Source organism: Stegodyphus dumicola, chromosome 5 (assembly GCF_044657685.1).
Source record: "Stegodyphus dumicola isolate Sdum_Otavi_A_Nest chromosome 5, ASM4465768v1".
Lineage (NCBI taxonomy): Eukaryota > Metazoa > Arthropoda > Arachnida > Araneae > Eresidae > Stegodyphus > Stegodyphus dumicola.
The window spans coordinates 97,079,572-97,139,406 of NC_140772.1; the positions used below are offsets into that span (position 1 = coordinate 97,079,572).

At 33.3% G+C, this 59,835-nt stretch overlaps 1 protein-coding gene across 1 annotated transcript; it reads left to right on the top strand.

Annotated features, from left to right (window-relative positions):
* Positions 1–6,694: 6,694 nt before the first annotated feature.
* On the top strand, positions 6,695–43,853 carry LOC118197691 (uncharacterized). Its single transcript, XM_035369228.2, has 7 exons — positions 6,695–6,824; positions 17,278–17,522; positions 28,019–28,166; positions 31,155–31,304; positions 32,620–32,825; positions 34,294–34,497; positions 39,371–43,853. The coding sequence occupies exons 2-7, from the start codon at positions 17,476–17,478 to the stop codon at positions 43,581–43,583; spliced, it is 4,968 nt and encodes a 1,655-aa protein (XP_035225119.2). The 5' UTR covers positions 6,695–6,824; positions 17,278–17,475; the 3' UTR covers positions 43,584–43,853.
* The last annotated feature ends 15,982 nt before the right edge of the window (positions 43,854–59,835 follow it).

Consider the following 59,835-nt stretch of genomic DNA (forward strand, 5'->3'; position numbering starts at 1 on the left):
GTGAGCGTACGCAAAACGCGTACCGTCGGGCTCAACTCGAGACTACCTTAAAAGAAAAGAGGGAGACGCAATTAAAGACATTCGCTGCAAGTACAAGGAGTTCTTTCGTTAAATATGGCTAGAAGAAATGATCTGGATGACTTCAAACGTGGAAGAACGATCGAAAATCTGGAATAGGGGTGAAGTGTGATCAGTATAACTGAAGAGTTCGGAATCAACAAAAGTCGTTTCGCGCGCTTGGAAAGCCTTACAAACCATAGGTACGGCTGTTAGAAAGGTTGGTGGTGGCCGCCCAAGGAAAACAACTGCAGTGGATGACCGATATATTGTCCTGCAGGCGAAAAGAGCCCGAAACCAATCACCAAACTCCATAGTTCAACAACTGTGTACAGTAACAAGTGTCGCCGTTTACTGTGTGCAGCAGACACCTTTACAAAGGTGGCTTATTCGCCTGCCGTCCTGAACGCTGCATCCCTTTGAAAGTTGGCCATCGGCGACACCGTTTACAGTGGTGCAAAAAGCGCAAAAACTGGGCATCTCATTAATCGAGTCGTATCCTCCTTACGGATGACGGTCGTTTTAGTGCCACAAACGATTCTCAACACAAATTGATTTGGAGAGAGGTCGGAATACGGTTTAATCTCAGTAACATCACGGAAAGAGACTGTTACGGTATCCTGAAGATCTCGTCTGGAGAGGCATTATACTGAACGGGCGGACAGAGCTCCACGCTTTCGACAGAAGTTCTGTAACCGGAGATCGCTATTGTCAGGATGTGATCCTTCCTCATGTGCGTCTGTTCCGAGGTGTCATTGGAGCAGACTTCGTTTTTGTGGATAACAATGCACGGCCACACCGGACTCCTGCTGTTCAGAAGCTACTGAAAAGTGAAGATATCACTCGAATGGATTGACCAGCGTGCTCTCCTGATTTAAATCTCGTAAAACATGTATTGGATGCTTTGGGGAGATGCCTTGTGGCACGATTACATCCTCCGGGGAATATCCAGCAACTGAAACAGATGCTGATTGAGGAATGGGCACTCTTACCTCAAGATCTGTTGGACAATCTGGTGCTGGGTATGGAGAGACCGTTCAAAGCAACCATTGCAGTAAGGGAAGGGCATATCTCATAGTAAGGAACATCTGCTTGTTGTTCTTCCTCTTGTACAGACAATCATGTGTAACGATACTCTGAGTTCAATAAAGCCTATTTTTGTTTGATTTCATACTGTGTGTATTCTATTCATTTTTAGCGCAATTATGCTTTCGTCATCGTTTAAATACAAAATGCTGTCTCTTAATTCTGAATTTCATGTCCCTCAAATGATTTCTCGTCGAGTTAGGCAAAAAAGAACACCTGTTGCTTAAGTTTTGCATACTAGTGTAGTTGTTATAAAAAATAAGAAGTATATAATTATTTTAATGAGACCAACTAGTGTAATTTCGTAAAAATATTCAATATTTCTAATTACACATCTCATGATTTTAATTCATGTTTATATAAGTCAATCACATTAAAAAGGGAAAAACAAATATTCTTAAAAACCGTGTTTATTGCTCTTAAATCGCTTAGTTTTATACTCAGTAGCCTTCCAAATTAAATTTGAAGGTATGTTAGAGACTAGACGCAACACGCAGGGGGGTGAAAGATAAAATTATTTTATTTCCGTCCGTGGCAACATATTTCTTTCCTAGAGCTGAGTTTATTAATTAAAATTGAAAGATAAATATTTTTCCGAAGGCAATAGTCTCGTACACTGGAGATAAAAATGTTTTATTTCTTACAGTGTTGCCACGACTCGCTTTCAGATTGTTGAGTTTGTTAATCAAAAATTCATTGAAAGTTTACAAAATATGAAATAAATAATGAAACAAATTTTAAATTCGGGCTTCCATTGCACCTGTTCGGGTGAAGGAATACGTTATTTAAAATTTGATGGCTGTATGTGCCGTCGTCTTTTCCCAATGCGGGGAACATTCATATATGCATATACACAGATTATGTGTGCTTTTTTTTCAATTCCAAGCAAGTAAATTTCCAATTTCATAAACAGTTTTCAGTAGCTTTTATTAAATAAAGTAGCAGAATTAGATTACAGGGAAAAGTAGTAAGAAAGAACTAGACAATACTAAAAGTGCTAAAATAATGAAAAATCGGGTTTCCATAACCTCAAACTCGTGGCAGTTCTAAGAACTACCAAAATTTCGATAGCATAAATAATTCTTTTATATTTGAAGTAAGGTCAATTTGCAAACAACGGAAGTACTGCAGAAAGGAAATTGGGATTATGCTTGTGCTATTTGTCTTTTTTTTTTTATATTTCGAATTGCCTTAAGAGCTAATTTTATACTTGACCTTATTTTATAATGAAAATAAATTGTGCTCGGTAAAGTCAATTGTTCCACATTACTTCCTTTAGTTAAGTACTGACATTTACTGAGCTTACGAAAATTTATTACTTCAACGTAAACTCTTCATTCTCTTCTTTCAGCGCAATCAAGACTTTGAGTTGATTTTATAAATTAGGATGTACTTTTGATAAAACATTTTCTGCCGCTGAAAACCCGTAATATGTTGGAGGGCTCTCAATAAAGCAGTCCGCTTTTATTCGATCAGATTATAATAATACAGAAATAGAAATTGAAGGAAATTTTAAGGTCTCTAAATTTTTGTTCGCTGTTAACTCTGACATATAATTAATTATTACAAACCAGGAATAAAAAAATACAATGTCATTAATCTAAAGAAGGTAAATTTTAAATCTAGTCATAAAAGGTTAGAATTCATAAGTTTATTCCAGAATTTGCCTTATTCAAGAAATATAGCAATAAACATGAACGATATTTTGCGTGATTTTTACTCAGTCCTTAGCGAAGTTCATATTATAATAATTATTTTATTTTCGCAAAAATAATATTAGAACCAGATCAAAAATGTATAAATATTTTGCTTAGTTTTTGCTTTCTTAATATGAAGCTATTTAGAGTCTTAAATTTTGCAAAGCATATCCAAAATAATAATAATTACGATTAAGATGATGAGTGATAATAATCATCATACGCATCATAAACACCAAGAGTAAGGGAAATAGTATTAATATTAATGTTTCCATTATTATCATATAATAATTATTGTTATTAGTTAATATTACTTAAAAGTATTATTTTTATTAATTTATATTATTGTTACGAATCTTGAACATAGATAGATGATTTTAGTGGAATTATATGTGAAATTGTTGTATTTTTCTGTGTAATGTAACGCAAAAAATACTATAAAGAGAGAAGCTATACCGGAGATGCAAGAATACAGGGGCAAGTCCATTGAACATTGAGTAAATGGGTCTCGGTAATTTGGCGAGATATCGCCAACCTGACAACCTGATCAGTCTTTTTTCCGTGCTGAGAAAATGATTCTGAAACAAATTACGAATCACAGGCTCGACACCCATTTTCAAAGATTAGATTTGATCAACTATATACGTTTCGACTTTCAAGAACCTTGTACGAAATCATCAATTAATCACTTAACACAATCGAAATTATCGGCAAATCTTCCAGCAAAAAGTGTCCCCGGCGATGTGTTTAAATTATTTCGAAGAATCATTTTACGTTTATTAAGATAACAGCCCAATGCATAATTTCGCTAGATAATCGAATCTCTTGGAGCATTAAATTAATCACAATTACGTCATTCTCAATAGGACTTAGTAAATTAAAACAGGGAGTTACCTGTTTTAATCGATGAAAACTTGATGAGGCTACCTAAAGAATTCTCTAGGGAATGTAAATAAGGACCAATTTTTATTTCGTATAAATATCATTTATAATGTAATATTTACGTAACTGGCAATCTCAGCTTGCATGGCACGTAGTACAGGTATGTACTATATGCGCCTTGTTAACTTCCGCTTCCACTTTGTTAGTATTTGGCCCACCAGCTGTCAAAAAATGAAACCTCTGAACAAGCGTGGTTATATCCCAATTCATTTCGGCAAACGGGTGGGCTGCATGAAAGCTTTCGTGTTTTTCTCTATGCGTAATGTAAATTCCATCCTCCATAAAGGCAACCTGGTACTGTTCTGTTATCGGACACAGACCGGATACAGAAATGTATGTATGTATGCATGCGTGGACGGATGGAGAGTTTATGTCCTCATGTATATATTGTGTGTACGTATGTATATGTATGTGTACACCCATACATATGCGCACATACATGCATACATACTGCATACATATATACACTTCTGAATCTGGTCCCGATAACAAAAGAGTACCGACATCTCTTTCCTTCCTTAGGCAGACATTCTTTTTACGCTTTGTCACAAATTAAGTAATTCTAATCCTAATCCGTTCATGTTCGCTTCCGTGATTCTTATCATTAGATGTGTGCATTGCAGCAACCACTTCTAAAATGTATTAGTAATTTTTTACGATAGTTTCTTTGTGTATTTCTTTGATGATCACCGATCACATCAATGAACATCGATGTGTTGCGTGCGTACGAGTTCGTAATGGATTGAATGCACACAGAATCGATGAAAACTTGATGCAAGTTCTTTTTTCAAAGTAACACTTAAGAACTACTCGAATTTATTAAGAACTACTGGAAATTTAAACACAATGCACTGCAAAGCGCATCTAAAGAACGAAGCCCGCACTGGGTATCTCTCAAAACTCCGAACACTACTCTGAGCTGAAAAACTGAGAGCTCCTGTCTTAATTCCCAGTACCTTCCTTTTCTCGAAATTACTGGAAGGCTTATACAGCTAAAGTTTCATAAAAGGTCCGAATATCGTTACATTTAGTTAATAAGGATCAATTACAGTAGCAATTGCAGTTATACAAGGACCGAACCAAAATGTCGCCAAATGGTCGCCAAGTTTGGAGACTTTTTGTGAATTTTCGCCACATTTGGTCACAAAAATTAGCTGCTAAAATCATTGCCAACTTGGCGATATCTTGCCAATTTAGACATTTACCTCCATATTAAATAGACTTGGTCCTGTCATCTTATTTTTTCGGCAGAGCTTCGTCTCATGAGGCATTATATTATACAAAAGATATCAGAATTTTGCATATAATTTGACTAAAATTATTTACATATGTACAAAATTCGTAGCAGATGTTTTATGTACAAAAACTGCTAATAGGCTGAAGACACTCTCGCATTAGAAGCAGTTCAGTGAACCTTTCGGGACGAACTGCAACATGAACTGTTAAAACTGTGTTTCCTTATCAGAAGCATAAAATACAGTATAAGCAAACACCATATCAAATTTTTTTCATGTTATATGTATGTCTATGATATCTTCAATATATAAGCTTATTTTAATTTGCATGTGAATAAGATACCTTGCAATCAAATGAATTTTTCTAAAATACGCTATCCCATAGAGAGCAGTTACTCTAAAAATCTTAGCAAACATTACTGCAAGTTATCAAAGATAATAAAGCATTTATAATGTATTTCTCCAGCCTTCTTAGTATACCTTCGTCGTGTAGTGGTCAGCACGCTCGGAGCGTATTCGAACGTTCCGTGGCTCGAGTCCCGGCGATGGCATTGCTTATTTTCATGTCTCCTGCTTCGAAATAACCTAATGTCTTTACAGGGGCGAACAAACTAAAAGAAAATGTGGTGGATTTCTACACCACCAGGATTTGGCAATTGGGTCCCCTAATCCTCACTCGCCCATTAAAAGGGGGAGTATATAAGGTATTTCTCCCGCCTTCTTAGCATACCTTCTGGTGTAATGGCCAGCACACTCGGCGCATATTCGAGAGGTCCGAGATTCGAGTTTCGGCGAGGGCATTGGTCATTTTTCACATCTTCTGCTCCTTCTAATGTCTCTACAACTTATAATAAGACATCTTTAATGAACATTATTTTTTTATGTCCCAAAAATTTATAAAAACCTTGGGTATGACAATTTATATAACTATATTTTAACAAAGCAAAGAAATGTTTTTTGAAAATTAAGATTAAATCTACGTGAACATTTCACCAACTTTAATCCAGGATTCACTTTTGAAGAGAAATATGATAATTTTCATAAAATCTTTCTCTTATGAATTATTTGATTTCTAATGAGCCAGCAGACGTCGGCACTTATTGAAAGTTGAAGGAAGGCTTTTCGGATTTCACTTGCTTAAAGGAGGCCCAAAGTTCTAAGGGCAAACAATTTCAAGACAAGAGCAGAAACCTCAAAGTAGAAAATTACGAGTAATATCATAGTCATGGTTAGACTTATTTTTGCTGTTACCGTTATCGCACGTGAATTTATTTGAATTATTTTTTTATCTTTTAATACACTTCAAAAACAAATTAAATTCGGCGTGTTTAGGCATACGTGTTTAGGCATAAATAAATTCGGCGTGTTTATATCTAAGATATAACATATCTTAGGTACGTTTCAAGTAGGAATACATTTTCTCATGAAGATAATTTTCTTTTACACTTAACGAAAAACTTTCTTAGAATGCTACTCGTGAAATGCACTTTTTAAAGATAGTTAGATGCTTTAATAGTTTGATACATTTAACAACAAACTACGAAATATTTCAAGATTCATCAAGCACGTTTACTTAGTTTTCCAAAAATTTACTAAAATAATATGTTTCTGTATTACGTGGGCGCGAGCACATACTTTTGATCTTAGTCTTGTTATTTCAATCATATTTCAAACTCATGTATTTCGAAATGCCTGTCTTTGGTTAACACTTCAGATTGTTTCAAGATACAAAATTTTAAATTATGTGACTGGTAAATTTTATTTTTTGAAGTTTTTTAGTTTGGTTCTTCAGCCTAAAGAAAGAGAGGTAATCCTTTTAAATATCCCTTTTTAGCGGCGAAAAATAAGTTCTTACTCTAGTCAAAAAATTACTTAATAGTTTATGCTTTTTGATCAAAACATTACTTATTAATTTATGTTTAATTTTTTAAATAAAAAATTAGTATAGTGTGTACTAGTGTAGAATTGGGTGCCCCTTAGATTAGCGACAGATTTTTTTTTTAATTTTGGCGATGAAACCTCATTTCTGGTTATCATGATAGTTTTAACCTTGTCTTATCTTCCTGATTTTTTTAAATGAAAATAGATTGATGCGTACATGGAAAAATTTAAGGCAGTGGGCAATGCCTAGTTTGTGAAATTCTGGGATTTTTTTTAAGTGAAGACAGATTGATGTGTACAGGGACACAGAGTCGGAGCAATTCTTTGACTTCTTATTTTGGTTTTGTGTAGCGGCCATCTTGAAATTGTGTCTTCCTGGCGCCGATCTTGGCGTCAAAAAAGAACTGCCAAAGAAACTAGGGGCGCCCAATTGTAAACTTTTACCAAAATAAGTTAGATATTTTAATATGTCCATTGTACTGATAGAGAAGAAACAATCGTTTGGATGCATAGTTAAGCTGTAAATCTAACTATAAACTCCACGAAATGGATATACTTGGCTTAGATGTGCCTAATGTTTAGCTTATAGTATTTTTTGTATTAACAGATATTAAATATACTTTTTCTCGTGTTTCAAATGTGTAATATTCTCTTGCTTTGTGTTAATTAAATTTCACGACTTCTGAAAGAGAAAAAAATTGGATTTAGATGAACGATAGTTAATTTAATTTACAATCCAACTAAATACGTCAAATTAAAACTGGGTTATTATCCAGAAATTAGCATTATTTAATTTGATTTTGCTTTAGTTACTGAAGAAATTAACAAAGATGAGAAATCTTACCTTCTATCTATACAGAAGGAAAATGAAAAGAACTAAAATGAAAAAGGACTTCCTTGCTAAAGCATCTACCTTATAAGTCTTTTGCGACATTTGAAATTGCCCTAAGAAAGAATCAAACATTTATGGTTGCGGACTTTATAACTTAGTAATTAAATTTCTAGGTTTTGATTTATATTATTATTTATGTTAAGTTATATATTAAAGCTAACACAAATTCAAACTATAAAGGTATTATTTACTTCATATATTACTAAACATAAACGGCCCACCAACCCCCGAGCTGTAAAATCGCTTAACACTGAACCGCTGAAATCGTAGTTTGGTCTGGGGTTCGGACCAAACTATGATTTTGGTCTGAGGCTGGCTGCATGGGCGTTTTTTGTAAATTTTCCTATGCTTAACGTATATATGAGCTAGTTCCTCTTAAAATGTCATCCACGAAGGCATCCTTCCCCTTAGTCAGATAGCTTTCGAGTGCTTGATATAGTAAATTAAACAATGTTAAATGTAAAGGTACCTCCAAATTTATGTGGTTAACCCATATCGGCAAAATTGGCACCAAGCCGCCAAAATTTGCAAATTTTAATCTAGCAGTCTGTAACGCGTAAATTTAAAATGTCACTCAAATGCTTAGATGGTGACCATTTTGATAAGGAAGTGCCAAAATTTTCTCTTGTTAAAAAGCAATATTATTCCAAAATTTTAAGAGATATTGGGGTTAATCTTCATTTCATGAGTCCTAGTTTTGATTTGGCAAGTATCAGTGATATCTGGGTATTATTAGCTACAATTATTGCCTTTGAACACAAGCAGCCAAAACACAAGCAACACAAAAATTAATATATTTGACTGTTTATCGCGTTTATAATTACCGCCAAATAAATGTTCTTCCGAAAATCGAGTTTCTTACTGAAAGAACTGAATTCAACTGAAAATTAACCGTTGCTGAAATTAAATGAACATGTAATGAAATAGCTAAATTTTAAAACGAAGATTATTAATTTGGCTAAAATTCCATAAGCGGGGTAAGTTGGCGCTAAACTATTTTGGCCTTGAAAATTCGGCGAATATTTTAGGCGCACTAAATGAAAGAACTAAAATGTGATTTTTAAACCTAAACAGAACAGTAACTTTTTAGTTTTGCAGTAGTGAGACGCCGTTATTTTATGTAAACAGAATAGTAAAATGAGATGATTAAATACTAGAGTAAAACAAAGTCCAACAGCTTTGCAAGTAAAAGCATAATCCTATATATATGTAATTCATCATAAAATAGTAGAATGAACAATTCTTGTAAATAATTATTGAATAAATAAATGTATACACTTATCAGATCAGAGCACTGCGATGTCAGTTTTAAACGTAAACAGAATAGCAAATTATGCTTATTCAGCATCGTAAAACTAACTAAAATATTCAAGTTACTATCGTCGTGGAATTCAACACACTAAACAACTTTCGTTCAAAGCTTTAAATATTCCACATCTTTGGATTGTCACATGCAAGAAACAAAACTAAAAAAAAAAAAAATTAAATGAAAACATTCATAAATTATAAACTTCATGTCATATGAAATCCAACATTCTCTCACCAACAACAGCTTAACCTTCTGCAAATATTTATATAAATATAATATTAAACATATATATAACAATAATATTAAACAGTAAAACTTTTAAAAACAAACATAGTATTTCAAAATTAAATTTTTAAAAAATCCGGTTACACTAAATTCGCGCTCTTACAGTTACCGAAATAAAGCTCTAGGTTTGCCACAAGAAACATACAACCAAATTAAAATCGCGCCAAATAAAAAAACTCTCGCCAAGCTTGGCACTCACCCCGATTATGGAATTATAACCATTGATATCATAATTAAATATTTTTTCCTCTCTTCATTTGGCAACAAAAACTATTTGATTACATACACTTTTTGAAGCAAATACGATTTATATTTAACTTGGTATTTAGATTTTATTTTTTATACCTAACGTAAACTGACACGTTATCTGTAAAAAACAAATATAATTTAATAGCCTTCTTAAAAATTTGAAAAATGATTTAATTTTGTTGGTTATGCAATGACTGACATAAACTTCCTTTCAGTTTCGTAGCTCTATCGTGCAATATTTCTCTTAATTTGTGCAAAAATGTAACATTTTCATATAAATGTGCATTAAGTAAAAATTTCTGTGCGTGTGTTACGTAGAAAAAAGGGGAAAATTAAAATTACTTTTTCAATTTAATTAAATTTTAAACTGACTTAACTGACTTCTTTTTGGTGCCGCGACAAAAACTAAACACTTTAAATCAAAGAAAATATCCTCCCTGGTGTTTTGTTAAAATAACGATTATTTATCAAAACCAAAATGTTAAATGCACTTTCCACAACAAAATCATCAATCTGCTATCTCTCACTAAATTAAAACTAATTCAGATCTCGAACCTGAAAACACATAAATTTCAATACAAATCTAGAGATAGCCCTAAAAAACAACATTTAAAATGCAACACAGAACTCTTCAAAACCCCAGGGAATGATACATCTCACAATTAAGAAGTGTACTCATCAAATCATAATAAATTAAATAAGCCGATCGTATAGTCAACGACACTTAAAACTTATATTTTTTTCTACTACCGCAATATGGTTACCCGGGTTCGAAAGAATAACCATGTTCCGTAAGGATCACATGGGTGACCTACAGTAGACCACAATCAAACTGAAAGAAACATACAATAATAAAAATAATAAACACATTTATTAAATAATTCAAATCTTATAATTCAAGATAGCTGCCCAGACTACCCCTACACAATCTTTTTAAAAGATACTCATAGTTTTTTTTTCATATCAATCTCATTTTAAAAATTATTCCATTAATACAAAAATCATAGGGAAACACTTCCTGTTAATCTTTTAAGTATGTACTCAATTCAAACTCATGACAATTAAGCATTTAAAACATAGCTAACACTTTTTCAACTATTTATTATTCATAACGCTTTCTCAACTATTGACTGATTGATTAAAATAGCCGAATTTTAATCTACATAAAAAAAAATCAGCTGAGCTTTAGAATTTATCATTTCAAAATCCTAAATATTTACTTATAAAAGAAAGCAGAATAAAAATAAAACTTTTGCTCACAGAATCCGCGTACACTAGTTTGAGAGCCTCGGGAAGCTGCCGGGATCCAGTCAAAAAACGTCGAAAACATAACAGCCAAACATCATCCTCGTTCGGAAAACCGATACTGATGTGGGTTCATAGCATAATGAGAATTCTCTTATAGTACTACTCGGTCCAGCAGCATTTAACTCCAAAAAAATAATAATAAGTCTTCCCTTTTATTTCGAAGACCCTCTGAAGATAACGGAAGGAGATGGACAGCAGGAGATGACGACTTCCCTCTTTTTCCATATTTTTCAAAGCAAACTGGAACTTCAGTGCGAGCAATTCAGAAAGCTCTTCCACACATGGAAAACGTCAGAGACAAGACGCTGGACTTAGCCCCAGATCTTTTTGCCAATTACGCCGAAATTTAACCGCAAGGAGCTCGCGATGAGCTAGGACCGGTCGCCGCTGCCAGTGCCACGGAGATCACCAATATTAACCGTAACCGCGGTCGCCCCCAAGGGGTCGCCGGGTGACGCTCCTCTCAAAGTCGATCAAACTGGACCAAATCTCACCAAAACGTCGCAAAAATCTCCGTTCTTCTCCCTTGCAACAGCTTAAGAAAACTCCGTTTAAACTCACCAAGAAACGCCTCAAAATCACTATTGGCTCAAACAACACTAAAATTAAAAGTTTAACCAATCTTAAAGAAACTTGGACTCCCTCTAGCCAACTAGAAAAAAGGTAATAAATAGCCTCTAAAATTCTCAGAAATTCAGAACTTTCAACAAGATGACAGACCCTTTCTTTCCCGCGCAAAGAGGAATGTTTCCAACCTATAATTCTGTCAAATAATCGCCGCCCCTTAGAACTATTCGCCTCTGAACGAGCAAAACACGTGTTTTCAACCCCCGCGAAAAGAGGAAAATGCCGCTGGGCAGTCTGACCCCTAACGTCTAAAAGAAGCCGACTCGTGAGAAACGGAAATATACCCGCGCCCTTTTAACTGTAACACATATTCTACCAAACTTAAAAGAGCTTTGCCGTAAAGTTTAACAATATGAAATATTATACAATAATTTTTAAATAAGCACAATACAAATTCATTAAACACAGTAAAATAATACGCAATAATTATACACAACAAAAAATACATAAGAATTTTCCATAACACGTGTAGGTATGAATTATAAAAGAAAAACCTACGTAAATAAATAATTTATCTGCTGGAAAGCAATTAGAACTTTTGGTATTTACGCAAATCTCGCCAAGCACACTTTGTTGGCGACAACATACAGTATACACATAAAAATTGTTAACAAACGTTAGTTCTAAGAATTTTTAATTTTGAAGGCATAAACATTTTAATATGGTTTAAAATTTTGGTACTACTTTGGTAGACGGTTGCACGGATTTTTTGGCGATTTACATTGGCGCAATTGTTGGCGCGGTTTTTACAGTCGTCAGCCATCTTGAAAAATGCTGTTTTTACGTATTTTACGCATAATAAAGTATTCGAAACTTAAAAAAAAATAAATATCGTTAAAAATAATGGATTAATTTTTTTGTTGAAAACGTTGTTTTTTAAGATGGCTGGCAAATGTAAATAAATACATTTACTAAGAGTATAAAATGCTAAAGTAAGGTTAAATTATTACTTTCATATAATAGAATAAAAACACAGATATAAAAACATTGCGCCAACATTTAATGGATTAAAATATTACTTAAATTGAATATCGAATTAAAAACATCATACAAACGTTTAAAAGAATTAAAATATTACTTAAATTTAAATACTTTAAAATAAGTTTTATAGGATATAATTATTTAACATTAAAACATATGTGGCAATGGTACTATACGATTTTGAGTGCCGTAAAAAATCGCCAAACTATTGTTGATGCCAGTGCTGCCAAATATAATTGCGGCAATCCTAACGCAAAAAGGGAAATATAATAGTAAATAACTATTTAAGATTGATGTTTTAATTTAGATGTTTCATTTAATTTCATATAATACTTTTTTATTATTCTAATTTATATAAAAAAAGGCTAAACATGACTGAATGGAAGCATAAGTGTAAATAACTATTTCAGATCATTATTATAATTTATGTAAAAATTGCTAAACGTAACTGAATGGATGCCTGCATCGCTATTTCGCTACCGAGTTATCGCTAAAGCATAATTCCATCTCATTGGTTATTCAAACATAATTTTCTATAATGAATGATGCCTCTTCTTTGAAAAAATTCTCGGTAAAGGGCAGAATCGCCTACTTATTTGTTTGCTGCTTTTTACAGGGGTAAAAACAATTGGATTTTTGTCAATTTTCTTTTACTTTTTAAGTGAAAATAGGTCGATGTGTACATAGATAAAGTCAAGGGTGTGCGCAGTGCCATTTTTGGGCAATTCTGGGATGCTTTTTTAAGTGAAAATAGGTCAATGTGTACTTGGGTATCGAGTACTTGAAATTCTTAAAAACAGTGGAGGATTCTGCACTTTACCCAAAATTCTATTGCAGACTTTTCCTCATGGGCAATTCCCAAATTGTTAAATCCATAAGATATCAAAAAAGGATTTAAAAATTAAACTAGTATTTCTATGCGTCTTAAGAAATATAGAACTATATAAACTTACGCAATCTGAAATCAGCGCGTACGCTAGATTTCGCGCGCTGTTAAATGGGCGCGTTTGTTAGATTTGGCGCTTTTACGCATACATTTTCGCTGCAATTTTTTTACGGTCTAAAAAACGGAAGTACCGTGCAATAAATATCTCAGGAATTTTTGAAAACAGTGTATTAATTTTTGATAAAAATTGAAGTATACAATTATAAAGTAAAAGAAAAATATATACTTACATTTTTTTAAGTATTTTACCTGTCGTATATTGATAAGTACCACAAAAAAAAGATCTTCTAACGATCTTCATCTGTGATACACATCTCTCGCTATTCATTGAAGAAGCAATTAGCGAGATTTCCTCCAAAAATTTAAAATAAAGTTCCTCTGACCCTTGTAACAATTTATAAATAAATCTTTGATTAGGAAAGCCAGGTTGGCCAAAATAAGGTCTCAAAGGGCAAATTTTATTCCGATACCAATAATTCTTGGTAATTACCAATAACAACATTCATCTTCAAAACGGACATACCCATTCGTTTCGAAATCTGAGGAATTCGAAGAGATGAATAATAAAATTTTAAAATGGCGCGGTAATGCACAAATATTCAGTAATCAATAAGGGAGCTGATTACATCACGCATAGAATTAAAATTACTTAAATAATTCATAATAATATCATTTTTAAAAAAATGCAAAATAAATTGTATTTTAATATTTAGAAGCCATAAATAATGTTTAAAACATTAGACTAAATTTATAGATATTAATAAAACCAATTATTCTTTAAGTAAGGTGACGTCATTGATTACATCATCCATAACATAAAATTATATAAAATATCATAAACAACAAAATTTTTATTTCAAATAAAAATGCAAAATTAAATTGATTTTTAATATTTAGAAGCCATAAATAATATTTAAAACACTTAATTTATGCATAATGAAACGAATTATGTTTTTAATAAAATGACAAGTATCGGTTATCATAAATAACTTGTCCAGCAATAGATTTACCATAAGTCGTACCGCTCGCAAAAAAAAAAAAAAAAAAAAAAAAAAAAAAAAAAAAAAATTCACCAAAATCCGTGCAACCGTCTACCAAAGTAGCACCAAAATTTTGTAAAAGGTCAATAAATGAAGACAATAAATTTGTAAAAAGACATTAAGAATTCACTATGCTTTCATAGTTCAACATCCTGATTCGCCAGTTCGTATCATATGACTCAACGTGATCTCATCTCACGTAAATTACGCTAGAAAAATCTAATTCTTTCAGTAATTTTCAACATTAATTTCAAGTTAAATCTTAATTTGGAATACATGTTTAAATGCAAGAATTATTTCAATTTGTACGAATAGCTTACTTAGAAACTATGTCAAACCGCAGTGCTTTACTTCGCTCGTGCATTCTCGTTAGAATTGGTGAATTTAACCCTTGCTTTTGCCTTTTATATGTTTTCCCTTCGGGTGAGCGGTGTGATTGCATTCTAATTGACTTAATAACCGCGAATGATCTTAGGGCATAAAATTTAACTTTCTTGTAAAAATTCTATTTGTATGCCAGTATTTAAAGAAACAATCAATCTGATAAGAAATGGCTGCGATTTGTTTCGAAAATGAGGCATAAAAGGTTACCAGTGAAGATATTCTGTTCGGCATCAGTTGTACCATTGTAGGCGACTTTATCGTTTGCGCCGGCAAAACGGAATAGTACCGAACTTTTTTCTCCTTTTTAAATTTAACTTGTCCTTTAACTTATTAATTAATCAAGATTTGAGCTGAGTATGTATAAATTTCTTTTAAAATGAACTCGAGAATTCTTTCTAAATGCTCCTATTTAAATGCAGAAACTTAGAAAAACGAAGAAAACAGGGCAAAAACAGTCCTCTAAAAAAGCATGTAAATAACAAGTTAATGTATGTTCTGAATGTTAAAAAGTAATCTATTGATAAGAAACAAAGTAATGAAATGGTTAAGAAAATTTCCAAGAAGACAAATAGGAACAAAGAGATCCTTTCAAAGTATATTATGAATAACTAAACTGTCCTTCATAAAATACACTTCTGGCCATTAAAATTGCAGCCCCTTAAAAATAGGTATTAAGAGATTCATATTTAGTTTAGAAATGCTGGGATATGAAACTGAACTGGAATAGGAAAATGAAATAATAAAATTTTCAAATAATTTTGAAGTTTTTAACATGCAAAAATCAGTATTCCGAGCATCTGCCTCTAGCAGTAATTGTAGCTGTTATGGGGCTTGTCTTGATTGGTGTTGTAGTATTGGTCTTGGGAGTTATTTTGTGTAGCCATCCATAATTACTGCAGAAGGCGAATGACGTTGAATAATTCTGGATAGCAATTCAAGTCCATATAGCTTCCTTTTTATGCTAGGTTTATCTGTTGCTTCGTGTGACGGATGTTAATCATGCCAGTTTTTCCGGCATGTTGTTATGCCGATCTTTCTCACATATTTTCTTTCTCTAGATCACTCACTAACTTAAAATGTGTGGTCAACTCGCAGGCAAAAGCAAGCATCTAACACCCACCGTATTGAGGTAACATAGCGCTTACAACATACAATTCGGTGTTGTCCTCTTCGAAGTTGAAGGAGTCCCCAAAGGTATGAGCGAGACAAAGGAAATCAAACCTTATAACGCAACGGTATCTATTCGCAGCAGATTAGAAGCAGATTAGAAGTGAAACAGATGCACCTCTTACCATCATTACTAAGTTCAAATCCAGCGTGACGATGAAGAAAGCGAGCTTTCAATGTTTTTTCCTCTAAGTTCATCTACATACCGCTACATGGGACAGTGAGATTCGCCTCCGAGGGAGTAAAAAAGACGTCACGCTGTACATTAACCCATATATTTTACTTCAGGTCCTAATTCCTGTACTACAGCGTTAAAGGAAATCGAATACTGGTGGTGTTGATGACCATGCGCGGAGCTGCAAATCCTGTCGCATTGTATGACACATATATAATATTATGAAATATGCAAATTTCCTAATACAGACTACGAAATGTGGCTTTAGGATCCCTAAAAATGATACAAGCAAGATGTCTGTCTTCTCCGATATTGGTAATAGGTGCCTTTAAATCCCACTCGGTACCCTCTTATCCTCATCAATTTCAGATTCTCATAACAGATACTGGATTTCGACTAAAGTAAGCAGCCCTCACGAAGCGGTAAGCTGGAATAAACTGCGATAAGCTGGAATTCTCCAAAAATCGAATTTTTGATCGATATGAGTTACTTCTTGCATGCTACATAATAGCACGTCCAACAGGAAAGCAACGAACCTGAGAGATTTCCGAATGAGAACTCAGTATTTCAACTACCATATTATACCGCTTTTAGGTGTCATTGCTCTTGCCAGTAATCTGAACATGCCATTAAACGTTTATCATTTGTGTATTGTATTGTGTTTCCCAATACGTTCTAAATTTCTTGTAAATTACAAGTTCTTGTGATATTCCATCATGGAGTAGGGGTTTTAATGAGTCAGCTGGGTATATCAATTAATTGCAATTAATAGTCATAATGACGAAAAGACGATAACATTGACGTATTTTCTCTAGAAAATTGTCTCATATTTATGGTACCTACTTTTCCGTTTAATGATAACTCCCTACACTTTAGCAGATATTTAGTAACTAGTGCTCAGCAGCTGAATATTCTTGGCCATGTAAGTTCAAAATTGAAACAAACTAAAAGACTAATCTCAAAATACTCTACGTTACACACATTAAAACTATTTTAAAATGTTGTGTCTTTTTCAGGCAAAAAGTAGATAACGCATTTCGAATATGTGAAATATTTGTGTGACAAAGGAATATGCCAGAAGCTCATATACTGAGATCAGGTGCTCCAAATTTAAGAATGTGAAGGAAGATTATGATAATCTAATTTTTCATTTTTGAGTTTATTCTTCACTACGTTCATTCGTTTGTACTTATTAAGACGTAAAAGCAAAGTAAATGGCTCGAAGATGCGTTGATTATCTAGATGATACTGACTATATCAAGTAAGTTACAATAACTTAATTTTCACATGTCTCATGAAATGAAAGTTAGTTGTTTATAAAGTTTTCTAGATATAAGTTTGATGCTTTTCTAGGAAACCGGGGAAAAAAATTTCTTCCTACTATTTAATTTCAAAATGTTCACAAAAATTAACTATAAATAAATGTTTTGTTGTGAATCGAATCTCGTATCTTTTCCTAAGAGGTCAATTTGCAAGTACAGACAAACATTCACAATTGTGCTAATTCCTAATGCAGAAAACATATTAGACTTAGTAAAAACACAAAGTATATGCAGTTCCTGTTGCTATGCATCTGAAAAGCTCGTTATGACTATGCGAATGAAGGACTGGGCTCTGCTTCTGAAACTCTTTTACAAGAATGGTGATTGTACTTCAACTACTGCTCTGGAGAAGTTCGGGACATTAATGGGTATAAGACGCGGAAATCTAGTCGAGGGAGGAAAGCAATTGCTTTATAGTCAGTGGAACATGTGGCTATAGCACTGCAAAAAGAGACTAAATGTGGTACTGAAGTGTGCAATGCAAAATAGCCCGATCTTTAGACACGCTTATTAGCAAGGTTCATAAAATTTTACGAAACATTCTGCAATGCTATCCATTTAAAAGTAGGCACGTTTAGGAGTTGTTTCTTTATGACCTGTCAATAAGACAACTTTCGTTCTACGATTTCTTGCTTGGATGGAAGTGCATGGCCATGTGATATTCTGTGGGCAGACGAAGCCTGTTTCAGTCTCCTAAGCTCTCTAAATGCTCAAATGTGCAGAACATTGCACACATTGGACCAGAGCTGTATCTTATACCCATTTAATGCACCGAACATCTTCAAGGCAACTAAAGCACAGTCACTGTTTTTGTAAAAGAGTTTCACTAGCAGAGCTCAGTCTTTCATTGACAGAGTCACGACGAGCTTCTCAGATACAGAATAACGGGAACTGCGTATACTCCGTGTTTTTATTTAGTATGTATGTCATGTCTTTTAATTAACAAGTACGGTGCCATCTATTGATAAAGTTTTATTTTAGCAATAGATTTTATTGAAATTTAATGAATAAAATAATGAACTACTTGTTTTCTTTCGCCAGACAAATTCCCATTATTTCTTGTATATTCTCGTCAAATTTCATGTCACTATGACCAGCGATTCTTTTTTTACAGCCTTTAAAGGGCAACTTTAACTATAATCACCTTGTATTTTTAACGCTGCTGCAACGTGGTTCTTTTCCTCATAATTAAAAGAAATTATTCGATTACGACTATGATTGCTTAGATACGATTCCTTTCCTTTAAAATCAATTTACAACTTTAAAAAAAATTACTGAGTTAATGTATTCATTCATGTAAGTCAACGTCAATATCTAAGCGAATTTTGCGCATTTTAGCGTATTTTTTTATTAATATTTTAAGTTACTGGGATTTTTCTTTGTGTGAATATGTATAAATTTGTGTTGAACTTGTTTTCGTGAAATTCTATGCCTTATTTTAAAAAACATTTATACGTGCATGTCGGAACTAGTAGTACCGCAAATCTTGTAATTACGAGGAGCCCAAAACGTTACCTTGTTCTGAGATACGTTATGTAGTACAAGGCAGTCATCAAATAACTTATTCTATATACGAATCCCTAGCGACCTCAGTGTTGTTTAATAAATTGAAATGCAACTCGAAATGTAGAAATTACAAGATTCCCCGATCTTAATAAACACTTTTCTCTGCCACTTTCAGGCAATTGAATAAACAGTAAAAGCGCATTCGACTTAGATAAAGGATAAAAAAAAACATAAAAGGAGCCTTATTTTTATTTGCATTTAGATATAGCTTGAATGTTAGATATTAGTTTATCTAAATAAGACTTTTCTGAGATTTTTCATATAAATTCCTTTTAAAACTGAATTGCTTATCTATTAAAATAAATTACCGCTGTATGCTTGATGTTAAATTTTATGCTGCCAGTATCATTAGGTTTAATTAGTTATTAAGATTCTAAGAGAGTAGCGCCAGTTTAATACACTCGAGAATGATGTGAGTATCAACAATCAAGCTCTCATGATTAGAGTAACACCGAACAAATTCCGAAAATTTACAGACACTTAACATACCAACGCAACCATCTTGGCGGAATTTGGATATTTTTTCGCGAAAGATAAGGATAAATTATAAAATAAGGATAAATTATAAAGACTTACGCACATTATAATTTATCCTGAAAAGAGTGATAATTTTTAACTGCAAAAAAAATTATATATTGTTACGCATTTTTGTATACACGTAAATAATTTTAGTAAAGTTATGCTTAAAATTATGGTATCTTTTGTATAATTTAACAGGAAAATCTGGAGTCGAAGCTATATTAGGCCTGAGAGAGTATCACCTCTAAATTTTTAAGTTCAGAGTAGACTTCGGAATGCTAGCTAATGATAAGTAGAACGCATCTCTTTAGATGTGCTGTGTTTAACATTCTTAGCAGTTTGAAGAGTAACTACTGATTGTACTCTGTGATACTAAGAAGAGCTGTACGAGTAGTTTTGTAATAAGTTACAGAACTTTTCACAAAATTAATTCTTTTAGTAAAAGTAAATTTTATCAAGCTATCATCGATTGTGTGGGCATTCACTGTAGTAAGAACCCGTACGCACGCAACAATTTCTGGTGTCAGAAGTAGGACTCAATGCCGGGAACAAGAGAAATTGAGAAACAACTGAGATAGCTAGTGGTAGCTTTACCTATATTAAAAGAAGAAATGAAAGCGGACTAAGAAAATATGGAAGGGTCCGTCAAATCAGCTCAAGGAAAGATGGAATCTGGCCAAGAAAAGACTGAAGCAGGTCAAGAAGAAACGAAAATCGGAATTACTGCGATAATAGAAATCAAGTTCGAGGCTACAGAAAGCAGAATTGATATGCTGTAAAATAAAATTGGAGAATCTGAAAAAGAATTTCTGCTGTTAAACAACAAAAAAATTACAGAATTTCTGCTGCAGACGCCAAGGAAGGTGACAGCTTAAAAAAATCCGTCATTATAGCAGGAGACAATTCTGACGCTTTTAAATTCGTAGCCATGCCTTTTCTTCTGTCTTTATGAAATATGATATATGATATCTATATAAAATGACTTCCTAGCACGTGTACAAGACTCACTTTTCTGTAATGGCGGACACAGATGGATGGGACACAGATGGTGGCAGCTAAGGCCTGCCACCTCGCCACTTCTCTACGAGCTGACTACAGCGGATATCCTCCAAACTCTGGCCATAAACTAGAGGCTAGGCTTCAAAGCTTTATCCGGCACGTCACAGCTTAACTTTGCGGAGAAGTGTTTAAAATACTCTTTTAGACTTCAATTAAAATTTCTCCTAGAGAAGGCTAGGGAAACACGAAAGTTCACCAGGGATGTTGAAAGGCTGCCTCATCTCGCCTTTTCGGACTGCTGCCCATTAGAAACAACGGAAAGTCAGTTCCAGCAATACTTAATCTGTGGCATGCGAGATCCTGAGACATAGAAAGCCAGAATAATGGAAGATAATGGAATATCTGCCGTAATGGTATATCCCAAGAACTTAAAGTCTTGCTGAAGAAGTGATCTCAAAGGATCTATCGAAGATAGTCTTCCCGGTGAGTTTTCAACGTCAGTGATAAAGCTAAATTCATTAGGGGTCGAAGTAATTGCAGCATGTGCTCAATTAACTAACGCAGTTAATCGAACCAATAGTGCAAAGAACCACAGATCATGCATTATTGATCTGGCTTTTAAATTTCAAGAATACCAAAGACCAAACAGCCAGACTTAACAGAGACTTCAGGAATATGATAACGCTATTGGTCATCAAAAGGGATCATCACATGGAAACGCCGATGCCCTGTCTAGAAAATCTGTTCCAGGGTGGACTCTAAATACGAGCTGCTTAATTAGCTCACATCCAGAATTACGAATTCAAATTGTTTGATTCAGACATATGAAAACTTCAGGAACGATCAGTTAGAAGACAGGGATATTAAATTCATAACTGACTTAATGTAATCTTCAGATAGGAAACCTGCCTGGAAGGCTACTTTGGTCTATAGTCCTAGGACAAAACAATAATTGGCTCCCTGGAAATCATTCCGTATTCGAAAATGGTGTCTTATATCGCAAGTTTTAATCGGATGATGGAAAGGCATTCCGATGGCAGCTGATACTTTCAAAATATCAGACGTCCTTTAAAAACTACACAGCATCCCAACAGGAGGCTACTATGTTATAATGAATTCATTGCATAGAGAGAGTGCTTCTACGGGAGTAATACAACTGATGACGAGGCAAAGTGGTATCGCATGATTGGCACCACTTTGCCTCGCCATCTTTGCATACAAAAGACTGAATAAACGCAGACGAGCAATGTTGCAACATTACAATGTAGGAACGCCTTTTGAACGCATCGCCTTTGAGATCATCGGACTTCTTCCACGAACTGCTGATGCCAAGAAATGCATACTTGTTGAGACTGATTACTTCATAAAGTGGCCTGAATCGTATCCAATCCCTGATCAAAAGGCTGTCACGGAGCAGAGGTATGCAGTGCTATACAGCATTGCATTTCCAGGTTTAGAGTGCCTCTTCATTTACATTCCGATCAAAGAAGGAATTTTATCTAGGTTTTAATTAAAGTACTCTGCAAACTACTCGGCGTCGACAAATCCCAAATGACACCTCTCCATCCCCAGTCAGATGGCATGGTAAAGGTTTTTAATAGAACCATCCTTAATATCCTTTCGTTGGTGTTTTAAAATTGAGTTTAATTCTAAATATATCCTTATTTTTTTTATTATTTTTTTTTTGTAAAAAGAGTTTGTAAAATGTTTTTTACAAACAATGTGAAATTGGCGACATTGCTTGCTAAAGCTGATGAGATATTATGCTCATGGTTACCTGAAAAATTGTTATACATATGGTTCTCAACGTCTGGCATATTCTGAAAACCTGAAGACTTCTATGGAGGTAGTTTCTCTAATGTGTATGTACCCATTTACGATAACCACACTCACTATTTCGCATCGTAATTTGATCAACATGGTAAGAAACATAAATGGCGATGGAATACTACTTGTAGTCCAAAAAAGGCGCTGGAAGGACAGTAGGTAAAAAGAGAAGGAGGAAAGTGACAATCAAAATAGAAAAGAAATAAAAAAAATTTTTGTTCTCGATTAATAAATGCTGTACATGTCTGTTATTTCACATGAAGAAATATTACAAGCGAGAATAAGAGATATCACAGATGTCTATAATATTACACACTGAATCTGCTGAATGTCAATATTTTAAGTAAACTACACTGCCCTCCAAAAGTTAAGGAACAGCATGTTTTTGTGTGCAATTTGAGAATGAAGCACCATAAAAACAAGATATTTACAGGACATGTTTACTGAATTCTTTAATGAATGCGCCATAGAATGTTTCTTAAGTTCAACACAAACATGAATTATAACAAAACATTGCACGTTCAGCAGAGAAATCCAGTCTTGGAGAAACAGTATATCAACGTTTTTTGAGAAAAAATGGGGTAGTAACATTACAAAAATGGGTTGTAATAAGAAATGTGTCCACCCCATCCTGCAATACATTCGTGGCAACGATATTCCATGCTATCAATTAAATTGTCGGTCAGTGAAATGGAAAGAAGCGACCAGACACAGGGTAATCCTTGTTCAAGCTCATCTAAGGACCTTGGAGGAGAAGTTAAAGCAGCAACCTGTCTTCCAAGGTAGTCCCAAAGAGGCTGTATCGGATGCAGGTCTGGGGATTGAGCTGGCCATTCCATCCGCTCCATACTGTGACCATCAAGATATTCTTCAGCAACTCGAGCTTGGTGCGATCGCGCATTATCGTCCATCAGAAGAAATCCAGCACCAATAGCAGCGGGATATGGGCGGCCATATTGATCAAGGATCTCGTCTCGATAGCTCTCGCTGGTCAACGTTCCTCCATGGAACACATGCAGGTCAATTTGACCACAGAGAGAGATCCCAGCCTAAACCATTATTTCACCACCTCTGTAACTATGTCTTTCCACAATGTGGGATTGGTTGTATCTGATGCGTTGTTCCCTCCAGATCAGCTGACGACCTAAATCACTCTCCAGCGTGAAGCTGGACTCATCTGTGAAGAGAACAGATTCCCATTGTTGACTGGTCTAGGAGATGTGTTCTCTTGCCCAAAATAACGGGCACCTCTGTGTCCTCTGTTCAATGAGACACAAACGACTGATAGTCTTGCATACAGGCTTGTATTGTGCAGGTGTTCTGCGCCCTGTAGTAACTAACATTCTTGTTTCTGTTGCCACTAAATGATCTGCCATGAGCTAAAGCAAAATTACACCTCCTTAGGGTCAAAAGAGCTAAATTATGGTCTCCCGCAGGTTTTCAAACTCTAGGTCTGCCTGGAACATGTCTTCTAGACACAGAATCCTCAGATTCAAACTACAGGGTGATTATAATTAAAATTGCGATTTCAAAACGCTCTAACTTTAAAACTACCGGTCAGAATACGGTCAGTAACGGTCAGAATAACTTGATATTTTACCAGAACAATCGTGAGGCAATGGAATTTTGTTTGGGGAAGTTAAAAAATAGTTCCAAAATGTGCCGATAGATGGCCTTGTCAGTGTTCACATGGCTGTTGTGAAGGTATGCACATTCCTAATACTTGCCATACGCACCACAGACATAGCTGTGATAAAAATGCAGAACACTGGTGGAACACGTAATACTTTGCTTGAATGCTTCATCGTAACTGACAAAGAAGAATCGCGCTCTGCTCGTGAAGCTTTTTCTTCTGTCAGAACGGTAACTCTGCGCTAACAGCTATCAGGAAGTTCTGGACACTAAATGCATGAAATCCGGCCTCATGACCCCTTATGCCCTGCGACAAATGTAGATTAATTCAAAGAGACCGGTTTATATGACGTGAAACGAGGTAGATGACAAAAACCAGTTATGGAGGGGCAGTGGAAAAGGTGGCTACAACGTTACAAGAACAGACAAACAGTGATGCAGAAATCAGCAGTGCAAGGAAGTGGACGAATGTTGGATATGCCTATCAGCACGGTGGGTAATGTCCTATGGAACATCTTGCGCTGTTATCCGTGCAAGATAACTCATGTGCAGTAGTTGCTACTTGCTGACCTGTAAGCACTTGCATCGTTTGCACAAAAGTTTCTTGCCCGGATGAAAGTGTACAATGGATGGTCAGGAAACATTCTGTGGTCTGGGGAAGCTCATTTCCATTTGCAAGGTTCTATAAATACTCTATAAATACTCATATTTGCTTAACCATGTCCTTACGGCAATTCAGCAGCATCAGTGTGTGGATCGCACAATATTTATGCAAGATGGCATTCCTCCGGACGTTGCTACTTGTGTGAAGCAGCTGCTGATCGCTCATAAAATCATAAGCTGCCATTTTCCAACAGTGTGGCTGCCACGTTCGCCCGACTAAGCCCGACGACCTAACCAAAAATCCCTTGAAGTAAGCTTCGTGGGCCACTGTGGCCAACGGAAACGCAAAAAGCAACCAAAGTACCACTTTTACGTGACAACTGTAGTAAAACAATGCGCTTTAACTCAAGCAGTACTAAAACTCAAGCAGTACTCAAGCAGTTTTAATTTACAATTATTGTAATATTGTTGCGTGCATAGTAGAATGAATGCAGACAGAATTCAAGATAGCTTGATAAAATGTATTTTACCAAACGAAACACTTAACAGTTCTGGAACTTCCCACAAAAATAATCGTACAGCTCTTCACAATATCAAGGGTATAATCAATAATTGTACTTCAGGCTGGTAATAACGTTAATCACAAAGTAGTGCAAAGGGCATCTAAAAGACCAAACTCTCTAGGATATCTCAGTATTTCGAATTCAGCTCTGAACTAACAACTAAGACACTTCCCGGCATGGTTCCGCTACGTAGACGATTCTTTTACCCTGTTTGAAGGTAATAGAGATGATTTAAATAAAGTTCTTTCAACAATGAATTCTATTGATCCTGCTATTCGGTTCACTTTTGAACTTGAGACTTGCAACTCTCTTCCGTTTCTCGACATTCTGGTCACACGTAACACATCCAACTTCAGTATTACAGTTTACCGTAAACCTTCATCGGTTTGCCTTCCACCACACTTTAAATCATGTCATCCGACTAAACAAAAGTTAGCTTCATTTTATTCCTATGTTTTCCGTGCTCTTCAAGATTGCTCCTCCAAACTAGCCCTTGATGAACTAAATTATTTAAAAGCAATAGCTATTGACAGGGCCTTTTCACCCAACATTATTAATCAAGCAGTTAAAAAATTCTCATCTCAACACACCAAAAGGCACACTCTTGTTTTAGGAGATTATAAAAATTCTGTTGTCATTCCCTTCTTTCCATCAATTAGCTATAAAGTTGCACATATTTTGCAGAAATTTAACTTTCGGGGTGTTTATTCTCCCATCAATAAAATTCGGACTTCTATACTCAAGGACCCCATTCCAGATATGAATTCCTGTGGTATTTATAGGATTCCTTGCCAGTGTGGTTTAATTTACATTGGCCAAACTAAGAGAGAATAAAATTTCGCGTCAAGGAACATGAGGCATATGTTAGAAAAAAGGAAACACAGAAGTCTTCTGTTGCTCAACATTGTTGGTCCGAAAATCACACTTTCAATTTTTCTGCTGCCAAAATTATTCAAAAAACATCTTCCATTGGAGAACTGGATTTTCTAGAGGCATTTCACATTCATAAAAATCTTTCTGTTCTAGTTAACGATCCTAATTCCAACCCAAATTTGCCTTCGGCCTTTAAAGAAATTATGTTTTAGTTCTGGTTTCACCAACAGATCGCACCACTTGCTTATTCTTGCCCAGGCTTTCTTATCTTAACTAATTATTTCCTATCTTGTTCATTTGCGGTTTTGCAGCTGAAGATGGTGGTTCGGTAAAACCATCGAACTAGTCCTGTGAAAATTTTGTAAATATAACGCTGATTTTTGTTTCCTGACTTCTGAACTAAGACGCTATTGCTCTCTCGGGTATTATATAGTATTCTAGTACTATCTCCAGTATTCTCGAAATTACTGGAAGGCATATGAGGGCCGGTTATGGTTACAGCTAATACAGGAATCAATTACAATTATTCAGTTACAATATCAATTACCGTTATATACGGACCGAACCAAAATGCCTCCAAATGTTCGCAAAATTTGGCGACTTTTGGCGATTTCTCGCCAAATGTTTTAAAAAAAATTAGTCGCCAAAACAAGCTTGGCAATATGTCACCAAATCAGCAAGATAGCCATTTACTCAATGTTAAATAGAGTTGCCCCTGTGTTCTTGTTTTTCCGGTAGAGCATCATTTCTCTCAAACGTTTCACGTTTCATTATACAGAAAAATGCAACAATTTCACATAACATTTCACCTAAACTATCCGTATATGTACAAAATTTGTAACAATAAATGGTAATAAACTGATAATATACTACATGAAATAATACCTTTGCAACTATGTAAAGAGATTTTTAACTACATGAAGCTGGAATATTTTCATTTCTATTAGTGCAATTAATGACACATCTTAAGATACCTTTATTTCTTTGTGTTAATAATACAAATTCTACTGAAGAAGAATAGATCTTTTTATCTATTTGTTTTCCTTGTTATGTGGTAATGGTTCTTAGGTTTTCATCTCTGAATACCTTCACCTTATAACTTATTTCGGTGATTTCCAAAAGTTTATTTTACCATTAATTATTTGTTTTACTATTATTACTAGTACATTTAAAGTGTACTTTTTTCTACAGAAAAGTAAAATACTGTTGTCTGTTTTGAATGTCTGCAAGTAACACAGTAACTCAATAATGCAGGTAGAAACGTCATATCTTTCATAATACATACTGCATTGATGAGATTAAACATAACCTTTTATTGATACTAATTTATGTATTAAACTGATCTGAGATTACTTTTATTTTTTTCTTCGTTCTTAATGATTGGTGAAGATCTCTTTAAGTAGTTTGCAATGGTATATAATACACATAGCAATAAAACCAGATTCAATAGAGTACGTTCCATAAAAGCAAGTCTACAACATTAAATTAACTATTTTCTATTAGGTAACGATCAGTATTTGTCGATTAGTTTAAAGTGCCCTGATAAAACCGTTTGCCATCAAAAACTATTACTTATTAAACAGTGCACAGCATGAAAATCGTAACGCTGAGCAGCATTAATGTTGAGTTTAACATTGTGTGATATGATAATTTATTTGATCACTATATCATTTGATGTAACGTTGAAACGACTGTTTAAAATATATATGTCACTAGTATTATTTCGTTTATGTGGCACAGCAGTATTATAGGGTCTTCTAAGGGATTGTGTTTCTAACAGTTTAGAACCATTGCTCTATTACTGGCTCTAAATAAAGCTTTCAATATGCTATAAAAAGTATTTTTCCTTCCAGTTTTTCAAGTTTCCAAAGATGGTGTACATCTCGTGCAAGCCCTCCCCGCTATTCCTATCCAAGTTTTTATTCTGACGCTATGTGCTCCGTGCATTCGAATAAATATGATGTTTACAACGGCGGATATTATCAGACACCCTATTGGCTGGTAAATACATCTTTCATTCGGATACTTTTGTAAACTCTAAAGTTTTGTAATGCTGCTTTTTTGTAAACTTAATGAAATTGGTTTTTCCTGGGGTTTAGTCGTCAAATTTGAGAAAGCTAATAATTCAGTTTGTACTTCATTTTTTAAGCTACTAAATCATTATAAAATAGTTTCCGTTGTTTAGTAACTCGTTGTTAGCAACACTATTTAACGCGCGAAATATCTTGTGACTTTGTGTTATTTAGCGATTTCAGAAGATTTATTTTTTACTCAAGAAAAGGATTCAAATTTTGTATTTAACAACCCCCAGAACTTATACAAATATAAAGGTTTGAACTGCTGACCTTAAGATTTCTAGTCATTAGATTTTTTGAAGCAGGAGAGGTGAAAAATGTGTACTGCCCTCGCCGGGACTCGAAGCTTGGACCTCTCGAATACGCGTCGAGAATGCTTCCAGTTACATCCCAAAGGCATGCGAAAAGGAGGTAGAAAGTGCCTTATGTACTCCTCCTTTTAAATGGCGACTGGGGATTAGGAGAAGCAATCGCCAAATTCTGGTGGTGAGGAATTTTCATCCGCCACCCTTTAGTTTGGGAGCCATTTGTAGAGACGTTAGGTTTTTTGAATCAAGGAGGTGTAAAATGTGCAGTGCCATCGCCAGGACTCCAAATGAAGACTTTTCGAATGCGCGTCGAGTATGTTTCCAAATGCACCATGAAGGCATGCGAAAAAAGAGGGAGGAAATACTTTATAAAGATTAAAAATGTTAGCACTCAGCTTTCATCTCTATTCAAAAGATAAGTCCTGACTTACATTTCATTGAATATTCAATTTTTAACCATTTATTTAGATTCATTCTCTTATTAAAAATCATAATTAGAACCTTTGTCTTTGATTATAAACCATAATTATATCCTAAATGCCAGCCGGATGTGTCTTATATTATTTCGATATTTATAAATGTTACCTCTTATACACCAAGAATGTGGATAATAACGCAATTAATTAATAATTGTATTTAAAATCTATTATACATTCAGAGAATTAATTATTATTGTGCCTCATGTGCCTTTGGAAAAGCTGTAATTTGTACAATATAAAAATACCTTTGGACCTTAACAAAGTATTGTACAGAATAAAGTATTCTTTGAAAAAAAGTAGAATCTATTTATGCTTGGAGCGTGATTGAAAGTTCCCTTAATTTCACTTTTGAAAAGAAGTCTTAATTAAGTGTTGAATTCTTTAAAATTAAATTTTATCATGTTTTAAGATGATTCATATGCATTCTAGAGTCGAATTTCGTCAAGCATTTTTGCTCTTGAGTCTCTTTAAATTATAGAATATCGAGATCCTATTTTATTCGTGTCATGTGTCTAATAATTAAAGTTCGTTGCAGATAATAATAAAATTCATAATTTTTTTATATTTCTCCTATATTTCGATATTTGTCTTCCCAAAAAAAGGAATATGAAGTGTCTAAGAGATAAGTAATGGAAAAGCACTTTTACGGCAGTCGGTAAATAAGCTTTCGACGTTCGAAACGTCTTACCGAAAATTCTGAACCGTTACATTTCTTAAGTACTTCTCGTACTTCGTGCCTTTCTTAACTGCTTCTCGTCTACAACTCTGATAAATAATGTTACCGCCACAACAACGCACGCCCTGCATTGGAAACTGGAACCCGAATTCGACCAATAGCGAAAAACTTCCATGCCTGTACTTAAATTATATTTTTAAAGATTAAAGCGGCCACTTCGTTAATTAGCCAAAATCGAAAGGTTAGCCGTCATAACTGGCAGACTTGTAGTATCAGTAATAACAGTACAGTAAACTTTAATAAGAATAATGCACCATAACATATATATTAATTAATGTGCATGGTTGCGATTATGTTTTTTAAGCGAAATGTCCTATGTTTTTTAAACAAAAACAGATCTGTGAGTACATGACGAGACCAAAACTGTTGCTCTCCCATGTAAATAGCAATCCGCTTACTACTTAAAAAAGCCAAAAAATTGTCCGCATTGCACAAAATTGGTATTAAGCACATTAAATATTAGATACATTATATTATTATATGATTTTCAGTTTTTCAGTTTTTGAAGGTGCCAAGTTTTCATTAAATTAACTTTAAACGTCTCATAAATTTCGCCAAAGTGCTTACTGTGGCTGCTTTAATCCTAAGGTACCTAAATTATTTTTTCTATTTATTTACAGTAACATAATATTATAAATAGAAAATTTTACAAATAAAACGAAAAAAATAGTATTTCAATACACTTACCAGCAATGAAAATGTGCCACTGTTGCTTGTATTTTACAGGAAAAAATAAAATGCACATTATTTTTATATTTAATAAAAATTTTTATTGCTGCTCAAATAATAATAGAATTAAGGAATATATTACCAAATTATTCCAGTGGTTTAGATTTACGATCCACTAAGTTCTACTGAATTTTGGTTTTAATTTGAGGGATCTAAAGATTTATTGCATGGAATCCCATTTTTTTTGCAGAATACAATCTGAATGCATTGATCTAAGTTAATAGCTCGCCAGTTCTGGCAGCAAACAGGAAATTGTAATTAGAAGAAGCTAGAAATTCACCTCCTTCAAAATAAAAAAAATGAAAGGAAAAAGCAAGAAAAGGAAAACCATTTCCAAAATTGATGGCAACAAAAGGATATTAAAAATAAGTTTCACTTGAAAATGTAACTTTAGAAAAAAACCGCAAACACATATTGCTAATTTTCTTATAGAACTGCATTTTAAATTATTTTTGTTTCTGACTAATTGAGATCCAAGATCTAAAGTGTTACGCTTATTCTTTGCCAGACATATTTATTTCTGCCTAATTTAAATAAAGTTGTTCGAAGTATTAATGCTACATTTTCCATAAGCAGTCAATTTTTTATTTTACTAATTTTTAAATATTTTTATATTTACCAGTTTTTTACATTTTTTTCTTTGTAATTTGTTTTATATACAGTTACAACATTTAGCAAACTCTGGCAATGAGTCATTTTACTTGTCAAAGAGGAGTGACAAGAGATATCACAACAGTTGGTATAATCCTGATGGATTTCATTACAAAGAGAACAGATATTATCAGCATAGAAGATTGGATGAAATTTATAAAGTAAGCTTACAAATCAATTATTTATACCTCAGTTTTAAAGCCTTGTACTCTACACTTAAGTAACCAGTTATTAACTTCAGTTCTTATGGCTGTACAATGTAGACTCTTCGAAAAATTGTAAATTAAGTGATATATTTAAGCTTGATGGCGAGATGGCCTTGAAGCTTTAACTTTTTTAACAAATTATTTGCTAATTCTCTTAAATGTAGCAAGAATTTCGATAAAAGTAATATATTATAAATATTCCATTTTTAATTCACATATTTACCCTTTATTAATTTTAAAATTTTGAATACATGTAAATTTAGGAGGGAAAGGTGCCGCGGTTTTGATCACTTAGCCGTATTTTTAAGTAACCAGGATGCACCAATTAGTAGATAGTTCAACATTGTGTGGATTCTTTTTTAGTTCTACTGGTTTGTTTCATCTGTCTACAGTTGCCTTGGAATCTGCCATTAGAAATAAAAACGACATTCAGTGTTAAAATAACAAGAAGTATTTTTATTGTCAAGTCGCCTTCAACATTAAGCACACCGTACAGTAGCTCTAAATTGAGTAAAAGCAAACTAGAAAGCAGAAAGAATTTCTCCAATGGTTCTGCATGTAATGAGGAACACGTCACGTTCCAAACAGGAAAATGGGAAGTTTGCACGGAGTCAGATTAAACTTATTCGACTGTAATGCTCAGGTATGGAAATGTTCACCGATAATGCTATATCTAGCAATCATCTAGACACTATTCATCATGTCAAGTACCGATTATCCAACAGAAGTATTTAAAGACTTTTGTACTCAGAGATAGACCGTTATCTCTTTCACTTAGGGTTTCGAATCCCAATAAAAGCTTGCATTTTCCTTAGTAGTTAGCTGGTAAATATTTACATTCGATATTACAAATATTTATACTTCATACTTCAGGTAATTAAGAAAAACGTATTTATGTTTGCACTGTGAAGAAGGACCAAAAAACAAATGAATCTTTAGTAAAACAATTTTATAAAAAGCGAAAGCTATTACTATTCTTAAAAGTAAGATTTTATGTAACAAAAACCAAATTGCGTTATTTTAGAGTGCAATAATTATAATACTACGAATGTTTCCAAAATTGACTCTAAAGGTATATTTTCACTGACACTTTTAATCTTGTTTCGTTTTTTATCTAACTGCACCGTATACATGTTTATAACGTAAAACAATAATGTGTAAATATTCTAATAAAAATGTAATGGTAGTAAGATATCATCTTAGATAAGCCGTTGTTAAAATATGAGCAATTTAACGCAGGATTTTTGTACTTTCTTTGACTCTTCAATAGATTGATAGAGGAAGTAATTATGATCATATGTCATACGACGAAAGAAGATGTTTTACACGTTGTAACAGAAACGGTTCCATCTGTCGTAATAAACAGAAGAATGAGGAAATCCTCTCATCAAGACCTGCCAGAAAGCCTGACATTACTGGTAATATATCCGATGGAAATACAGATGTCAATAGCTTAAATAATTTGTATGATTCCAGGTACTGTTTTCTACTTCTACAATATATATTGTCTCTTTCTTGAGTTTTGAAAATTGTTAACTACAGTATTTTGAAATCTCTTGTGCTTTGGGACGCACAATAATTTCTGGTACTTTTCCGTTTTGCCGGCGCAAGCGATAAAGTCGCCATTAATGGTACAACTGATGCCAAACGGAATATTCTCGCTGGTAACCTTTTACGCATCATTTTCAAAACAAGTCGCAGCTTTTTCTTATCAGACTGGTTGTTTCTTACAATACTGGCATATAGAATGCATAGAATTTTTATCAGATAGTTCAGTTTATGTCTAAGGCCATTTTCGGTAATTAAGTCAATTGGGATGCAATCACAGCGCTTATCCGAAGCCGAAAATATAGAAAAGGTAAAGTCAAGGGTTAAATTCATCCATTCTAATGAGAATGCATTAGCGAAGTAAAGCACTGCAGTTTTACATAATTTCTGAGTAAGTTATTCGTACGAATTGAAATATTTCTTGCGTTTAAACTTGTGTTCCAAATTAAGATTTAACTTGAAATGGATGTAGATAATTATTGAGAGCCTTAGATTTTTGTAGAGTAGTTTACGTGAGATGAGATCGCTTGGGGTCACGTGATATGAACCGGCGAATCAGGATGTTGAACCATGAAAGCATAGTAAATTCTTAAATTAATGTCTTTTTACAAATTTATTGTCTTTATTTATTGGCTTTTTATAAAATTTTAAGCGATATTAAAATGTTTATGTCTTCTTTTTTTAAAAGAATTATTAGAACTAATATTTTTTTAATATTTTTTATGTGTATACTGTATGTTGTCGCCAATAAAGTCTGCTTGGCGAGATTTGCGCCGGCGAAACGGAAAAGTACCTAATTTCTATTCTAGCATTAAAAAATACATTTATATCAAAGATCCATTTCAAATAAAATTAGACATCATTTTGTTGTAGAATATTTTTGATTACAAAATTCTTCCGTAATATCTTAAAACTCTTCTGCACATACTGCGGTTTCCCTAATGGAAATTTTACCTAATAAACTTTACTGTAATAGCAACAGCTATATATTATTAGATACATATTATTTAATAGCAGATTTTCTCATTAGTATAACTTAGTATTTTTGCCTTAAGCCCTTTTCTCTGCAACTATAAATTTCTTTAAGAAGACATCTAACACAATGAACTATTAGTAATTCTAACGGGTTTTAGAGTGCTAACTATTAAACTTCGACGTTAATAACAAATGAGGATCTCGTATTAATGCAAAGTGACACTAAATTGGACATTTCAATAAGTTCCGTGCTGTGATCTTAGAATACCATTTACTCGGCAGTCTTTACATCAATATATATTTCAGATTAGATACTATTATATATTAGGAGCACTTCTGAACAAATTCCTTACATATCTAAAAGAAAATTTTCAAAAAATATCTGAAAAGCTAGAAGTTAAGTTTTCCGAAATTTTTGCAGGATGCTGTCTTCAGATTTTCCAAAGAAAAAGGAAGATGATAAACAAAATAATCAGTCTTCTAATAGCCATTCTATAATTTCTGACGAGAAAAGGAAGACATCCGAAGATGAAGAAAAAGATTCCACCTGCAGCTTGAACTCACATGTATCGGAAAACACCACTAAAACCTCATCCCCCAAATACAATGATGGATATGCGTCTTGGTAAGTTCTACTGTTGGTACGCTATTACATACTCTCATACGCAAAATTAAGAGAATGCACAAATAAAGTCTATTTTTACGAAATGTATTGAGCGGAAATTACTTATGCCGCCGAAGAATTGTGTAAATATACAACACCTAAGCATACACGTGCATGTCTTCAGAGTTGTGGTTGTGGAAGGGTATATAAGAGAACAAGGAGTTTTCGGTGATTTGTGTTCTTGTACTACTTCATGACATTCGCCATGTTTCTCAGAATTCTCAGAATAAAAATGTAAATTGATCAACAACGAACAAATGTAAATGTAAATGATTAGCCACGAACAGGTAAATGATTCGCCACGAACCACGAATAGGTTAATGCAGGTAAAATGATTAGCCACGAACGTAGGGAAGACGGAATGAGATGGAGAATAGTTGGTGGACTGGAAGCAGGTCAATCACAAGCGCAGGCGGGTATACAGCTCAGTGTCGTGCCCAGTGTTGTCTGAAATTTGTGGGAAAAGTTTCAGGGCATTGAATTCATTTCTAGAAAAGCTAAACAATGTTGACCAAGATTTACGAAAGTGGATTGTTATTTGGCGCATTCAGCATGGCGACTCAGGTTTTGCACAGCTTCACATCTCTCACATGAGCTCTATGCTACCACTAGAACTCGAGGTTTACGGCTTACAGTTGCCCGAAGGCTTCATGAGACAGAACTGTATGCCAGAACACTTGCTGTTTGATCCCGCTCACTGCAGCACACAAGACAGGCAGATTAGCATAGTGTAGGCAACTTGCGCCGTACAATCTATTTTTTACAGATGAGTCGAGATTCTGATAGGGCAATGATTATCTGCGTGCCTGTACCTGGAGAGAGCCTGGAACACGATATTAACCCTCCTTCATCAGAGAATTACTACCTCGTTAATTCATTAGGCTCGCATACACTTGGCCTGTTGTAATGCAAGTATACCGAAGTAATATATTACTGAAAAGTTTCGGAATAAAAATTTTGAATTCTGCAACATTCCATCTTTAAAAATATTTCAGACTGAAATAAGATAAAACAGTCGATTCAAAATAGGTTTCAATATATACAGGCCTTTTTCGTTTGGTTAATACGTTCATTGATAGGGTAGGTATAAACGGATTCATAAGAAGCCGACTAACGCGAAAAAGATAGACCACATCACATGCTGGCGTGTGATTGGTTATTGAGGTAATAGTAAAACATCATGCTCCTGCGCGTGATTAATAACGAAAATGTTAAGGAAAAAAATCATTAATAATGACTTATCTTTAAAAGCTGTAAGAAATTCCGTATTTTTTTTTAGAACAACAACTTTGTAAATGCAATTTTTAATAAGCTAAAGTATACGAGCTTGCAAGAAGTACGAGCTGAAAATTACTCTATTAATAGTAAAATAGGAAGAAAATTAGCTGCTAAATGTGAAAAATATACTTTCTGAAACGAAATTTTTTTTTTTTTTTAGTCCAAAGGGACTTGAGTCCCGAAGGACCATTACTTTCGTTTTGGCATTTTGCGTCGGACGGATAAACGTCGGTTCACTTTTCAAACTGTTGCCATAAAATGTTAGAGTCCTGCATTATATTTGAAGAAATTAAATAATGAAAATCTGCGTAAATGTATGTATATTTCTCACATTGTCATAAAATAACGGTACATAGAGTCATCGAATTTTGAATAACGTAATCCTCCAACGAATATGAGCATGTGGAAAACCAAATTTGAAATTTGAAATTTGTTTTATGATCGATTTCCTATTTTTTAAAACTTTGACGAATTTTTGATTAACAAACTCAAGGATTTCAAAGCGAGCAATGGCAACGTTGTGCAGAAAAAACATTTTTATCTCCAGCGCGTGAGTCTCTGTATCGGAAATTCTAAAGATATGCTCGTTTTAAAACTATTTTGCGATATTGCTGTTGCACTGGATCTTATGGTTTAAGTGCGAGGAACATGATATTTAATAAAGAAAGGTAACACACAAAATGTTAAAAAACGCCCCTTTGGACGTAATTTAAAATCTGAAACATTTCAGATTTTGTTTTTAGTCCAAAGGGATTTGAGTCCCGAAGGACTATTACTTTCGTTTTGGCATTTTGCGTCGGACTCATAAATGTCGGTTCACTTTTCAAACTGTTGCCACAAAATGTTAGAGTCCTGCATTATATTTGAAGAAATTAAATAATGAAAAATCTGCATAAATGTATGTATATTTCTCGTATTGTGATAAAACAACGGTACATAGAACAATCGAATTTTGAATGACGTAATCCTACTACGAATATGGGCATCTGGAATCCCAAATTTGAAATTTGGAATTTGTTTTATTATCGATTTCATATTTTGTAAAACTTAAACGAATTTTTGAGTAACAAACTCAACTATTTAAAAGCGAGCAATGGCAACACTCTACGGAAAAAAAAAAAAAAAAAAAAAAAAAAAAACTTTTTATCTCCAGCGCGTCGAACTGTGTATCGGAAATTCTAAAGATATGCTCATTTTAAAATTATTTCGCAACACTGCTATTGAACTAAATTTTATGGTTTAAGTGCAAAGAACATGATATTTAATAAATGAAAATCGCCACACTAAACTTAAAAAAAAAAAAAAAAAAAAAAAAAAAAACCGCCCCTTTGGACGTAATTTAAAATCTGAAATATTTCAGGTTTTTTAGTCCAAAGGGACTTGAGTCCCGAAGGACTATTACTTTCGTTTTGGCGTTTTGCGTCGGACGGATAAACGTGGGTTCACTTTTCAAACTGTTGCCATAAAATGTTAGAGTCCTGCATTATATTTGAAGAAATTAAATAATGAAAATCTGCGTAAACGTATGTATATTTCTCACATTGTCATAAAATAACGGTATATAGAGTCATCGAATTTTGAATAACGTAATCCTCCAACGAATATGAGCATGTGGAAGACCAAATTTGAAATTTGAAATTTGTTTTATGATCGATTTCCTATTTTTTAAAACTTTGACGAATTTTTGATTAACAAACTCAAGGATTTCAAAGCGAGCAATGGCAACGTTGTGCAGACAAAACATTTTTATCTCCAGCGCGTGAGTCTCTGTATCGGAAATTCTAAAGATATGCTCGTTTTAAAACTATTTTGCGATATTGCTGTTGCACTGGATCTTATGGTTTAAGTGCGAGGAACATGATATTTAATAAAGAAAGGTAACACACAAAATGTTAAAAAACGCCCCTTTGGACGTAATTTAAAATCTGAAACATTTCAGTTTTTTTTTTTTTTTTTTTTTTTTTTTTTTGTGCGAAATTCTTCCATTATCTCAATTACCACTACTTGCTCAGCGCAGAAAGTAAGGTTACAGCACTTGCCATAGTAGCCAGATAGTGATCTATTGGATCTGGTTAGCGGAAACTGCTTCTAATCCAAAATTCAAAATGCAAGTTCGGCTCGAGAGGAAGGGTTTGCGTTATTTTTTTTTCTTTCTTCATGCGTGCAGTATGAGTCGCTTCCTGTAATGTATGAAGGGTAAAATTTTGGGTAATAGTATAAGATAGTTTCTTCCTCCGTCCAGCATCCTTTTAGGTGTAACGTTAGCACACTCGGCGCGTATTCGAGAGGTACAGGTTCGGATCCAGAGAGGGCATAGTATATTTCTCACATCTCCTGCTTCAAAAACTACAGAGGCGCCCGAACTAAAAGCTGATGAACAATAATGCGTCACCACTAAGATTTGGCGACGAAGTCCCCTAATATCCTGACACCCTTCAAAAGGGAGAGTATAATAAGATATCAAAAGTGAGTCCAGCCTGAGCCATCTGTAGCAGTTGGTCTTATGGTCAAGTACAAATAAGGTTATTTAGTTAGTTAGTTCTGAGTACTGGCTCCCAGCCCACCTAGCAGGCGAAACCTGGCATATGACTGTGAGTATAGATAAGGTATTTTCTCCCTCGTTCCAGCATGCCTTCATGGTGCAACGGTATAGCACACTCGGTGCGTATTCAAACGGCCAATGTTCCAGCCCCTGCCAAGGCATTGCTCAGTTTTCATGTCTCCTGCTTCAAAATAATCTAATGACTCTAAAGCAGAACCACTAAACGACCGGTGATTTCACCCATTTTCGACAAATGCTTAACAAGCAAGTATTTAGCATTGGGTAGAAAAATGCATATAGACAGTACCTTGACAGACAGTACCCTTATAGACAGTGTCTTGTCTTGCTTTGGACTTAATTCTTCTTTTCTGTGAAAACGGATGAGCCAGACTTTATTAACATTAAATACAACGCCTAATTTATTTATATTTATAAAATGAACAAAATAAAATATCTGTTTAAGTGTCTTTTTTAAACGTGAATACCTTTATTTTTAACTGTTTATACCTGTAGAAATGATGATGGGTGTCTCAGAAGGTATTTTACCTAAAGGAGGTTTGCACATTTTATGAAATTAGTTGCAGGTGGTTCCAAGATTGTAGATCCCAATCTTTTTATACATCTGTGGGATTACTTCAAAACAAACTTATTTTCGTTAGAAAAGAAAACATAAGAGAGATCATTTAAAAAACTGAATTTAAAATTTAACTACATATATAAGAACAGACGCATTACCATGCTTTCACATGAGTAGAAAAGGCTGTTCTGTCTGTGTCTTTACAAAGAAGGAAAATAATCTAAAATTACATAAAAAAATATCTAAATAAAGTTAAATTTCATTTTAATGTTTTAATTCTCTATTCATGGAGTCTTTGAGGAACTTTATATAAAATTATACTACATCTGTAATCACTATCACTAATAAGAATGTAATTACTAAAATTACATCTTCTATTAAAAGTAGGTTAAAATACTTAAATTTGCTAATTTTGTACTAAATTTTACTCTGTGCAGGTACATGTCAGAGGAGCAACAACAAATTGTTGACACATTACGAGAAGTAAATATGAGGCATGAACGACAGTTAAGAAGAGACATTCAAGCGGCAAAGGAAGGTCACCCTCGATCGGATGATTCTTCTTCCAGCTACAACGAAATGAACTGCTCGGACACTCAACATCGTTCATCCTCCTCTGATGAAGATGAATGTATAACTCTCCTTCTTTCATCAACTGATGTAGCTCCTATTTGTGATCCTTTAAGTGAAGAAGATGTTGAAATAATTAGAAATGATTACCTCGAAAAATCAAGTAGCGATTATTTTGAAGATTTCCAAAGCATATTCACAGTTTCCCCAGAGAAAAAAATTATAAATACGCTCACAAAAGTTTGCATGAAAGAGGAATTTTCTACTGACAGCCAGAGATTTGAAGATATTCACAATAACAAACTTATTTCTAAAGATGTCATCAAACAAAATGTAGAATGTGTCGAGGAAAATTCAAAAAAGCCATTAAGCAAGGTAAATAACGAAGATGAAGTTGTGAACTCTTCATATAATGAGGTTTCTGAAGACACCAACGCTGAGAAATTAAATGACTGTAAAAATGAGGAAACTTTAAGCCCCATATCTTCTTCACACTCATATTCCAGAAGTTCTAGTCCATATAATGATATTCTAAAGGAATATAAATATGACGCAAAAATTGAAGAGGTAAGAAACGCAAAAACTAAAGATTCTTATAAAGAATATCTTAACAATTCGTATCATCCATTACATGAAAAGAAGAGCACTCCATTAGATGATCCACTAGAAATCATTGATTCTTGCATAAATAATAATTTAGATGATGAAAAGCTTCAAAATATTTTAGATGATGAAAAGCTTATTGAACGAGCTAACGTAGCTGAAAAAGAGAATAAGCTTTCCAAGAAAAACTTCCAGCTGTCTTCACAAATCTCTGAATTTCCCAGGCAATCTAATTTGTACAGCAAAAATGAAGATGAAAATGCTAAGGAAACAGAAATGAAAGACTTCAATGATTCCATCACTCTGACAGACACAGAGACTTCTTCTTCAGTAGAAACAGCAGTTAACGATACCTGCAATTTTAAATGCAAAGAATTGCCAAATAACTGCCGAAACGAACGGAAAGAGATAAAATCATCTAAGGTGCGAAACTATGAAATGCATTCGGAAATCTTAAACACCACTTCTCTGAATACTGTTAAAAATTCGTGTGAGTGTAATGAAAATCCTGAGTATCATATATTTGTGCGCAACTCTAAAATAGATATTTCGCATAATATACAAACTCAGGATAATCAACGCGTAAAATCAGATAGCTGTTTAATCAACCCAAACGTCAACCATAAATGTACTTTTCAACAGACAGGCACGTGTTCACTGTCAGATCCATTTCTGTCTAACGCTCAAAATGTTCAAACTTACAAGCGAATTTCTGTTGAAGATATCTTCCAGATACAAACAAATGTAGAAAAATCTGATGCATTAAAAAACTTATTTCATGTTCCAGTGCGAGCTAATTCTTCAAAAACGAGCAGCAAATCTTCTGTTTCCTATATATCACCCACAACTCATTTAAAAATGCTTTTAGGAATTGGTCAACCTAGCTCTCAGCCTACTTCTAACCACCAAGAAATCACCAAATACGAAAAGACTGTTTCTTCACAAGATTATCAGTCCTCCTTACTGTCGAAAACTAGTACATCCAGTAGATTCAAAATATCATTTCCGCATAGTAAGGAAGATGGAAACTACAAGCACTCTATGACTCAAACTTTGCAAGCTCGTTCTGAACAAACTTCCATCCAGAATGTATCCGAATCCTCGAATTCCTTTCTTTCAAATACTTGCAAACTTCAGAAAGGCTATAAAATTCAGGAAGTCACGCATAAAGAAGGTAAAAATCCATCGATAAGAAATGACTCTCATATTACTAGAAACTACTACTCAGGCGAAAATCTTAATCATAGAAACAGACACCTCACAACGAAGACATTTTATTACAGCAATATTTCCGATAAATCAGGTAAAATGAAAAATCAACATAAAAATTTTAATGCAACATCAAGCGAAGAACTTAATGCTAAAAGCAAGATATATCCTGAAAAAAAACCTTTTAAAGGAAGTTATTATCCGAAATCAAATGAAAGGGTGAAAACTTTTGCACAATATGAAGCACCCGAAAACCAAAGGAAACAGAGAAAGAAGAGAAGTAAGAAAGATAAAGGTACAGCAAATAATCGTTGTTTAGGTCATGCAGAATTTTCAAAAGCTAAGCACGAGGCAAACTTTAAAGAGAAATCAGTCGAAATTGAGTTGAATGTCTCGAAAAGAGGAAAAGATGTGACGCAAGAAAAGCATACAAAAAACGCCATATTAGATTCACCTAAAAGCAAAAATTCCAGTATCCGGAGATCTGCCGCCTTCTTAAGTAACAGCACAACGCGAAGTTTAGAAAGCTCAAAAGTAGAAAATGTGAATATTTCTGCACATTGCATAAGATCTCATGAATTTCAGTCATTAGATTTAAATAAGATAAAACAAAATGAGCTTGTTGAAACAAATAAACAGCAAATTAAAACTTCACCTGCAATAAATAAAGTGAAAAATCCTAACACTGAAAAAATAGATGAAATAAGCAATATTCGAAGCAATTTTTGTCATCAAAGTAACGAACTAAAATTCAACAAGGAAACCGATATTCAAAGTTCAGAATCTAGAAGGCAGACTGTTGAATCCAAGACCTGCCTTAAATTAAATGATATTAGTTTAGACAAGAAAACTGTTTCATCCGAGCTACCCAACGATTTGGGGCATGTTTCGAGACATGATTTCTGTATTCCCAAATACAATATAAAAGTAAGTGTTCATAGAGAAGAGAAGAGTAAAGCCAAAGCATTCGATAATAGAAAAAAGCAAGAAGTAATCGCAAGCAAAGAATGTGCGAGACCTTTTGAACCATCAAAATACAAATCTGAATCCCTCAATAAATCATCGGAATTAAAGACAATCAATTCAGTTATAAAACAGCAACATGAAAAACATATTGCCGTTGAAAAAATGAGCAAACGCAACAACATTTCCTCCTTATTATGTAATATGGACAATTTGTATCGGACTCTTAGAGTAAATTCCCACGCTCTTGATATTGATGTAATCAATCAAAGAGCACGCTGTATGTCTAATGATGGATGCAAAGAAAACAAGAACAATGTCTCCAAATCATATAATGTTCATAACCAAATACTTTCTTTAAATATAAAATCTCAAAATAAGTATCTTTGTAAAGAGGATTGTTTCTTACTATTTGGAAAGTATGATGACAAAGTAGCGTTTAACCGAAATCCTTTTCATACTTTTTCAATAAGGAATTTAAGGAATGCGATTTTTGAAAAACTGAATTTTAATTCTGCAGGAATCTTCATTCCGAAACTTACTATTTTTCTTTTAATTATGAAAGAATTTTTTCTCGCTGAAAGATATTTTTATGATACAAATGGTGCAAATATCCTTGCAAATAAAGTTATTTCACGAAAACATTTTGCTGGCAAACATTACTTTGATAAAAACATTTTTCAGCATGTAATTAGAACGCAGAAGACGACAAAAGGATCTCTAATACCCAAATCATCATGTGAAAGAACTTCGCTGCAGTTAGATTCTGATAGGAGCTTAAAATGTATAGAAGATACAGAATTGCCAATCTCTAATTCTAGCGTCATAAACTATTCAAAGAATGAAACCCTTTTATTGTGTACCTTATGCTACAAATTAGCCACATCTATTTTAAAATCTACATCTTGCCCAAGGATTTTTATTGTTGAAAGTGACACATTCGATGCATCAGACTTCCTAAAATTACAAGGTGACATTCTTTGCAAGTTGCTTCCTTGCGAAAAGCATACTTCAAATCAGCCTCACAAATCCAGCTTTGTAGAATCCCATGTGTTACATATATCCCCGTTATCTCTGAAGACGATGTCAGCTTTAGCTGCAAATAAGAAACATTTAAGCCATGAAAACGTCTCCAAAGTTTCAGCTGATTATATGCAAAATAAACGTATGTGCGCATCAAAGGATCAAACTAGTGATATTTGTCTGATATCTAAACTGGGGGAGAAAATAGAAGAAAGACATGAAGCTCTAGATATTTCCCAAATATCAGTTGTGAGTCCAAGATGTATTTCTTCTGTGAAATAAACGTTAGAGTATGTTTTGAAAATCTTTATGGATTTCATTCCCGACCAAAAAGAATTTCATTTAAGATACGAAATTTTTCATTCCAAAAAAGTATCGTTTTTAATGACGTTTCAAAATTCTTTTTTCGAATTTTATGCTTACTCAAGTCATAAATATTCTTAAATGACATCGCTAAATGTAAAAAATTCACTTCATTTTCATTTTCATATTTTTATCTTGAGAATGTAAATGAAACCGACATGTACTTTTTGTTTTAAATATAGTAATACGTAAAAGAATTCCGAATTTCAAACAAATATCTTATTTGAATTTAAAATAATGTTTTAAATTGTTTATTCTGTTTTATGAAAAGTTGACTGTTAAGTATTATGAATATATTGACATTGAATTAAATGTGCAAGTTAAAAATTTACGAATAAAGAAACTATTTCATTAATTCATTTGCATATTTTTCTTCTAATTTCTCTTCTTCTGTAAACAACACTGTAATATTTCAATTTTAACAAATTATCTTCGACTGGAGAGAATTAAGAAGTTTTCAAATTCTCTTTGTTTTTTCAAATATGCTTGAATTTATTTTTTTTTCATTTAGGTTGACACATAACTTAAATGTTAATTACAATTTATCTGAGCACTCTTATTATGAATTATATATTCTTATTAGGAACTCGTATTATGTCTTATTATGAAGAGACTTAGAAGTTTCCTCTTCTAAATACATATAATATAAGATTGTAATATTTAAATATGGTTGTTGCAATATCATAGAATTAAGAGAGGAAGCCCACCAGCGGCCGAGCGGTAAAAATCACTGAACAGTGATAGTTCAGTCCGATTCTCGAATCCCACTAACGGGCTGGCTGCATGGGCGTTTCGTGTTTTTCCTATGTGTAACATGTATGCGAGCCAGTTTCCCATAGAAAGTTGGCTTTAGAAAGTCTTCTACGAAGGCATGCCTCCCCTTAGGCAGATAGCCCTTGAGGCTTTTCTGTGTCCACATAAACTAAACCAAACCTCTAAGATAGTGATTATTCTAGGTACAAGTTGGCAATATTCCTGATGATAACTTTAATACTAATATAAAAATAAAGTCTGTGCATCTTTTCTTTGATCATGCAAAGCCTATTTGACCGTTCAACATTAAATTTTGCGTAAAGATTAAGCAAAGAGTTGAATTAGGACAAAAAGTGCCAAATAACACAAACTAAGGTTTGTTCCAAAGAAAGCGTTAAACACTAGATGTAGAGCGCTACTTCAAACACAGATGAATGTTTGGTAAATTTACCTGACATCGCAATGTTGCATTTTTATTCAGGTTTTACTAATGAAATTTTATTTAATTTTTATCTTTCCTTTCTCCTCTTTTTCGTCAGGATGCTTGCTCATTCTAGAATTTATGTGGATTTTAGTAACAAGCAGTTTTACTACAAAAGTTAGAGATTTACAAATGGGAGTCTGACAATTTTGTCTGCCGTTCGTTGTTTTCCGCTTTGAAGAGAAAGATCTCTTGGTGATGCTACTCCTCGTCTTGCTGTGAATTTTTGTAGATTAAAATTAAACCCTGTTTTTACAAGTTATGTTTGAATTTCCGTAGCTGTTTTGGGAAAAGCTTCTATGCCAAGATTTGATTAAAATTGTTGAATTGATAGAAATTGTGAAAGGAAGCTTTGAACTTAAAACCAAGTCCATGTTAGCTGGTAAATTTAGGTCTGTATACTTTAATTCAACCACTAACAAATAGTGATGTAGAATAAACGTGAAGTGTTTTATTGCTGTGTCTGTTTGTTTGATGGTTAGATATTCTGTCAGTGAAATTTGAGCTTGTACAACATACAATGACTCAAAACCCTTGTTGCGAAATAAGAAACTTTCGAACATTTAATGATAAAAATTCAGCTATTATGCTAAAACTAAATAATTTCATTGTTTTTTCTATCTAAATACTGTGCTAAATCTATTACTAGAAATAATGTTAAGTAACGCTAATGAATAAATGGATTATTTTAAATACCTAAGAAAGTCTTTATATACACCAAGAAATGAACAATAAATTATAAAGTGTAATTGTAACATTATATTTCAGCTTCACTAACCAAATTGATTTTCAGTTTACATCTTTTCTGCTACGAGCTTGCTCCATCCAGGAATTTATGCAGATTTGGGTGACAAATAATACAGTTAAAGGAATTGCTCTTATGATAGTTTAAATTAACGCCGTTGCCTGCCTTCCAGCTTGTCACTTGCTTAAAGTATTTTCTCCTTTCTCTCCGCATGCCTTCATAGTGTAATTGGAAGCATATTCAACAGGTCCAGAGTTCGAGTCCCGGCGAGGGCACTGCCCATTTTTCACGTCTCCTGTTACCAAAAAAAAAAGCCTAATAACACAGTTAAGATAAAAAAACTTATTCGGTCGTTGGAGTGCATAGTCTATGAAAAGAGTAGGGCTTCTATTGTAACTGGAAGCTAAAGTCCTGTACACCCTACTAGACAACGAAGGTGTCGCCATTCGAAAATTTCGAATTTTTTTTATTTAACCATAACCGTGAGAGTCCTATTGTTTCAAATCATCACAATCTCGAGCACATACCTTTAAATAACAATACCTGAAATTTCATTTCGAGGCTTGAGGGGATAGTCCGGTAGGGGTTCATGTAACAGTGAAATTTTTTTATGATCGACCTGTACTTATGTAACCAGAGCAGCGGAATATCTCCCGATGAGTGAGTTATTAAGTCGAACTGATTAACTTGTATACTGCTCAGACTTCAGACCTACTAAGAACGTAGGAATCATTTAAATTAAATGAAATACAACTTGCAATGGGTTGCGAAAAATACAAAAGCTAATAATCAACGGAATGAGGCTTAACTTGAGTAAACTTGCATTACTATAATGTCGGTGTAAATTTAGGTGTAAATTACTATAATTCCGTTGTAAATTTACAAAATTCGATAGTTCAAATCAATAGAAAGCAGCATAGCCCCTTGCAGAGCGTTCTATCTACAGTTTAATCGGAAAGTGAGTATTTTCTAATGGTTAAAATCCTTAAACAGATGGTATGTTTTCTAAGTGTCTTAAAAGTTTTTTTTTTTTTTTTTTTTTTTTTTTTGTTTACAACATATTGCAGTAACAACTATAGAGTATTATTCATTCTCTATACTACGTCCGTTGAGTATCGAGAAACAGCCTAATAGCCAGTCCTCAAAAGATCCCTTTTCCTTGGCTAAATGACGATTTTATCTACTTTGATATGGCGAAAAAATATTTTGTCGGCTTGCATGATCTGTATGAGAGGTCCGGACGTCTTCCAGATCTAGCCATACTTCTCTAACAAACACAGTCTGTTCTAAAACTAAACAGAATGTTTTATTACTTTTTTCATTGAACTTATTCACAATTACTGTTTATTACCTCCAAAATAGGTGCCTTGTGATCGAATACAGCGATCATAGTTTTGCTGCTTCTCTTTAAAGTACTGGAAGAAGTCTACACTTGACATTGCTCGAAATCCACATCGCACCAGCCTAAGCGTTATTAGCTGTCTAAGATTGAGTACAAAGAAATAAAAGAAGTTTAGCCCATAAGCTGCTGGTTTTCCCCATGTGTTACCTGTATATGAGCCAGTTTCCCTTAGAAAGTCATCCACGAAAGCGTAGCGCTAGAGTGTTATCTCCCCATAGGGTATATAACACTCCAGCGCTTTACCATAATTATATTAACCAAAACAAAAGAAATTACTGAATAATTAAAGAAGTCATTACTGAACTGTAGACGGAAATGGGCTTTTTATTCGGAAACTTCCCTCACAGACAATGATGGGTGATTTTTTGCACTGTTATGGTTTAAGGAGCTATATGTTTACAATTTCACTCGCACAACTGTTTCCTCAAATGCTCGAATAAATGTAGCTACTTTTATCTATGAATTACACTGTTTTCAGTTCTTGACGGACAGTCTGAGTGTTGTCCACTCTCAGTGTTATTCCTTACGTACAGGAAAGGTATCATTTGAAATCCTGTGCTGAAAACAAACTAGCATCTCCATAAGCTATCCTCAGCAGCTGCAACTAGTTTCTGAACCAGTTTTCGGGATTCACACAACACTTTATATTACAATGCTGTTCAAAACCCCTCTGCATTTTCGACCATGATAACATACAAAAATTACTAGGCACTTTGCTAACATAAAAACAGCTACAAAGGTGTGGACTCATCTAAGAAATAATTTTGTATTGTCCCGATTCCCACTTTGTTTTCTCAGTTTTCCTGCACTGCACGGAAATCTTCATTTTTCGGATAAATCATCTATGCGCATTGAACTCATAACGAATGAAAATAAAACAAAAAAATTCTATACGGTTTCAGATTTGAACGGTGACCTAAAAGGATTTTTAAAGGTTTATTATGATTTCGTTGAGCTCGCAGTCTACCAAACTGCTCTTGCACTCACTCAGCTAACCTTTTTTTAAAGCAACGTATGCTTAGAATTCCCAATACAGTGTTAAGTGTTAACATACACTTTTATATTTTTTTAGTCTTTTCTCAGTTTATCATATCATAGCTCAGTTTTCTTAGTTAGACGGCTTATAAAACATTCTATTTGTTTTTTATTATCAACTTTTTGGGTGCTTACTTTATTTATAAAATATCACGTTCTTTGCACTTACGATTCATAAAATTCAATTCAACAGAAAAGTCACAAAATATTTAAAATCTAAAAAAGAAAAATGTATACGGATTTTGTTTAGGTCCAGCTAGTATAATTTCATAAAAATACTGAAAATTTCTTATCATCTCATGATTTTAACACATCTTTTTTGAATCATTTACATTAAAAGGCAGGAAAAAAATATTCATAAAAACTGTATTTATTGCTTTTAAATCGCTTAATTTATTAGGCAATAACTTTTCAGATTCAACCTGAAAATATGTATGGCTTTACTGAATAGAAGAATGTGAAAATTAAAAGTATTCTATTTCCGCCCAGGTAATAGAGTGCTTTCAAAAAGCCGAGCTTTTTGATTAAAATTGAAAGATATCACATTTTTCCGAATGGTCACCGTTTCATGCGGTGGAGCTAAGAATGTTTTATTTCGAACAGTGTTGCCACTGCTCACGTTCAGATCTTCGATTTTGTTAATCAAAAATTCATTAAAGTTTTACAAAATAAGAAATAAATAATAAAACATATCCCATATTCGGGATTCCAGGTACCCAGGTTCAGGTGAAGGACTACGTTATTCAAATTCTGATGACAGTAGATACTATCTTTTTTCGCTGTGCGAAAATACATACATACAAGCAGGTTCTTTATTATTTAACTCCTTTCAATCGCTCTATATTTCAAAGTAATACAGAGCGATAATTTTGGTGTCAACAATTCGAAAATTTATACGCCACTTATAGTGAATCAACACAAAGAATCGCATTTAAAAAATAATAGCCCTCTTTGGCTAATAAAATAAAATAAACATTTAATTAGCTTAAATAGAAATTTTCTAACAATGAGGATTTAATCTTTCACTTAAGTAAACAAATTTTGTAATTTGTACAGTAATTTGGGAGAGTTGTTTAAATTACTTTTATAAAAGTAATTTAAACAACTCTCCCAAATTTAGTGTAAGTGCATATTCAGTCTTACAAGAACCATCATTATTCCCTCATCAAGAAAAGTCTGAAAGCCTTAAAGCTGCATTTTAAATCGTTCTTCTTTAATTAGCTTATGTTCTTTTGGTGTAACATTTTTCTCTCTTTTAATTTTAAGAGCTAATTTTAGCAGATAACTCTGAGGATGATTATATTTGCTTAAAAGATACAAGTATCATCCATCTTTCTTGTAGTAGGCTGACATTTATTTCTTCAGAAAAATTAATGATACTTCTTTAAAATCTAATGAGTGCAACTAAAATCTTTTGAGAAATTGTTTAATATAGTTTAATTAGCAATTCTTTAGGCTAAGAAAAATTAATTAATTTATTATGTTAAAACTTCGAATTTTGTAAATATATAATACTTCTGGACGTCTACTTACCTAATTTTAAAAGTTTATGTTTCTCACATCGCTCCATACAACATAAAAATTCCCTTCTTAGGAAGAGACAGTGGATTTTGAATGCTCTCAAATTGAACACAATCATTACTTATTCTTCCGTTTGTGTTGAGTTATATTTCTCAAGGATCTGAGCTCTGAAGGGAATTAAGTCGATGTCTTAAAATCCTGCAGATTAACAAGTTACTGAATTCAATACCCTCAATTTACTGTTTCCTTCTTAAAAGTTACCAATATCATCTGAATCTATTATACCATGTGTTTTGTAAATAAACATAGTAATTATTTTTTTAACTTTTTACTTCTGTTCTAAGCCTATTATATGACAACGATCTGCAAGAAAATCTAAATCATATTTCTTTGATATGCTAATAATGCACCTGCCAAAGAATTTAATCATCGATTATAGGGATCCCATTGACATGTCTGTGCTTGCAACATTTTAAAACTGTATTTCGACTTTAAATCTTCAGAACTGTAAGATTCTTCAATAAGATATTTAAATGGATCACTAGTAATTATCTATTAAAATCCCGCTTGAGTTCAGATAAGTTCTCCCGGACATTATAATGTTTAATAGAAGCTGATTACCATTCCAAGGCAGAGGGACAAGATTTTACTTTCTTTTCTACTTTTTGTGTATTTCTCTACTTTCTTTAAGGTTTGTTGTGTATACTGATTATCATTCGAAGGCAAAGGGATTTAGGTTCCAGATTATTACGATTTTGTTGTATGTGCATTCTGATTATCATTTCAAAGCAGAGGGACTCAAGTTCTACTTTCTTTAAGGTTTACTTGTTTGTGTATTGTCTACCGTCTTTAAGGTCTGTTGTTTGCGTATTCTGATTAACACTTCAAGGAAGAGGGGCCAGGCTCTACTTTATTTAAGGTTGGTTTTATTGATTGCATATTCTCTACTTTCTTTTAAAGGGGCTGAAGTTCTATTTTCTTTAAGGCAGCGATTCTCAATCTCTCGACTAACGCGTACCACCTACATAAAAAACTGAAAAACTTTAGTACCATCACTACATTTTACAATGATTATTTTTTCATTTCTCAATAGAAATATTTTTAAAATATATATTTTGCCATTTTCACAACCTATTGGCTATTTGCATTACATATGCACACATAAAAATATTAGATTAACAATTGGTTGCAATTTTAATTATCAAAATTTAAGTAATTAATTTTAGAATTAACCTTAATTCTAAAATTTACTGTGAAATCTGAGATTGTTTACGAAAGATTAATTTCTTTACACATGGTCTTATTTCACTTAGTCTTAACCCTAAATTATGATCCACTTTGAATTTTGTTCTTTATTTATTTCTCAAATATAACATGAAAGAAAATCCTTGTTCACACAAATAGGTTGTCCAAAAAAGCAATAAAAATTTAATAGTTTGAATTGAAATGCATTTGAATTCTTTTTTTCGGTTAAGCCAAATGTTAACAAGCAGGTTATTTTTGAAATCTTCAGTTAAAAGTTCGATCACAAGAAATTTCTATCAATTGTTCTTTTTCGTCACGATAAGAACAATTTCAGGTACATTTTAACAAAATACATTTCTAATGCAATTTCCTTTTTCATAATCTTCGGGGAAATACACGGTGAAATTATTTATCGATGAAAAACAATATTTTTTAATGTCGTATGCTAATTCTTTTTTTTTTTTTTTTTTTTTTTTTTGTCAAATTCTTTTTATAGTTCGACCGCCACATCCGCGACCATGAGCGCAAACACGCATGCGCCATTCGGGCCAAATTATTCTCAAAATAGGGTGGAAGGATAGGGACTTTTTTTCCCTCCAGAATAGCTCTTTCCGGAGAAGAAAAGACCTTTCACATCGCAGCATGTAATACCGTCCCTTTTGGGCGAGTCTATGTGTTTTGGCAGAATGCCAGCCAGGCTTGCGTTTGAGACGGTCGAACTATAGTTAGAAAACTTTCTAAAAATGGTAAGAAAATAATAAAATATCATTATCCGATTCTTTGATTATTACCTCTAGCTTTTATCATTGCAATTATTTTATCTCTAATTGTAAACAAATTAACACTTTGTCCTTGCAATCCTAAACTTAATTCATTTAACTTTCCCACTTTGTCCTTGTAATCCTAAAGTTAATTCATTTAACTTTCCCACTTTGTCCTTGTAATCCTAAAGTTAATTCATTTAACTTTCCAAAAATATCAGCTAAATATGCTAAACGCACCAACCAAAATTTTCTAAACAAACATTTTTGCAATTCAAATTTTGAACCACAGAAGAAAATTTGAATTTCTGATGGAAAATCAAGAAGACGATTTAAAACTTTGCCTCTGGGTAACCTCCTTACTTCGGAATAGAACAAAAGGGATTCATGTTCACTGTCCATCTCTTGGCATAAAATCGTAAATATTCTTGAATTTAATGCTCGGATTTTAACAAAATTAGCAATTTTCACACCTTTGTTCAAAATGATTTTCAGTTTTGGTTTTCGGGGATTGTTTTGGCTACTAAAGCTTCACGATCAATGGAGCAGTGAGTAAATTTAGTTTCAGGTGAGACTTTCTTTATTTAAGAAGTAACGTCGGAATGTTTTCCTGTTAAATCCCGAGCTTCGTCACTGCATACAGCAATGCACTTATTCCAAGGAATATCATTCTCAGACATAAAATTGTCAGTTACTTTGGAAATTTCGTTTGCCATTGCTCTGTCATGAAGAGATTCACAAAATAAGTACACTTCGGCAATTCGTTTATCTTTTTCGATGCATATGTAGACTAATGATTAAACAAAGTTTGTTACATCAGTACTTTCATCCAACTACAATGCAAAATACTCACTGTGTTTTATTTTTTGAATAAGTGTCTCTTTTATGGAATTTGCCATTTCATGAATTCGTCGACTTACTGTACTATTTGATAAGGGAATAGTATTCAGTTTATTAGACTCTTTTTCGTTGAATAATGTTAAAACGATATATTTAACAGCTGGTAATCTAAGGTTTTCTCCAATAGAGTGAGCCTGCCAAGTCTTGACAATTCTTAGGCTTTCTAGGTAACTAGCTTTCAAAGCTCTTTCCTTGAAGTAACAAAATCTTTCATTATTTGTTTACTATTTTTGAACTTCGATAATTTCCTCTTGAAATATTACTCAAATTTAAGCTTAGATTCAATTTATCTTTTAAGAAACGATGGTTTCATACTTTGATTGGTTGATAGTTCACCGCAAACAGCACATTGAGGTTGAGAGTCCATTTCACCTCCATTCCAAGTAAACTCAAATGATAAATGACATTCAATAAGCAATTTTTCTTTTCTTTTTAATATTCTTAGTGCTAGTAGATTGTTCTGGATCCATCACCTGTGAATTACCTTTTTACAGGAATTTATTTTTATTTCCTATTCAATACAACATCCTATTTTTTTACTCTTTTTAAAAACATCATTTATGACAAATTTTATTATGCCTATGGCTAACAGAATATTTGTGAAAACAAAAAAGGATTTTTTTTTTGCAAAAGGTCTATGAGCTGCTCTTGACCTTACAGAAAGCTCAGATCGCATAAATTTACCAGTGTTAGAAAACAAAATTGAACGGGATATGGGGGGTATTTCACTTAAAAATACTTTGTTTCTTTGCGGATCACCGGTTGAGAATCCCTGATTTAAGGTTTTGTTGTTTATGTTTTCTCCATTTTGTTTGTGGTTTGTTGTTTGTGTATTCTGATTATCATTCTATAGCAGAGGGGCTCAGGTTCTACTTTCGTCAGTGATTTGTTGTTAGTGTATTCTTTTTCACCTCCTTGAAGAGTGAAATCTGAGTTGTTCCTTGTGATAAATACGAGATAAGATTCTTGATAACCAGGTGATTAAATAGTCGACTGGTTCGGCTGCAGTTTCTGGTGATTGACTAGCATTCAGTCATTTAACTAATTAACACGTTATCGCCTCATTAAACATTGCTTTTAGGGGAAACGTATTTCGTAGAATTTTCATCCACAGCTCATTAATACTATTTTTCAGATTTTGTATTTCGGAGCACAACATGAAATTTGAAACCTGAACTAAGTCAATAGGCCATTATAAACACTAAAATATTTCGCAAAAGTATATAATTCCTTCTAAAAATACAGTAAGAATAAAGAGGAATGCAGAAAGGTATCAGTGGCAGAGATAACATTGGGGAGAGATAATTTTACACTACAGCTAGTATTTCCTATCAAATCTAGTCTCTTTTCAGTATTGTGTCAGTTATGTTAACATTTAAGAAAATCCGTTCTGTTACCTATAGGCTGCAGCTGTTCTGGACGATATAATCATTGTGGCAGACTTACTGCAAACCCGAAACCAAAGATGTAGGTTCGACTTCTAAGTAAGGGATGGGCGTGTGTTCTTTATCTACTTCTCGAAGTAACATCAGTCCACTCCTTATGGTGCATCCTCAGCATAGACGGCAAATGCATTCCAACATTCTCGATGAATGCAAATGTTAAGCCAAGGCAAGGGTTGGAGAATCTCTTCTGATTTCATACATGAACTAAACAATAGTCAACAGAGATCAATAATATATAAGAAGTTCAATAATTTAACACTCAGAATCATATGAAGTCCATCAAAACGAGCTACTTATCCATAAGTTAATACCATTACATTAGAAATGTAAAATACAATTTCTTAAAGTTTTTTTACGCATTTCTTCTTTAGCTATTATTAGGTTTCTGTTGTAGTGTTCCTCCCTTTAAACTATTAACTAAGTGTTGAGGAACCTAGTGAACTTCTAAGCGAATAATCGCTTAAGTCCAGAAATAGAAACATAAAACTCAAGAAGGGTTAATTACCCTTTTTGCTCAAACTAAAAGTGAACAGAGGGTCCCTTTCTCAGGACGTACAACAAAGCCTCCACTGAGGCTTAAACTCAAAAATATAAGAAATAACGACTTAACTAATGACTAACTAAAAAGACTTAGCCGACGCTAACACAATTTATAACTAGTTGACCCTTAAATTTGCTATCGAAGCTATTAAAGACACGTAATAGCGTAGTAACAGTTAAGAGAGACGTAGCCAAAAGGCAAACGCGCGCTATTCAGAAATTCTGATTCTCTCTCCCGAAGTCGGTGGAACTTCGACTGAAGTACTACTCCTTCTCATTTGCATTTAAGGCAATTCTAAAAACTCATTCTGGTAAGGAATTGTAAGCTGAAGCTAGTAGAGATAGGAAAAGTGCATAAACTTAAAAATAACTGTTATAAACTTTGGATAAACCTTATATAGTTAGCAAATACAAGATTTAAAATTTGCTTATTTATAGAAAGCAATATTTTATTACTGACTATTTTGTTTTTGTTCTGTAGGACAGAATAATTTTGACTTTGTTCTATTTTGACAATTTAATTTGTCATATCAAACAATGCTAAACAGACAATGTCTGTTTGACATTGTGCTGTTTTACAGGAATAATTTTGGCAATCTTTCAACAATGAGGACAAATTTTCCCGGGATAAAGAAACACAAGAATTTCTTTTCAGATATATTTGAGTTAGCTGGATTTATACAAACATTTTAAATTAAAAGGTGGTTATCCCTTCAAATACCACAATTCTGCAACTTCTTCAAAATTGCTCTAATCTTAACTAACCTCAGGTGTGAACATCACAAAATGCAAATTTTATATATGCTCCTTACATTCAACGAAGAGTAATATTTACTTCCCATATCACATTTGGACAGAGAAATACCTGATGAGTATTGCGATCTTTATCGTAAATGAGCGAATTTGCATTAAAATCGCGTGGAATTCTACGTAGGAGTGATATTTCCGGAGGCCAATGCATATGCATTAGTTTCTGTTAGCTGTTAATGCATAGCATTTAATATTTGAAAGCAATGCAGTGCTTTAATGTATGTTAATTTTCACTGAAGTTTCGAGAACAGTTATTTGATGTGCTTAGTTCTGTAGATTTAAAATATCTTTGTCAATTGTCTCGTTAGACAATTACTTAAAAGAACTCTAACTTTTCTAAACTTTATGGATTGTGTTAAAAGAATTCATTGTAAAGGAAATGTTTAAGGCTTATTCCTTTAGTTACTATATAACATTGTGTGCACTGTAACTCTCAAATATGATCTTGTAATAAAAGGAAACTCATGTAATACGGGAAAAACTTAAATAAACTTATGTAATACGTTTGAAATACAGGAAAGAAAGCTGATGATTTAGATAAATCAGTATTGTATTTTGCATCGTTATTAAACAATGCTTTATTAATTATATAGATTATCAAAGCCTTGTAAAGGATTTTTCAGTTGATACGTTCTTTAATTTAATCGTTTTGCTTTTATTGTTCTGTGTTCTCAAAAGTAATTTCTGGATGCTTTTAAGCAAGAGAGCTTTAAGAACTGGTATAAGCAAACATTTTTAACGAATCGGCTAGTTAAATTAATTTTCAGCTCTTAGAGAATAATTATAACTATATTTCGTTGTATATAAGTGGAGTTAATAAATTCTGGCTATGACTGCAGAATGAAATTATGAGAAAGTGTAAAGGACGTTAAGGTTTAGACATAGGCCTTGAGGATCTTATACAGTTAAACAGCTAACAGTATCAGAATGTAGGCCATTTTTAGATGGGTATGTGTACCCAGCAGAGTTTCATCTCAATCTCTCTGTAAATCGAAGATAATAAATCTGAAAATAGAGATGGGAAGAGTCCTATATTGTGTCTATCGAAATATCCTGAAAGGCTCTCGAATCTTGAATCTTTTGAATCTTCCATGTAAAAACAATAAGACAAAACTTATTCAGTAATAAAAATATTTAATTACGACAAATCTGAAAATTGATTCAAATTATTAACATATTTTAAAATACTGTTTTTAAAAATGTACCAATATTTATTATGAAAACATAAAATTTAGTAATTGAAATATTCAACTGAAATTCTTGAAACCTGACTTTTATTTTCCTAACATAATTTAAGAAAGCAATTAGCAAAAATAGAAGGAGAGGGAAAAGAAAGAAAGTAAAGAAAAAGTCTCAAAGGTTTCAGATTTTACCAGACAAAACGGCTATTTTAAAGTTTTATATGGTTTATCAGTACCAGGTGGAAGAAATGAATATTTTATAGGATATTGGTTGAATATGCATTTAGATTAACATGGAAACATCATCTATCTCCTATATATTTAAAATGTGAAAAAATATGTAATGTAATTTTATGAAAATATTTAATGTTTTAATGAAATTTATCAAGAATTAAATGCATTTTTATTTAAATCAATCAGAGTAAAATGTTAAAAAATAAAAATTTTAAGACATGCATCTATTGCTTTTAAATAATTTAGTTTTTTGCTTAATAACATGAAGATTAAATATGAAAGAATAATATCGCCCATTTTGCCGAATGGCAACATACCGGAATGAAAAATGAAACAACGTAAGTGAAAAATTTTGTGGTAGATTAATTTAGTGCATAGTGAATGCATTAATTTACGGAGAATAGCTGTTATTGTTGTTGTTACTTATGCTCACTTGGTTGACAATAACATCAGCCCAAGCCCACGAAATTCCTCGTGGCAAGGAGTGCAAGATACGCCTGTCGTTGATCCCCCTGGGACACGGTGAATAGTGAGTTTATTATGTTAACATCTGAGAATTAATGTTTTACTGTATTCTTGTTTAAATTCATTCATTTGAATGCGCTTTCTTGATAAGTTAGCGAAAATAGTTGTATAGCTAAAAAACGGGTGATGTTTGTTGTCGCGATGCTACCTACTTGAGGGTCGGAGGACAATTGCGCTTCCGCTTCCCTTTACTTCCGAATTACGCATGTTTTTTCCTCGTTGGAAGTGAGAAAGCTTCGGGTTTTTTAATACTTTGTTTTTTTTAATCACTACTGGTGTCATATCTTTGACAAAATTATGGTCTAGAACATTTCTTGAAGCTTTGCGTGAGAACAGATATGTCACTTTTAAAGGGGGTTAGAATTTTCTTGGAAATCTGGAGGTAAATTATTACCCTTTTTCCTCGTTGGTTAGAATGAATTCAAGATAAGTGTTTGATTGGGTAAATAACAATTTATAGTTAATATGAGCCAATAGCGAATTTAGAGGCAGTCCGTGATTTAGCTTTGCCGAGGTTTTAAAAGTTGTTGCACAAGAGCCAGGGGCAGATTTTTCAACTTATTAAATTTTCAAAAAAATTACAATAAAAGGCAGAGAGAGGAGTGAGTTTACGATCGTAGCCCGGCGACCTAGTCCAGTTTTTCAGGCGTAAAGAAATTTGACGGGCGGCACTCCTTTTACAGTCGTCCCAGCCACATAAAAAAAGTCGCATGATATTAATTAAAAGGTGTCAATGTTGAAAAGTCTCCTGTTAATTATTAAGGAGTATCAGTGTTCCCGTAGCAGACAAGATGAGCTCCTTTCTTTTCATCGGAAATGATGACATCTAGCCGCTGAGACTTCTGCTTGAAATTTCGGCTTTTCGAGTCTTAAAGTGTTGAGAAAAATGCTTGCTTGCTCGAAAGGATGCTTGGATCTGCGAAAAGGAAACATACAGCTGTAGGAAAGAAACTTAAGAACATCTTAAGGACAATCATATCAGTCTCTGTATTCTTGTGATATTCAGGTAATTGGTGTCGTGACATCGCGACTGGTAGACCACTACATATGTGCGTGTTTTGAATTGTATACTTAATTTCTGCCTTGCTTATGCATTTTATGGGAATATTGTGTTTAGAGTAGAGCTGAATTTATATACTTGCTTTCACCTAGTTCTTTGACCCAGTTAGTTAATTTAAAGTATTGTATGCTAACTCGCATTTTTTGCGATTTGGCTTTGCTAACAGCATTTTTAATTAAATGGTCTGGTCATTTCCATTTTTAATAAATTGTTTTAATATCAAAATAATTTGATGTGTTAATAAAATTGTGAATTTTTAACTTCGTAAAATGTGTTAATGTATTTTAGGGAATTTGTATAACTGAAATGGATTAGAAATTGGATTTTTTTTAATTAATTCAATTATTAATTTTTGTTAACATTAATATTGGTTAGATTTGTAAAGATGCGCGGGATCAGTGATAGTCTGTTTTATGTTTGGCTGAATTTTGTTTTCAGAATTTGGAATTTCAGCTTGAGTGAAGTTCTTTAGCTTTAATAAATTGTTCGATATTCTCTTGTTGTTCTTGTTCAGCTTTAATGAGTTGTTCAAATAGTAATTGAATTCTACTTAATTTCTGAGTTTCATAGTTTGATGAATAGTTATTATTGTTAGAGAGAAATGGTTAAACAGTAGGTTTTTAATGTTTTACAAAAATTGAGAATTGTTAGTTTTATTTATAATTGTGGAAATTTGTTCTTGTGAAATAGCATTTGTATAATTTGATAATGAACTATATTTTCACATTTTTTATTTGTAAAAGAAAATATGATAATCTTTTGATTTTGAACTAAAACACAAGAGAGGATATTATCTCTTCAGGGTTGACTTAAGGAGTTTAAATTTGAAATCATATCATTTGCTTTACAATGATGGTAATTTATATGTAATTTAGTTTAACTTCAATCACCGGCTTCGAGATTCAGAATGTGAGTTTTATTTTAATTGTCCGGCACCAGTTGTTCGTTTGTTCTCAGTATTCTCAGTTGTTCTTAGAGTTGATTCAACATTAAGATTCAAATTAAATATTGCATAGAACGACATTTTGAAATTTAACTTCTAATTTTTTTCGGAACAATATATAACGTAATTCTATTAAAATATTTCATGCTTTAATTAGATATATTATGAAAAAATGTATTTTTATTTAATTGAATCTGATTCAAAACTAAAATAATTTTTTAAGAACTGCATCTGTTGCTTCGTAAGTAGCTTTAAAATTATTTTAGGTTTTTCTAACAATGTTAGAATAGAAGAAAGAAGTGTTCAACTCAGAAACTGAATCCTCGACAGCCACATTTCTCCCAACACTTTGGATCATCATAGTATTTTTTTTTTTTTTTTTTTTTGAAATATGGGATATTGCATGAATGCACGAAATTTATGCATGTTTATGGATGCACGTATAGAATGTCTAAAAAGATTTCCAGGGTTACTTTTCATGTAATTTAGTTCAAATGTTTAAAATATCACCGTGTCACTTATTTTGCATTCCATATGCTTAAAAAAAGACTTGCTATTAATCAAATTATATTTAACACATTTTCCCTATT

What these genes read in the sequence shown, in the direction of transcription:
- LOC118197691 (XM_035369228.2), top strand. Translation starts at nt 17,476, where the DNA reads ATGGCTCGAAGATGCGTTGATTATCTAGATGATACTGACTATATCAA. An exon ending in ATCAGACACCCTATTGGCTG is followed by an intron (nt 28,167 to 31,154) that starts GTAAATACATCT and finishes TTTTATATACAG; the next exon opens with TTACAACATTTAGCAAACTC. An exon ending in AATGATGGATATGCGTCTTG is followed by an intron (nt 34,498 to 39,370) that starts GTAAGTTCTACT and finishes TACTCTGTGCAG; the next exon opens with GTACATGTCAGAGGAGCAAC.